Below are 72,089 nucleotides of genomic sequence, written 5' to 3'. Positions count from 1 at the left end.
TTGACCTCATCCAAATTGTGTAAGGTCTTCTTAAAAGGCACCTTCCTACTAAGACCTCCGGTGAAGGATGTGATTACCCCTTGGGACTTATCGCTGGTACTCCAGGCCTTAACAGCATCTCCCTTTGAGCCTGCTGCTTCGGTAGATCTCAAATTCTTATCCTGGAAAACGGCTTTTCTAGTTGCTATTACTTCGGCGAAAAGGGTTTCGGAGCTTCAAGCCCTTTGTGCCAAGCCTCCGTACTTGACTTTCCACAAGGATAGGGTATTCCTCAGGACCAGTCCCTACTTTCTTCCCAAAATTGCTTCCGAATCTAACATAAACCAGTCTATTAATTTGCCAGTCTTCTTTTCCAATTACCAAAATAAAGGCGAATACAAGTTACACTCTTTGGATGTACACAGACAGTTAAGATTTTATTTGCACAGGACAGCCAGTTATAGACGATCAGACCAGCTGTTTGTGTCCTTTGCTAAATCCAGTTTGGGGAAAGCTGTTTCTAAAGTCACACTGTACAGGTGGATTTCCCAGTGCATTCTCTTGGCTTATGAGAGTTCTGGCAGGCCTGCTCCTCATGGAGTCCATGCCCATTCTACTCGGTCTGTTTCTACCTCTGCTGCCTTTCGAGCTAGAGTTTTGTTGGATGACATTTGCTCGCCTGCCACATGGGCTACTTCTCACACATTTATAAACCACTATAAGTTAGATCTGGTTTCCAGAGGGAGAGCATCCTTTGGCTCTGCAGTGCTCCGGAACATCCTTCCTTAAGGGCCTCCCAAGATTCAGGTATCTGGGGACTCTGTCCCATAGGTTGATGCACAAATGAAGTTAACTACTTCAGATTAAGAAGTTATGTACTCACCATAATGTTCCATCTGAGTAGGTAAACTTCATTTGTCAGCAACCGTCCCTACCTCTGTCCCCCTGTCCTCTTCGGATGTTCTTAGATATTCCTGCTTCACCGTGGATTGCACCCATTTTACCCTAGACAGGTGGTGATTGCAAGCTTTGATTTTAGGCAAACTCGATCTGAGGTCAGGAAGGGATGGCAGGGAGTTATGGGTAAGGGGGAGGAGCTTGGAGCTCGGATCTTAGCTGTTGGAAACTGCCTGGTCAGATCCGATGTGGATCCGATAACCCATAGGTTGCTGACAAATGAAGTTTACCTACTCAGATGGAATGTTATGGTGAGTACATAACTTCTTATTGCAGACCCTGTACTGGAACCCAGGACTATCTATACTGTAGTCCAACACATACATGTGCTGCCACAGGAATAGTTACATGACAAGTGCAATAAAAGCTGCCATTCATTCCTCCATTTCCCAATAGTGCACTAAGTGCACCATCATGCAAACAAAGAATAAATAAAATTAAAAAAAAAATTCAGATAAATAGCCACAAACAAGCAAAAAATGAATTAAAGGATGGTATAGCAGGGAATTCCACCATACATCATACCAAAAATAATTTATTGTAAGTGCTTTCGTTCACTCTACATCAATGAACTTCATTAGAAAAAAAATTACTTAAAGCGGACAGAAAAGACATATTTTAAAACAAAATTCTGAGGATGACATATGACTTGTGAATTGTGCACAGCTTACATGCACTTTCACCTTCCAGAGACATACATGTACACCTCTGAATATGTAACCTGACACCCCCCCCCCAATGTCGCACTCACTGTTGACATCCATTGAAAACAAAAAAAAACTGTAGACATTCCTACACAAATTGAACATCCCTACATGGTTACTCTTTTTTGGGGGGGATTCAGCAATAATCAGTTTTAACCTCATTTGCATCTTCACCATGCTGACAGCCCTGAATTTACATGGTTAGTAACTGTGCAGGCAGGGAAACTGCAGGGGATTCCAGTGTTGTAATCACAAGGGAGGGTATTACTTTGCCTATATATCTGCACTAAGGAATACAGGTTTTAAAAATGGGACTGTAATCCATCAGCTACATACTGCATATGCTTACATTACAATATAATACTCTGTTTCATGGAGGTTTAAACATTTTAGTAGCCTATATTACTTACAAGTATATTCTTCATTTGGAGGTGGAGGAGCAAAGCTACATTTATGTCTCGTCACTTAAAAGGAAAGTAGTATTATTGTTGCACAGATTTCCTAGCATCCACCCTGTGTATTTAGCTCATAATATGTGTGGTGTTACATGTTAAGGTCAGTTCTGTACAAATGCAAGAGTTTTTACTTACTCTTGTTTCTGTGTAGATCCATTTCTGTGGCTGTATTCAGAAAGTTTCGAATACAGTGCCAACACAAACACAGAGTCTGCACAGTTTCTTTACAGGGCGTTGAATTGCTCCACTGTGTTGGTTTGCTTCATTAGCATAAAATGCAGCTACTTACTCATTTACATGTCATGAAAGTTTCCCTATTTGCACATGAATGAACACTGCTACATGGAGTTTACTGAATCTAAAACTTTTAGCGGCATTGTATACATCGCTTCATGACCTGCACACTGTAAAAAATATCATGGAGGCTTTATTGAATCCCTTCAAAGTTTTACTACAAAAACACAGAGCAATAAGTGAAAGGAAGAGAAGAAATAAATTGCTATCATTGAAGTACCAAAAAAATGAAAACTATAAAGCAATTAAGGCAAGAAGTGTCACTGTTAGAATAGTATAGAAGAGGGAAAAAGAATAGATCAACAAAAATACTTAAAAAGATAGACATGATAAAATCAATGTGTAGTATCAGAATAGACCAGGATCTATCATACAGTATTGCAAATACTAAACTAAGGATATCAGCAGAGGCAGAAACAATTAGAAGATATGTAGATAAATATAAAGGGAAAGTGCATAATACGTGATTCATTGATGACCCAAAAATGTTATGGAGAACTGGGAAACAAAGGAAAAGGAATAGAAATCCCACCAAAAAAAGAAGTAATAAACACATTTTAGAGAAATATTTATGAAGACCATGTGGAACATGATAAAGGTGCTGAAAGGATAGAAGAAGTAAAAGAAACAGTAAGAAGTCCAAGTGTACAGGATATGACAAGGGATGAAGTAACAGCAAGAGAAGTTGAAAAAATGTAAGAAAAGCTTCTAATTGGACAACCCCAGACCCAGACACAGTACCTAACTTCTAGATAAAAGTATTAGTATTTTTACATGAAGATTTAGACTTGAGCAAGAGCTACCTATAGGTTCATCCTGAACAGACACCAACCTAGTTATCAACAGGAAAAATGATACTCCTCCTTAAGAGTGAACCTGTATGTCATCCTAAAGACTACAGACCAATACTTGCCTTCCGATATATAAATTCTATAATAAAAATTATGATGACAAAGTTTATAATCATTCAGAAAAAAATTCAATTATAGCCATAGAACAAAAGCATAACAAAAGAAAGCCATGTGGAACAAAGGATCATTTGTTGTTAAATGGAGAATTGTAAAAAGGGGAATAATTTAAGTATGGCATGGATCGATCACAAAAAGCATTTGACAGTGTCCCACATTCATGGATAAAGGAGTGTTTACAGATATATAAGATACATCCTACATTGATCAATTACATTACAGTGACTATAAAAAACAGTTGCCAACCTCTTTGCAATTAAATCATGACAAAGGCCAAAATATCATACCAGGGACAAATTTTAAAGGGGGATATTTCAAGGTGATTCATTGTCACCACTGTTGTTTTGACTTGCCCTTAACCCATTAAGCTGTCTACTTAACAGGTTGTCATGATTACAACTTTGCTTCCAGAAAACAACTAAGCGTAAAAACCTCTCATCTTTTTGTGAGTGGCTTAAAATTGTATACTTCATCAGATGAGGAGCTGAAATCACAACTACAATTGATTAAAACTTTCTCAGATGATACAAAAATGTCATTTGGTCTTAAAATGTGCAAAAGCACAATTTAAAGCAGGAAAACTGCAGTACCAAGAAAGTATTAGTCAGGGACAGCAATGTGATATAAAGGAGCTTGAGCATGAGGAAGTGTATATATATTTGGGAATTGATGAAGGATTGACAATAAGACATGAACACATGCAAATAAAACCCAGTAAGGAATATTTTAGAAGACTAACACTAATATTGAAAACAGCTTTGACTTCTAAGAATAAAATCCAAGCTATAAACCAATTTGCTCTTCCTGTTCTAACTTACAGTTTTGGGTAATTGACTGGCCCTAAAAGGTCTAGGATCAGTTGAACAGAAAAACAAGAAAAATGTTTTACACATATCAAATGCTTTATAAAAATATGTGTGTACCAAGATGATATATTCCTTGCTCTGAAGGAGTTATGTTCCTCCTTGAAATCGATTACATGTACAGATCTGTGATTGTGGGACTGCATACATATCTACTGACCTCATCAGATCCAGATACAGTGAAAGTTTGACAGCATGAGGAGAAGAACTCTAAGATGACTTATATGACTGCCTTAGAAGAAGCATATCAGTACCAAGTGCGAATGGAAAACCAGAACTAGACAAACATCATGTAGCGACTGAATGTGCTCACCAAAAAAAATAATATTAGGAGAAGGATCATATGAGAAGGCAAGAAATGTGGAAAAGCAATAAATATAGCAGCCAAGTATAGAAAACTCTTGGAAGTTCCACAAGTCAATCAAGATTTGACACAGGAATGGTTAAGGAGAGGTGAATTTAAACCAAAAGCTAAAAGGTTAATAATGGTGGCCCAGGATAGTGGACTATCTACATGCTGGTTTACAAAGTCCATTGAACATGTGGAAGAAACAGACAAATGCAGGTTCTGTAAAGCAGGAACTTGAAACAATTGCAGATGGCAGAGGGCCTGAATACTGAAAGGCATAATAATGTGGCAGGTCTGTTGCATTGGGGATTCTGCAACATTACAATATTGAAGTAGCTGAGAAGTATTGGAAACATGAGTCACAAAACATTATAAAGAATGATGATGTTTATTACATGTGATCACCCATTACCAACAGTTCAAAAAATAGATGCAAGAAAACAAGATATAGTAGTCCATGAAAAAAAGACAAAAGTAGCATTGATTATGGAAATTGCTACAACCACTGGTGTCTTGAGTACGGAGTGATACAAAGTTATAAAATACCAGGATTTTCAGGAAGAATCATGAGCAATGTGAAAGGATACCCAGACAGTTCTAACAGTAGTAGTAGGAGCAAGGGGGTATCATATTTAGATATGGTACTAATACATGTAACCATATGAACTACAGAAGGAGTTAATCCTGGGGACATTGCAGGTGCTGCAAAGAGCACTTTTGGCTAACATCAAAGATTGAAACAATACTAATTTCATAAACTTTAATCATACTTTGACTTAGGAATGAAGTGTTTTCTTATCATAGTATTAGAAACCCAAAAGACTTGGAGAAATTAAAAAGAGGGGTACCATACACTCAGCAGTAGTCCAGTATAACAAGTCACAGCTTATAATATGTCCAGTACCATGCACTCAGTACCGGTTCCCCAGATAAGTGGTTATATCAGGTAATATGTGCAGTACCAGAAATGCAGCACTGGCTACCCAGTATTAATGTTCACAACTGCTGTCATGTACAGCACTACACAATCAATACTGGGTCTGCAGTATAAATGGCTACAGCTAGCAATATGTGTAGTACCACACAGCCAGCACTGGTTCCCCATTTTAAATGGTTACTATAAATAAAAGGTGCCGTACCATACACACAGCACTGGGTACCTTGTGTAAATGGTTACAGTTGGTAATTTGTACAGATCTGTAGTAACAAACATTCAGTACTGGTTTCTCAGTGTAAATTGTTACAGCTGGCAATATGTACACATCTGTAATAACAAACACTCAGTAACGGTTACCCATTGTAAATGGCTACAGCTATGAATATGTACAGATATGCAGTAACAAGCACTCAGTACTGTTTTTTCCAGTATAAATGGTTGTATGTATAAATCTGTAGTACCAAATGCACAGTAGTGTTTCCCAGTGTTCATAGCTACAGCTGATGAGATGTACAGATCTGTAGTGACAAATATCCGGTACTGGCTCCCAGTGTAAATGGTTACAGTTGATAATCTGTTTGGATCTGTAGTAACATATTGATTTCCACTGTAAATGGTTACAACTTGTAATATGTACAGACCTGTAGTAACAAACACTCAGTTAGTTTCCCAGTGTAAACAGTTAAGTGGGTTATATGTACAGATCTGTGTTAACAACCACTCAGTACTAGTTTCTCTAGTGTAAATTGTTAGATCTGTTAATATGTATAGTTCCGTAGTAACAAACACTCCATTTTGGTTGCCAAGTGTCAGTGTTTACAGCTAGTAATACGTACAGACCTGTAGTAACAAACACCCAATATTGGTCCCCACTATAAATGGTTATAGTTGGTAATATGTGCAGATCTGCAGTAAGAAAAGCTCAGTGCTGGTTCCCAGTGTTAGTGGTTACTCCTGTTAATATGCACAGATCTGTAGTAACAAACACTCAGCACTGGTTCCCACTGTAAATGATCACAGCTTGGAATTTGTACAGACCTGTAGTAACAAACATTCAGCACTGGTTTCCCAGTGTAAATGGTCACAGCTGGTATTATGCACAGATCTGTAGTAACAAAGACTCAGTACCTTTCCCACTACAAATGGGTACATTTGGTAATATGTACAGACATGCAGTAACAAACACTCCGCATTGATTTCCCAGTGTAAATGGTTACAGCTGATAACATGTACAGATCTGTAGTAACAAGCATTCAGCACTGGTTCCTAGTGTAAATATTACAGCTGGTAATATATATGCATCTGTAGTAAAACCATTCAGCACTGGTTCCTACTGTAAATGGTCACAGCTGGTAATATCTATAGATCTGTAGTAACAGCCACTTACTACTAGTTCTCAGTGTAAATTCTTTCACATGGTAATATGTAAAAATGTATATTAACAAACACGCAGTATGGGTTTCCCAGTGCAAATAGTTTCAACAGATAACATGTAAAGATCAAAAGTGGTAAACATACAACACTGGTTTCCCAGGGTAAATGGTTATTGTAGGTAAATACATATATGTAGTAACAAACAAACAGAAATGTTTTTCAGTGTAAATGGCTACAGCTAGTAATTTTTACAAATCTGTAGTACCACACCCTCAATACTAGTTTTCATTATAATTAGTTGCATCTGGTAGTATGTACAGATATGCAGTAACAAACACTCAGTTCTGGTTACCATATGTAAGTGGTTACAGCTGGTAATTCCTACAGACCTGCAGTAAATAACATTCAATACTGGTTTCCCAGTGTAAGTTGATACTGCTGGTAATATGCATAGATCTGTAAAAACAAACACTTACTACTGGTTCTCAGTGTAAATGGTTAAATCTGGTAATATGTATAGGTCTTTAGTAACAAACACAACAATGTAGAGGTTCCTAGTACAAATGGTTACAGCTGGCAAACAGATCTGTAGTGACAAACACTTAATACTGGTTCCCAGTAGAAATGATAACAACTTTTTATATGTAAACATGTATTTTAATAAACACTCAGTGATGGTTTCACATATAGATGCTTATAGATGATAATATATATAAATCTAAAGTAATAAATACTCAGTGCTTGTTTCACAGTGCAATTAGTTACAGCTATCAATATGTTCACATGTTTAGTAACAAACACAATGTACTGGTTTCCAGGTATAAATGGTTACAGCTAGTAATATGTACAGATCTGTAGTAACAAATACCCAATATTGGTCCCCACTATAAATGGTTACAGTTGGTAATAAGTACATATCTGCAGTAAGAAAAATTCAGCACTGGTTCCCAGTGTTAATGGTTACTCCTGTTAATAAGTACATATCTCTAGTAACGAACACTCCGTGCTGGTTCCCACTGTACATGATCACAGCTTGGAATTTTTACAGACCTGTAGTAACAAGCATTCAGCACTGGTTCCCAGTGCACATGATTACAGCTGGTAATATGTAGAGATCTGTAATAACAAGCACTCAGTAATGGTTAACCAGTGTTAATGGTTAAAACTGGTAATATGTACAGACATGCAGTAACAAACACTCAGTACTGTTTTTCCAGTGTAAATGTTACAGCTGGTAATATTTGCAGATCTATAGTAAAACCATTCAGCACGGGTTCACAGTGTAAATAATTACAGCTGGTAATATGTACAAATCTGCAGTAAAAAACATTCAGCATTGGTCCCCAGTGTAAATGGTCACAGGTGGTAATATCTACAGATATATAGTAAAAGCATTCAGCACTGATTCCTAGTGTAAATGGTTATAGCTGGTAATATCTACAGATCTATAGTAACTATCGCTTACTACTGGTTCCTAGTGTAAAGTCTTGCAGATGGGAATATGTACAGATCTGTATTACCAAGTACACAGTACCAGTTTCCCAGTGCAAATGGTTACTGCTGGTAACATCTAGAGATCAACAATGGTAAACACATAGTACTGGTTTCCCAGGGTAAATGATTGATTATTGTAGGTAATATGTACAGATATACAGTAATAAACACTCAGCACTGTTTTTCAGTGTAAATGGTTACAGCTAGTAATGTTTACAGATCTGTAGTACCACACACTGAGTACTGTTCCCAGTGTAACTGGTTGCATCTGGTAGTATGTAGAGATAAGCAGTAACAAACACTCAGTTCTTGTTATCATATGTAAATGGTTACAGCTCCAAAAATCAAGAGAGGAATATACTGTAAATCTTTTAATAAAACAGTTAAACACAACGCAAAGCTTTCGAGCTAGGCTCTTTCTCAATGCATACTAAAAAGACATGTAAATGGTCATATTTATACAACTAGTTGGCCAATAGAATCCAAGCCAATAATGTGATTTTATTGGCTTGAATTCTGTTGGCCATCTAGTTGTATAAATGTGAAAATTTACATGTCTTTTTAGTATGCATTGAAAAAGAGCCTAGCTCGAAAGCTTTGCGTTGTGTTTAACTGTTTTATTAAAAGATTTACGGTGTATTCCTCATTTGATTTTTGGAGTTTTACTGCTGTTAGCCATGGAACACTTCAGTTCCTGAATGTGATTTTGTCTGTAAATGGTTACAGCTGGTAATTTGTATAGATCTGTAGTAGCAAACACTCATTACTGGTTTGCCTAGTGTAAATGCTTATAGTTAGTAATACATACAGATCTGTAGTAACAACTGCTTACTACTGGTTCCCAGTGTAAAGTCTTAAAGATGGTAATATATACAGGAGCATGCAGTATTGGTTTCTCAGTGTAAACTTGATACAGCTGGTAACATTTAGAGAGCAATAGTGGCAAACACATTGTACTGGTTTTCTACTGTAAATGCATACAGCTGGTAATATGTATAGATCTATAGTGCCAAGCCATCACTATTGCTGTCCCAGTGTAAATGGTCACAGCTTGTAATAAGTATAGATCTGTAGTAACAAACTATTAAACCAGAAAAGCTCACATAGTGTAAAGCCTCTGGTGACTTTCCACAACTTCATAGAAAATGTTACTAAAACACCACAAACAAGTGCAGATCACTATACTGTGGTTTAATATAAATCATGAACAAAGTGATAGATAGGGTCAAGTGTTTTCATCCTATCAAAATTCTAGAACTTCATCAGAATCCCAAAATAAGCTAAAGTCATGACTTTTATACAAAATTAAAACCAATCATATGTTCCATTCCCTCCAGTCACAAACTTTTTAAATAAAACCTCTTAATTAGTCAATAATAAAAAATATTAAACATCTGTTAATCACATTTTTTACATGTATGCACGTAAGTGTATTTTATTAAAAAGTAACATATAATATTTTCTAAACCTTTAAAAACATTTAGTACTGGCTTCCCTGTGGAAGTGGTTACTGCTGGTAAAATCTACAGATCTCTAGTAGCAATTATTCAGTACTGCTTCCCAATCTAAATGGTTACAACTGATAATATTTACAGAACTATAGTTAGAAAGACTTTTGTAGGATTCAATAATCTCTGTGTAGGCTCCGTGTAGAGCCCACATGGACTGTATTCTTGTACATGGCCATAATGTGCTGTTGACAATACACAATGTATATTAATGATGTACGGTGCACCTAAGTGAGGTCTTGTGGCATGTTCCAGTAGTGTTCACCACAAAACCTCATAGAACAACATGGATATTGAATCCTTGTACAGGGGAGCATCTGTGGTCCACCTCCATACCTCTCAACCTCACTTACAAAGCCAATAGTACAAAGCCAGTAAATGAAGTGGGGCAAGGGCTGTAAAACAGGAACATAGGGACATAATCCTCTTCTAAACTTAGAAAGTTGACAGAATAAAAGGTTATGCGTTAGCATGCATGTTCTGAAGATATGAAGCCTGAAATGAAAACAGTCTGTAATTATGTAGTGACTTCCCTCATAAATGATTTTAAAAAATGTCTTGAGGAACACAGCAAAAATATCAGCCAAAACTCTAGATATCCTGCGGAAATCTATACAGTTGAGAGGGATGTCTGCCCTGCAATGAAATGAACAGTAATTACTGTTAGACAAATGTGTTAGTGCAAGCCACGTGTGCAAAGCCATGAGTACTGTAGTGGAAAAATACCAGAAGTAGTTATATTTCTATACTTTGGCTTTACTCTTTTATTTTTTTTTCTTTATGCCATGTTTGCACAATGTGCCACTTAGCACAAATAGTGTAAGCAATGAGCAATTGGACCACCCTTGTAACAGACATGAGCCAGACATCCAAAAATAGAAATGGGATGCTTTCAATTGATATTGCTAAGCAACTCTAGGGATTGCACAAACCTGTAATTGGGGCTGTGCTAAGCTTATACCATCAACTTAATGATAAATACAAAAATAAATGACTTCATGGAACTAATCCTGTGGTGACATGTGCTGAGTGTTGGACTAGAGTCCAGATGGTCATGGCTTCTAGTCTAGGGTATACGAACGCTATTTATATAGTTGTGACATTGTATCTTATTGAAATAAAATGGCACTAATGAAATTACCATAGAATTGCATTGGTAGAAATTTTTTCTGATACATTTGAAAAAGGTGTGCACTGCTTAGGATCATGCAGACCAATGCATTTGGTTTACCATGTTTGTGTGATGGTAAGCAGCATGTAGCTTTTTTAAATGTATCAAAATGCTGACAGTGTGCACTCTCAGTAAATGCAGTTGCTGGGGAAACATGATATTTAAAGGTGAATCGTCGAGAATTGCACTTTTTCTAGACATTTGAGCTTGAACTTGTGCAGCTATGGCAGGTGTTGGAGATGCAGTGCATTTTGAGCACACAGCTGTGGCTTCCAGGAGTTCAGGGTTTTTACTGGGCTCCTGGTCAAGGATTATGGACTTTGCCTGAAGCAGGAAAACTATACCGGCTCACAATATAAATCAGAAGCCTAGTCTAGTCTGGCAAGGGCTCTGTCCAATGCGACTGGTACACCATGCAATGGGAAACATTGTTGGAAGCATTTTGATGACCTCCATCAGAGGAAATGGGATACCCTTGATTGTTGGATCAGGGAGTGTCAGGCAGGGACCACCCCAGAGATGTGTAAGTATGAATTTCATTTAGTACTCGTAAATATTTAAGCTGTATATGGTAAAAACTGGTTTTCATTATGTTTTCTTTTTTTTTCCTGTTTCCACAGCTGCAGAAGAGGGGGCCTCAAATATAAGATCCCATACCCAGAGTTTGGACAGGATGCAACAAACACGTGGTATGTGAGCATAATTATATAAAGTACTGCTATTTCAGCCTTAACAGTTAAAGACAGATTAGTTGTTATATACACAGTTTTATGAAGCTGTAAATGCATATCTGAACTGTAAAAGCAAGAATGTATACATTACTCCATAGCTTTCAACTGTACTTATTTTTGTTGAATATCAGATATATGAATCACTGTTTTGGTCTGTTCATTGTAAGATTTTCTGGCAATTAATTGATATTGAAGTCAATAAATAATAGTGTAAAAATGTATGGTAACACATTATTTTATGATCTGTCAAGATATCCTGCTCTAAAAGGTTGAGATGTATGGTCTGTAACAGAAAGCAACAGTTGCACATTCTCAGATAACAGTGAACCTGAATCTACAAGGTGCAGTAAGAAAGAGTGTTTGCATTATGTTTTATCTTAAAGGAAAAGCACAGTATTACAGTAGTCACTGCTTGTTGGTTCAAGCACCACACTCCCCAAATATAAAACTCAGCTGTTTACAATATTATATTAGCTTGTCATCAATAAAAATTACAGTACTGTTATATAATCATTATTATAGCATTTGAAGTGCAGACCTCTGCATCTGTGGCTTTAATGGCCTGCTGTGAAGTGTAATCATTTCACAAACTTTTTAGCAGTTGGTCTGTTAAAAGTAAAATGTAACAGAATCGAATAAATCACTTGTAGAAAGCTTTGAATATTATCTGTGAAGCTACTAATGTTCTCCTTTTGTTTTCTCTCACCCCACTCCTTCTCTTTTTTTATACATTTCTTTTTTTTTTATTTGTATTGTTAGTATTATTATATTATTTACATAATCATATTTTTATTATTATGTTATGTTATTAATTATTATGTTTTGTTCATTATGTATAATTTTTTATTGCTTTGGTTAAATCTTTTTCACTTTTTATTATTTCTCATTGTGTTTGTAATTTTTATTACTTAAATTTGTATAATTTTTATTTTATTATTTTCATTTACTTGGTTTAATGTTGTATTTCATTATTGTTTTTAATTGTATTGCTATTACTACAGCACAGCAGGGTAGGCTGGTTCCTCATTATCTGTTTGCACTTGCTCCACTGACTGATGCACTAAGGCCCAGCATGTCTGGGCTACAGCCTGACGGCACTCCCCTGCTACCCCTGCCTACCTGGACCCTCAGGTAGTTCTACCCCAGTAGACAGGGCTGTGGTCCCCTCTGGGCGCAGTAGAAGAGATGGTGTATATGTCACCAATGCAGAGTTGACAGCTGTGATGCATAGATTGTGGACCAGAATGTGGCACACGCCTACACCAGATGGTATCACAAGGGTCTATATTATATGTTCAAAGTTTTAAAACTTCGAATGTCATATAACTGAACTTATATGACTGAAGTTTTAAAACTTCGAACATATTAAAAGAAAAAAAAAAGAAAGAAAAGAAACTTACCTGAATGCTGAAAGCAGGGGGGCAAGCCCCCCTGCACCCCCCACCCCCTGCTACTTATATATACCAACTCCGAGACTGCACTACAGTGAAGCATGGGGAAATGTTCCCTCCAGCGACCTCACTTCACTGTTGAAGAAATGGATAATTATGGTTCTTATCTATACCCTTCCTGCTCATCCCTGCCTTACTTTCACTTTGTGTTTTCCCCCTGCTTGCTCCCCATTTCACCACTTTCCTATCTCCCCCATTTCTTTTCTTTAAGCAGTGGTAAGTGACAGTAGTATCACTGGATGTCTGTAAAAGTATAGTATACACTTGTAAACTTTATAGTGACAGCCCATTTCAAACTCAGTACCATCTGCTTTCATGACCAGTGCATTAACCCATCCAGCCACAGAATCAGTTATTTTGCAAATGTATTGTATACAGTCATTACTAATTATCACACAGGCACAATAAAGCATATTTACATGGTGCTGCGCATCACGCAGTATCACTTAGCAAGGCTGATACAAAATGAATTCAGTAATAGGAACATACCTGTGAACTTGTTAGGGCAATACATATGGACAACGCCATACACAATGGGACAAAGGGCCATCAATAGAGGTACAGGTTGTTAGTATTTATCTTACAAACTTAATAAACATGATACAGTAACCATACCAAAAAAGTTGCATGTGGCCAAAAAACCTAAGTAAAAGTACTTGAAGTCAATTATTACATGCAGCCAAATATTTACTTAAGTAGCAGGTGTATGCAACAGCAGTTTAGTGTGCAATTATCTATACAATGTGCAAAATACACGTGCTTTTCAACTGACTGTAGCACTATCTGTTAAGTGCATTGATGGTATTCATTTTGTTTCAGATGGCACTGGGTTCAAATACAGGTGTATCTATCATTTCAAATACTTTTATGTGTGCATCAAGAGTATAATTTATGATATGTATGAACCTGTGTCAGCTGCTGTTTATGCATCCAATGCAGTAATAATGAAATGTGGGGTGCTACATTACTGGTATGCAATAAAAGTGTATATAACCATTATTACTTGATTTTACCATTGCTGCACAATGCTGCACATAGCGCACCATCACACAAAGAGTCTGTAAAGAAAAGAAATGAAGGAGATAGGAACGTTGTGAAATGGGGAGCAAGCAGGGGGAAAACAGGGATGTGCAGGAAGGGTGTAGGTAAGAACCATAGCTATCCATTCTTCAACATCAGCAAATGAGAACATGCACATATTCTTAGCTCAATTTGGACTGTCACCTCCAGAGAGGGGGTGACAACAACATAATTGCATTGTGATGCCAAATGGATCAAATTAGCAAAAAAAAAAAAAAAATGAATAGATATTCCCTTTTGCTGCGGTGAACTGTCCAATAAATAATCAACAACCAAAAGACAGCTGGTTCACTCAGGCTAACACTGTGCTGAAAAGCAAATAAACTGTCTGTGCAATCCAGTAATAAAAGTTCTGTTAAAATCCAGAATTTAATGAAAGGAATGAAATAAAACAAAATAAAAACCAAAATAATAAACATTAAGTCCCTTGTCCAACGATAAGTGCTTTCAAATAGTTCTTCTTCAGATCGTATAATCAAATGGGACATTCATCTGTATATATTTGGTAATTGGATCAAATTAGGTGTGTCAAGTGGACACGTGCAAAATGGAGAGTTCCCATGTTTTTTTAAGTAGAGAGTGGAATGCTGGGGAAGGAACATGGGCATGCCTGAGGCAGGCAAGTTGGGAAGATGAGGAAGCATTTGCTGACAGACAACATACAAGACAAGAAACAGGGTTGGTGAAGGACACAAGGGGGGGTGAACACCATGGTTGGGGTGAGGGTGGGGAGATCACAAACTTATGGGTGTCAAGTTTGGTGACAATGAGAATCAAGTCCTCACCCACTGGACTGTCATCACTGTCACATCACTGCACTGATGGCTGCAGTGTCTGATGACTGTGTGTCCTTGTGTTATTCAGGATAACTATTATGAGCAGTGTCTCCACTCGGTGTAGACGTGCACCACTTGTGTGGCACACAATCCTACAAACCAGACCTGGCAGTTCAGCTCAGGTGACCAAATCATGCCCTCTGCCTCTGCTCTCAGAGGGAACCACAGGCCTATCCTCTGGGACAGAACTACCTGAGGGTTCAGGTAGGCAGGGGCAGAGGGGGGGGGGTGCTGCCAAGCTGCAGCCCAGACGTGCTGGGCCTTGGTGCTGTAGCCAGTGAGTGAATGCAGGCAGATCATGGGAATCAGCCTACCCTGTCTTGCTGAAGTAATAACACAAATAAAATTAAAATTCAATAATGAAAAAAACATGACACAAAAACATTGAAATAATAAAATAAAAAAAATTAAACATATAATAAATTATTATAAAATAAAAAATATAATTATAAAAACAATGATAAATACATGAAAATGTATTTAACAACAAAAAAATTAACATTGCACATAATAAAACATAAGAACTAATCATCATAATCATGATAATAAAAATCCGATCATATAAATAATATAATAATAATAGCACAAATAATAATAAAAAATAAAAAAAGAAGAGAAGGGGGTGCAGTGAGAGAAAAATAATACAACATTAGTAACTTCACAGATATTATACAAAGCTTTCTAAAAATAATGTAAGATATGCTGTTATATTATACTTTTAACAATACTAAATGCTAAGGCATTTCTTTATTATTTTGAATAATACCCTGTTGCTAACACATACACACTATAGTACAGCTCATATTGCATCCAGCAATCATTCATGGTTCCATATATTGCACATATACATGCTCCATGTACACCAATTACACTTGAGAGCAGGCCATCCAAGCCATGTGTATGTAGAGTTCTGAACTTAAAATGCTATCATAATAAATACGTAACTGTAATGTGTTTTTAATGATGAATAACTAAAATAGTATTGCAAACAGTTGAGTTCTACTTTTGGGGAGTGTGGAATTTAAACACACAAACAGTGACTACTGTGATACTGTACTTTTCCTTTTAAAATTGAAATAAAACACTCTGCTTTTACATTTTATAGATTCATATAGGTATAACATTGCATCTCAATGTTGTTGTGTCTTTCATCTTATCCCGGTCAGGGGTCGCCACAGCAGGACTCCGGTCCGCTAATGTTTGGTAGTGGATTTTTATGTGCCGAGTTACCAGCCCTGATGCACAACCTTCCATGAAGACACGCCCATTCACGCATGCCTCCACACAGAAGACACTCTAGCTGAGAATCGAACGTAACAACGTCTTGCTGTGAGGCGACAACGCTACCGCAGCACCACTACCAATATAACATTGCATCTCAATATTGATGTCAAATTAAATGGTATTTTATATTTGGGAGGTGTGGTTTCTGACAAAACAACCCCCTGTCTACTATGTAATAGTGGATTGTTGTTTAATCTTACATACTGATGTATGCATAATTTTCTTTTAAAATAGACAAAGGCATACTCAAAGTGATACAAATGTTAACACACTAAGCTGTATTTACTATTAATGCAAAAATAACAGTACTGTTTGGATGCATGCATGGCCACTTGCAGCTCACAACTTTTCCAAGCATTCTTCATAAGTTCACCAATTAAGTACTCTATCAGCATTAGCTGTGAAAAAAAGCAGAAAAATGAATACAATAAAGATTACCAATCCTGAAACAATGCAGGTGCTAAGTATTACAGTCAGTGCCTGTAAGTGATACTTACACATCTGTGAATTGCCGCCAATATGATGTTCCTTGATCCAACAGTCAACGGTATCTCTCTTCCTCCTCCTGAGGTTACAGTAGTGATTCCTACACTGTTCTCCAGTGTGGAGGATACTGGTAGTACTGGACAAATCCCAGGTCAAATTATTCCATGTATCTGATTTGTAATCAAATCCATGATAATGCTCCTGAAACAACTTGGGACCATAATCATTCACTAGGTTTGCAACAAACAATTTGGACTCCTGCACACTCCACCTTTCAGATTGAAATCTCAAAACCTCTCCACGAACACTAGCCATGTCTAATGCTGATAAATACTTATCTATAATTATGTTTCTTCCCAATTTCAATTATGATAGATACTGAGAGCATGCATGTTTTGATGTTGCAACATTTGAAAATGGTGTGTGTTGCTTAGCATCGCCCAAACACAAGCAAAGTGTTTGCATGATGGCAACCATTAATTTGATGTTAACCAATACAGATATCAATACATAAGTACATAACTGACAATATTATTGTGTTATCCATCAGCTAAATATTTATGAAATGAGAAATACTAGAGCAACTGCTATAATTGAGTGGGACACTGTTGAAAAAATAAAGATGTCTGCTTTATTAGAACCCTGGACCTTATCCATGGTAGTCCTACACTCACACCTGTTGCCAGTAAAAGGATGAAAAAATAAATGTATATTTTTAATTTCATTACTATGTAATGCAAGGTCACATTATTAAAATTTAAGTTACAATAGTTGTATTCGAATGCAGGACTATGGAAACTTCAGGCCAACACTTAAGTTCTGCAGCTACAGAAGTTGCTAAAAAACCTAATACATTAATTTTTATACTGAGCGTCTCACTGTTGCACTAAGCACAATGGCTCTTAGCCAGTTTGTGCTATGTAGATTGACATTGAGAAAATGCATTCCAGGTCTACTTTTTCATGTCTGGGTCCTGTCTGCTACCTGGGTGGTCCAAGTCTGCAGTTTACGCACTGACACTGTGCGTACAAATCAGCTGCACATAGCTGAAGCAGTTTGTGCAAACAGTGGATCCAAATATTGACATAAAACAAGTGGTAATAGGAAGAAACTGAAATCATAACTCTCAACCTCTTTGAGAAAGAAATATGGACAAAGCCATAAATAAAAGTGGGGACAAAGGCCAAAAATAGGGACAATTTTAAAATATTGCTCTTACAAACTTAGAAAGTTGATAGAATAACAGGATTTGAAGTAGTTTACTTCATTTGGTCTTCAACCTGTGGGTACTGGATCCATATCAGATCTGAGCTGGCAAATTCACTAGCATCTTCTCTGAGCTTCAAGCTCCTCCCCTTACCCATAACACACCTCCACTACCTTCCAACTCCCAGATCTTGTTTGCCACGGCTTGCCTGAAGCATCGTGATCTCCTGAGCTCTGAGTTAACGAGTAGGGTTTTGCTTTTTAACCAGCTTTTTTTCTAAAAATTTTCAGTGTAGGTGTTTAGTATAGGTTCCCTCTCCTCCTCCCCCCGCTGGTGCATCGTGTATTAGAAACTTTCCTGTAGTTTTAGTGTTAGTTTGTTAGTCTGTATTGCTTCCCCTCCCCACTCTGTGTTCTGTGTGACTTGAGTGTGTGGCGAGGAGTTTGTGAGTGGGAAATAGGTAATTTTTTCTTCTCCTTTTCCTTCTCTAGTGTGTTTTTTTCTTGTAGAGACATGGCTGACCCCAAGCCTGTCTTTAAAATGTGTACCAAGTGTGGCCATAAATTGTCTCCTGCAGATGATCACACTCTTTGTGTGATGTGCTTGGACAATGCCCGCTTGAGTACAGATTGTACTATCTGGGCAGGTTTTAACCTGCGCGCTATAATGGACGGGAAGGCTAAGTTGGCCCTAAAAGGCCTTCTACCCACTTCTGAGGCAGCTGCCTCATCCACTGCTTCAGTCACAGCAGCTGCTGTGGCTGCCTCTCCTTCCTCGCTTGCCCTTGCTTCTCCTCCTTCCCAGGCTGGGACTCAACCTCCCATTTCGAAGCCTGTGGAAGTGCAGCAGAAAAGGGGCAGAGAGAAGGAGAGAGAGAGCACAAAGACAAGCACTCTTCCAAATCAGAGAAATGCAAGAGGTCTCCAGACCTTCCTTCTACTCCCGCCAAAAGTCAGGCTAGGATCTGTGATTCCCCTCGGCTCTGATCTCTGAGATTTCCCCTGGAGTTGGAGGAGACACATCCTCCATCTAGGGCATCAATGTCAGTGGCCTCATCAAGATCCATGCATAGCTTATCGGAAGTTGACATGGATAAAATGATGAGGAGGTTCATTCGTACTCAGATCCAGATGGGGGTCTTGCTAGCCCCATCTCCCTCTGGAGGGGGGAGCTTGCTTCCTTTTTTCACACCAACTTCTCCTTCTCCAATCTGTCCACCAGTTTTGGAGTATGTGAATCCAAGGATGGCCTTAGTCAGGGGGTTGGCGCCAGCGGTACCTGTCTCCTCATTGATGACAGCTGCCTGGAGCATCAGATCTGACCAGTTCGGATCCGAGTGGCTCTCGGAGCCAGAGCTTGGGTGTCGGATCCGAGGGAGTGTAACTTTTTCCATCGGCTCCAGCATTGTTGAGCCAAGTTCCCTCCCTCGGAGCTCTGTCCACTTCAGGCCTGGCTCCAATTCACACAACAGATCTGGGGAAAGTGGCTTCCTTATTGGTACCCCAGGAGGCTCGTTCTCCCTTGGTGTTTGACATGGTAGAAAGAGTTCTCTCCAATGGATTGAGACCCTTTACTGTTTCCTCGGATTCTGCCCTGATCTCCTCGGCTGTGTCTACACATCCCATCATTTTACCAGAGGGACAGCCCATGCTCGAGGAGCCCCAGGCAGTTCCCCCTGAGGAACAAGTGGCTTGCGAGTTCCCCACAGAGAGCCCCACCGGAGATGTGCCTCGCAAGCATACATTTAAGAGAAGGCACTTGGACTCCTCAGAGTCACTCACCAAAGACATGGATTTGGATGATGGGGAAGGTTCCCCCAGGTCACTTCCTGAGGATGTCTCCTTTGGAGACATCATGGAAATCCTACGCCAGTGGGGAGGTTGGTCTGCACCCAAACCTTATTCTGATTAATCCGTGTTCCTGGAGGCTTTTGGAATGGGCCTATCTACTTCCTGAGTGTCCCCTCCCACAGATCCCCTGGTGGACCTGGTCATCTTGCAGGCCTGGAAGGAGCCAGACACTGTGGAACCAATCCCTAAACATCCATATAAGATCTTAAGTCCACCATCAGATAGACTGGTGTGGAACAAGGGCTTCCCCGTAGATGCTATGGTGGTAGCAGCAGCCACAAAAAAGGAACTATCCTAAGAGAGTTCCTCGGTTCATCCTCCTGACTGAAAGTCACAAATGATGGACCACTTAGGGAAGCAGGTTTATGCGTCAGCAACCTTTTCCATCAGGGCACAGAACTACCTGGCCCATGTCACGAGACTCCATCGTGACCTGGTCAAGGAACTGGCTGAGTCTCCCCCTAAGTCCATGTAGCAGGAGGACAAGGACACATTCTCCGCAAAGATGGCCACTTTAAAAGCAATCTCCTACATGTCCATGTGACTCCTCTCACATGCTACTGAAGGAGCGGCTAAGGCTGCTGGGTCCGGCATGTCCATGAGGCACAACACCTGGCTCAGACTATGTCAGTTTTCAGAACCTTTCAAGGTGTCTTTTGCCAAAGCCCCTTATGACGGCTCTACTCTTTTGGGTAAGACTATCAAAGAGACCTTAGTCCAGAGTGAAAAGGATGGGAAGACACTGTCTGCTGTCAGAATCCGCTCCTTGAACCCTCAAAGATGCTTTTCCCAGAATCAGAGAGGGCAAAAGAAGATGTGGTTCTGGAAGTCACAGTATTCCTGGGACACTCAGGGCTCTTCTTCCCCCAGAGACAGAGGGGGACAGGATAGATGCTGGTCCAGAGGCAGAGGGTGTCCAAGGAATTTTGGGTCTCAAGAACCTTTCTCGGACAGGCCCGGACAGCAACCCTGAGGGATTGCCTGACTGCTCTACTCTGGAGATAGTCGGGGGATGATTGTCATTGCACCTGGCGGCATGGGTGTCCGTAACATCAGACCACTGGATGCTTCAGATCATATCCAGCGGATACTCTATCTCCTTTTTGGTTCCTACCAAACCTCCCAAACACCTCCTGGAAATATCACCCATGCAAAGGGAGGCAGCAACATGGAAAATATCCAAGCTGCTAGAAAAATGAGCCATCGAACCTGTCCCCCCAGATCAGTCCGGATCGGGCATCTACTCCAGGTTCTTTTTGGTGCCAAAGAAAACAGGGGACTTATCTACCCTGAACCTGTCAGTTGCCAAAGAAAAATTCTGGATGGTCACACTACAGTCCATCATGTCGTACCTGCAAGAGAATGACTGGATGTGCTCGTTAGACCTCCAGAGTGCATACTATAACATAAAAATGCACAAAAGCTCCAGTAGGTTCCTCCACTTCTGGCTAGGAGCCAGTCATTACCAATTTTGAGCCATACCTGTTGGTCTCACCACAACCCCCAGGGGGTTCACCAAAGTGATGATGGTAGTAGCGGCTCACTGGAGGATTCAGGGAATTCAGGTCTATCCGTATCTAGACGATTGGCTCTTCATGCTCCCACCAGGCATCTACTTTCTCAAACCAGGGATTATTTCTTAAAGCTTGTTCTACAATTGGGGATTACAATCAATGCATCCAAATCACTTCTGGGGGCAAGGATAGACACACTACAGAGCAAAATCTTCCTGATCACAGAGAGAGTACAAAACCTGAGGATGCATGTCTCCCGACCATAATGCTTTTTCCGTGCGCCGGTTACATATGCAAGTACTGCAGTGGACACTAGCAGTACAATGGTCCCTGTTGGAACTTCCATTATCGTATCCAATACACCTCAGTCAAGTCTGCTGGTCATCCCTTCTGTGGTGGATGTGCTCTCCGGAAATCGTGGAGGGACGACCTTTTGTTCCAGCCTCTGTCCAATCCAAAGTGACCACAGATGCCTCCCAACTTGGGTGGGGGGATTGTTTGGGCAGGACAGTTCAAGGCTTGTGGTCCTCTGTTGAGACCAGTTTGCACATAAATGTTCTAGAGATGAGGGTGGTCCTTTTGGCATTGCAGGCCCTTCACGCCTTTCTTCTTCTGGGAACCATTGCAATACAGTCAGACAACGTGTCAGTGGTCTAGTATGTCAACAAACAGGGAGGGACCAGATCTTACCCCGTTTGTTGCGAGGCCATGAGAGTGTGGGGATGGGCAATCTCCACCGGTTGCTTTCTCATAGCAACACACATTTCGGGATGGTCCAACATTCTAGTGGACAGGTTAAGTCATATTATTCTGATGCCTTATGAGTGGTCTCTGAATCATTCATTAATGGAGCAGATCTTTCTGGAGTGGGGTCAGCCTTGCTGCAATCTCTCTGCATCTCCTTCCAATGCAAAGTGCCATGTGTTTTTTGCTTTTGCTCTGAACCCCCTGCCAGGGGAGTCCCACAGAGATGCTCTAGTCCATGCTTGGCATCCTGGTCTTCTGTATGCTTACCCCCCCAGTACCTCTTATTCCGAGGTTTCTACAGAAAGCTCTTTGACTGGGGAGCAAAGTGATCCTCATTGCCCCATTTTGGCCTCACCAGGTATGGTTTCCCTTCCTTTGGTCTCATCTTCTGTCTCTGCTTTGGGTCTTGGATCCCATTTAGGATCTGATTTCACACCTATCAAGGATTCCTCATCCAAGCCTGGATAGTTTGAAGCTCACGGCTTGGCTGCTTCAGTTCCCATGATCGCTAGGACTCCTAGATAATCCTATTCAGTTAGGGCTATTCTAGTGGCAGCTCATAAGTCTTCAACCAGGAAGATTTACCACAGCAAATGGAAATGTTTTTCCTTTTGAGCTACTCAAAGGCATTTATATCCTTTCACGGCTCCTATTTCTGCCATGCTTTATTTCCTAGCCAGTATGTTTCAACAAGGAGCAAGCTCATCTACTATCAAAGTTCAATTAGCTGCCATCTCTCATTTTCACATGGGTGAGAATTCTGTCTCCCTGGCCTCTTCCAGACTGTGTAAAGTTTTTATCAAAGGTACTTTCCTGTTACACCCCCCAGTCAAGGATCCTGTTCATCCATGGGACCTTACTTTGGTTCTTCAAGCTTTGGTCGCTCTGCCTTTTGAACCTGCTGCAACCACAGATCTTAAGTTCTTATCTTGTAAAACAGCATTCCTGGTAGCTATCACCTCTGCTAAAAGGGTTTCAGAACTGCAAGCTTTGTCCATCAAAGTTCCATATATGATTTTCCATAAAGATAGGGTTTCCATTTGGACCAATTTACCTGTTTTCTTCCTAAACGTTGCTAACAAAATGGAATACAAACTCCCCTTGTTGGATGTTCATAGACAGTTACGATTTTATTTACAGGACCAAAAACTTCTGTAAACCAGATAAAGTGTTTGTGTCCTTCTTTAAACCCCTTTTGGGTAAATCTAGCTCCAAAGTCACTTTTGCTAGGTGGATTTTCTTGTGCATCCTTCAGGTCTATAAGGATAAAGGTGTGTCTCCTCCGGGTCAGGTGAAAGCTCATTCCACTAGGTCCATGGCTACTTCTGCGGACTTTTGGTCTAGAGTCTCATTGGATGATATTTGTTCTGCATCTACTTGGTCCTCATCTCATACCTCCTTTACTTCTCATTACAAATTGGATTTGACATCTAGAAGGAGAGCATCCTTTAGTTCCACGGTGCTCCAGAATATCCTTCCATGAGTGCCACCCAGGATTTTAGTAGCTGGGGACTCTGTCTCACAGGTTGAAGACCAAATGAAGTAAACTACTTCAGATAAAGAAGTTATGTACTCACCATAATGTTCCATCTGAGTAGTTCTACTTCATTTGTCTTCAACCATCCCTCCCTCCTTCCCCCTGACCTTATCATCTGAACAGCCTGTTGGCTGCAGTTGTAGGTCATAAAGTATTCTTATTTTATTATTTATTTTTATTTTTATTTTACATTTATTGACTGAGAAAGTCTGAATGGATATATGTCCATTTTCAGCAGAGGTCCGGGGAGAAAAGCTCCAAGACATAAAAAACGAGAAACAAGAAACAGAGTGATCACATCAAAGCTGTTTGTACTTTTCTTGTTCCGCTGAGGAAAGCCATGTTAGGCTGAAACCGGTCTGGATTATTGAATTGTTCGATATGTATTAAAACACTTAAGTTTTACCTTAGTGTTGCTGTAGTTTTGTTGCTGATATATACTGAGTTTTGTGCTGGCATTTTTTCAATCACAGCAAAGCTCCAAGACATCAAAATGAAAAAAGTACATAGTGATCATATAATAACAATATAAATATAATTGCTAGTCATTTATAGTTAAAAACATTTTGTAAAATAGATACAATACAAGAAACAAAGATTTTTTTTTTTTTTTTATTGGTTCCTTAGGAAGTGTGTTTCTTCAGTAGGTTAGTAGAGAGAGAAAACAAAGCAGTGGGGAGGTATTCCAGCTGGGGTAGGTAGTCAGGCAAGATGAGCAAACTCAGGAACCCCACATGGCCTTCCTGAAAACACTGGAGGGGATAAATGTATCTCCGAACACCATCATACTAGGTGACTTCAACTACCCTAATATAAACTGGGAACACTACTCAAGCCCAAACACTCTAGCCCAAAAGTTCCTGGAATTCATAAACTCAAATGCCATGGAACAACTAGTCACCCCCACAAGAGGAGAAAACATACTTGATCTCATCATCACGAACATGGGAGCACAATGTTCAACACCGGAAGTATACCCCTCACTGGTGAGATCAGATCACAAACTAATCTCGCTGGAGGTCCTCATCCCGCCCCCACCCGAAATGAAAAAGACCATAGTAAAGAACTTCTCGAAAGCCGACTTCACACTTCTAAAGACTAGTGTGGTCTCCTTTAAGGCCCCCGAGCCGGCGGTAAACATTACTCAAACCGCTGAATCACTTACAAATGCCTTCTACCAGCACCTACAGGGCTGCATGGATCAGGCAATCCCAAGCAAAACAAAGACTCTTTGTACCAAAGGCAAGCGTCCAGTCTGGTGGACCCCAGCCATAAACAAACTCTACAACAAAAGGAGAAAGCTACTACAAGATAGAGCAAAATCCTTAAAAGGTAAGACACCGCTGATCACTATAAGTAAAAAGCTAAGAGCTCTCATAAAATCATCCAAAGCTAATTTTGAGAAAAAAATAGCTAAGGACTCTAAAGACAACCATAAGGCGTTCTTTAGCTATGTCAGAAACCTAGGAGGAAACTCCCAGATATGCTCAGAATTAGTTCAAAATGATGTGAAGATTACTGATCCTACAGACATTGCCAACATACTGGCTGACAGGTTCAGTGCAACCCCCCCCCCCCCTAAAGGAGAGATATCTATACCAAATGATTGTAGCCCCCCAAACATCTCTAACGCCCAGGTGAGAACTGCTCTCTCCAAGGCAAAGAACACAGCATCCATGGGACCTGATGGTGTCCCCGGCTGTGTGCTCCACGAACTCAACGAGGAATTAAACCCACAGTTAGGACAGCTGTTTAATCTTAGTCTCACCTCCGGATACGTACCAGGAGTGGCGCAGCGACTGTGGTCCCACTCCACAAAGGCGGTGCCTCCACCGACCCTGGAAATTACCATCCCATTAGCTTGACAAGCCTTATCTGTAAAGCCATGGAGAGGATCATAATGGATCTCATAAATAAAGACATAGGGAATTTGCAGACTTTGGATCCAACCCAGTTTGGCTTTGTCAAAGGCAGATCATGCCTTTTAAACTTGGTTGACTTCTTTGAAACAGTCACCAAGGCCATTGACGAGGGAAAGGCAGTCCATACAGCCTACCTAGACCTGGCGAAGGCTTTCGTTACAATACCCCACTCGGGTATCATTGAAAAACTCATCAACTTAAATGTAAACCCATACATTACAAGATGGGTTGCAAACTGGCTGAGTGACAGAACCCACAGGGTCAGAGTTGCTGGCGCCACGTCAGACTCAAAGCCTGTCACAAGTGGTGTCCCACAGGGCTCAGTCCTGGGCCCACTCTTGTTTGGCATCTACTTTTCTGAAGTACAAGCAAACACAGGAGGGTTATGGCTGACAAAGTTTGCAGATGACTGCAAACTGGGCGCCGTAGTCGAAAACACATCTGACACAGACATCCTTTAGAAGGGTCTCACAGAAACGGATAACTGGTGCCAGAGCCATGGCTTAAAGTTAAATGCCAAGAAATGCATAGTCATACCCTTCGGGAAAAACAGGGTTACCCCTAGCTACCATATAGGTGGCAATCCCCTAATCACAGAAGAAGTTATCAGGGACCTGGGAACCCAGGTTGACAGTAGCCTTTCATTCGACACTCATATTGCTAAAGTAGTTAGGAAGACCTTCTACATTGCCCACCTTATCATGAATGAATTCACATCTAGATCAAGGGAGGTCATAGTCTCCCTATACTCATCACTCATCAGACCAATGGTTGAGTACAATGCCCCATTCGGAATGTATCTGACCCGACACTTGCAGCAGCTGGAGAGGTCACAAAAGTTCCTCACCAAAAGGATAAAGGGTCTCAAAAATCTGTCTTATGCTGCCCGACTAAAAAAACTCCAGTTATATTCAGTTGCTTACCGCTTGCTCAGAGGTGACCTGTGCCTGACATACAAGGCCATGTCAAACCCAGATTTGATGAACATGCTTCATCTCAAAAAATCTAGGTCCCTGAGAGCCACAAGGGCGGGAGACTTAAACCTCGACACGGTTATTAATAGGACGTGCTGGAGGGATAGATTCATCACCCAAAGACTCCCTATGCTGTGGAACAAAATCCCGGTTTATGTGAGGCAGAGCACCTCTCTGGCCTTGTTCAAGAGGAATCTTGACCAATGGATGGGAGATCGCAGATACACCCCAGGGGTTACCTCAGTGTCACTGCTCGACAGAGGCACAGCAAAATAATGGGCATAGTTTCTCCAAACTAAAGGGGTGGCGTAAGCCACAAAACTATGGGCTAGGCTTGTAAATGCCCTCGGGCAGATAGCCTAGTATGAACCTATGAACCTATTAATAGTGTCAGTCTGGGTTGGTGCAAGGGCATAACCATTGTGATTCTAGCAAGAGTTTTAGTTGCTTCTTAAACAGTGGGGTGGATGAGAGGGATGTTAGTTTACATGGAAGCTTGTTCCAAGTGTTACCAACAGAGTTAGTGAACAGGCAATCCCCAGATTTGTTGTTGGACTTTAAGGTAGATACTAGTACCCTATTTGCAGATCTTAGGGTAGTTAGGTTTTTGTATTGGCTAATAAGGTTGCAGAGAATGGGTGTATTTGTGGGATGATGCAGAATCTTATGAATGATTGTAAGCTGCTGTATAAGAAGCTGACTCTGTCGTTCCAGCCATCCTAATAGTTTGAGATTCTGGCAGTGATGGGTTCTAAATGGGGATCCAGTGGCAAATCTGGCTATGTTATTATAAGATGTTGCCAGTTTGCTGATATTGCTTTTGGAGAGGTTTGTATAGATTGGGGACGCATAGAGAAGGGTGGATATTAGGTGTGTTTGGGTGATAGTAGACCTAGTTGAAGCTGTGAGAAACGGTTTGAGTCTATAAAGGAAACCAAGTTTTCTATTAACTGATCTAATAGTTAGGTTAATTCATTTGTCAAAGTTCAGATTATTATCAATAGTCACACCTAGCATTTTGGTGGTAAAGTCGGGAGCTAATTTAGTCCCATTGTTGGATGTGACTGTAAAGTTAATAGCAGGGGACTTTGATGTGGGAGAGAACAATAATAATTTGTTTTTTGGGGTTAAGGAGGAGACAGCGTTGATGGAACCAGTTTTCAACTAAGTTAAATACAGTTTGGGTCTTGGTTTGAAGCTCTGCAGGTGATGAGGTGCTACATATTAATGTGGAGTCGTCAGTGTATTGTATACAGGTGGCCTGTGGGATGGATGTTTTCCGATCATTAATGAAAATAGTAAAGAGGAGAGTTCCCAGAATGGAGCCTTGGGGGACACCAAGGGAGATAGGGAGTTGAGTGGATAGCGTTTTGTCCCAAAGTACTGCTTGGTGTCTATTTTCTAAGTAGGATTTAAACCACTGGACTGTTTGGGTGTCAAATGAGAAAGACTTTAGGATATCTTACAATAGTTGATGAGTCACCATGTCAAATGCTTTGGAAATGTTAAGGAAGAGGGCTGAGGACAGTAAGTTGTTACAATTTTTATTAATGCAGTCTGAGAAGGATAGGAGTGCTATTGTAGTACTATGGAATGGCCTAAAGCCATGCTGGCAGTCCACTAGTAGGTGGTTTTGGAGGAGATGATCAAGTAATTGATGATGAATACATCTCTCCATAATTTTTGCTAATGGGGAAAGTAGGGCTATGGGGCAGAAGTTAGAGAGTTCATTTGAGTTACCTCCCTTATGGAGTGGAATAATGTGTGAGACTTTCCATAGATAGTGGATAGAGCATTCTGTTATGGTTTTGTTAATTAATATGGAAATTGGGTAGGCAAGTACTCCAGCTGCCATTTTCTGGCATTCAGCTGGCAGGAGGTCAGCTGATGGTGTGCAGGATTTAAGTTTGAACAGTAGGTTGTGTATAAGGGATGTTGGGACAGGTTGGAGGTGTAATGTGTGGGGTAAGTTGGTTGGCAGGGGTGAGTCAGCAGTGGTAACAGGTGGTATGGGCAGTAGGGTATTGGTTAATGATTGGACTGTTTCAGAGAAATATTTGTTAAAAGTAACCGCAATTTGGCTGGGAGAGTTCTGATTTAAATTAGTGGGGGTAGGTATTTTGGAGTGTCCAGGGTGGAGCAATTTGTTTATTCCTGACCTGAATTTTTGTGGCTTTTGATGTTGGGTGTGTTGGAATGTGAGGTAATAGTTTTTTGTCAAGGAATATTAATTTTTTTGTGACATTTCTAAGCTGCGTAACATTTAGATGATCAGTAGAGTTTTTAGTATGTCTCCATTTGGTCCAGGCTTTATTTCTCAGTCTCATTTTTTGTCTTGTTTCATTTGTGAGCCAAGGAGCAGGTTTGTTCCTAATTCTAACAGTGTGAGAGGGAGCATGGTGTTCCAGAATTTGTAAGAATTTATTGTTAAAGTATGAGACTGCTTCATCAAGAGGTAGGGATTTTAGGGGTGACCAGTTTCAAGCTTTAAGCTCAGCTTGAAAGTTAACTGGACTTAGATTTTTCTTGTTACGTGTAATTCTACAGTTAATTTGGTAGGGGATTGAGGTCTTTTGTCTGGATATGAAGGTCAGAGAGTGGTCACTAATATCAACAGGGAGTAAACCTGTTTTGTATACTTGGGGATTACTGTTCACTAGTATCCAATCTAAGGTGGTTTGTTTGTTGTTAGGTTTATGGGTTCTGGTAGGGGAGGTGATGGTTTGATGAAATCCATAAAGATTGATGTGAGTAGTTGGATTTCCAGAAGTACAACTTTTCCAGTCAATATTAAATCCCCAAGGAGTATGGTTTCTTGTTGGAAGGAGGTGGAGAGCCAGCCAAGGGTGTTTTCAAGAGTATTTATGCTATTACCTGGGGGGATGTATGAGCAAATAATGTATATGGATTTATTAGTATTCACTTGGAGCTTGGATATTAAGATCTCGGCATTATTAGGTGAGGGTGGTTGAGTATCTAGTGAGGTGACCTGAAATCCAGATTTGAACAATATTGCTACCCCACCACCCTTTTTGTTTAGACGGTCTAGTCTCAGGATGTTGTAGCCAGGTGGGATTATATCATTATCTTTAGTAGCTGGTTTGAGCTAGGTTTCTGATAGACATAGGATGTCAAAGGAATGTAAATCTAGTAGGGAGTGCAGCTGGGTGAGTTTATTGTTAATGCTACGTATATTCAGCTGAGCTATGAAAAGTGTATTTGGGGTTTAGTGGGGATAAGTGAGATGGAGGGATGGGTAGATTGGGAATTACATGTGGATATGCTAGGGCCTGGGTTTGGATGAATGTCACCATGTTGTAGTAGGTGCTGTTGGGGATTTTCTGAGAGTTTCCCAAGTTTACATAAGATGGGGTCAATTTTTCTGGTTTGGAAGTATTTAATATGGGTTAGTCTATGGAAAAGTGGTAGAAGGTAGGATGAAGAGGATGTTATATTACTATGGGTTTGAGAGGCTGGAAAAGAGAAAGGGGTGTTTGTTTTAAGGGGCTGTTAAGTATGGTAAGGCTTATGTGTTCATAGCAGGAGAGGTAGAGGGATAGTGGGAGTGTCGTTAGAACTGAAGACAGGAAGAGTATATTAAGATGTGTTTGTAAGCTAGAGATAGCCATAGTGGGATGGGATAGGATAAGATAGCTTGGAGGTGTAGGAAAAGTAAAATAAAGTGATTAGTGATTCTAGAAGGAGAAGCTTAGGGTGTGTCTATCGTCTTCAGGTTGGGTTATCAGTATAAGGGTCAGCAAACTCGATCTGGGGATTGGAAGGTAGTGGAAGTGTATTATGGGTAAGGGGAGGAGCTTGGAGCTCGGAGCAGATGCTAGTGAATTTGTCGGCTTGGATCCGATATGGATCCGGTACCCACAGGTTGAAGGCAAATGAAGTAGAACTACTCAGATGGAACGTTATGGTGAGCACATAACTTCTTTTTTTGCATTAACATGAATTGTTTAAAGGGTGTGAAGTATGAAACTGAAATGTTTGGCATCATTCTCTAACTTCATTCAGTAACGATTTGCCACTAATTTGCAGGAAAAGCACAATTTTATGAAAAATGGGCTAAAAATATGAAGCAAAAATGTTGAGATTCTGGAAAAATCTGTACAGTTGAGCTGTATGAATCAATGTATTACATACACATTTGACCATGTTACTACAAAGGAAATATGCCTACATAGATCTACAATCCAATTCACTCTACCATGCACATGCAGAACAAAGGATGGGTGCCTTAATCCACTGTGTTTCACACATACACCTTTGTAGCAAGCTTCACCAAGCATCCATCACACAATCAAATTGAAAATAATGTACAGTTGTACTAAAATATTACATTACCTGTACATGTAGTGAAAAGTTTCACTTTTAAACTACTGAAGTTAGTGATAACACACAGTTTTATGGATTTAGTGTGCAAATACACAGCACTATTTTACATGTCTGTTTTCCTTGGTCATTCATCAATTATCTGACCAGGACTCTGGGAAATAGAGTGTGTACACCATTCTATATCATTGCATTTAGAATGTCAAAGGATATTAACATGGAATAATATGATATGCAGCTACCAATTAAGGAATGACAGGTTGGATGCCAGAAACAAGCATTGACTGTTCTTTTTGGGGTGGGAAGCAGAGCTGTGTGTCTGCTATGGCACTAACCAGACTGTGTTGGTCTGGTTACTCTGTATGTCTGGAATCCTGTCTGTTGTGTGATTTAGTTATGGTTGATAACTGTTATCTGTAATGCTTCCCTAGTGCAAATGTATAATGATGTTGGATGATGGTTTTACAGTCCTAGGTGGTGAGTCAATTTGCTATGGCTTGTCTCATAGCCAATGCAAGGACATACTGAGCATGCCTGTGTCTGCATACAACCACACCTGTTGCTGTTTCCTCCCCTGAGTCATCATTGCCCTGTAGCTGGGGTGATGTTGTCATTGTTGGTAGGATGTGTTCACAATCCCCTTGATGATCCTACTGCAGCTGTTTCCACTATATTAACTTGGGCAGCATAGCACATACTATGAGCATTAATGGACATGTCAGCTGATTGTAATGGTGGCCTTGGCACTGGCACCTGTGAGAGCAGTAGCTGAAAAACATGCTATATGGTATTACAGATCGGACTGTGTGTCTCATTAAGGTGTTCCTGTGTGTGTGTGTGTGTGCGTGTGTGTGTGTGTGTGTGTGTGTGTGTGTGTGTGTGTGTGTGTGTGTGTGTGTGTGTGCGCGCGCGTGCGCGCGCACATCTCAGGTGGGTTTTATTAGCCATGAATCCAGTGCATAGCATGCATCTACCCCTAAGTGAGCCTTTGAGATATCTCCCATATCACACATCTGGTGCAGTTGGGAGAATTGGCACATGGAAGTTGTGTTGACTGCAAGGCATGTCAGCATACATGTTCCAGATGATTCCCATCTCATTACACATGATTTGGCAGTTGTTTGAGTGGTACACCCTATGGCTGTTGTACACCCTACCCTGTTTCCCAAGTGTTGTTCTCATGTGTACATGACTGTGATATATGGCACACATTACTTCAGGATAGTGTGATATATGTTATAGTTGTAGCATTTTGTGACCCTCTCCTTAGAACGTCTGTTAAAATATTTGTGCTCACTGCCTTGTTGTACCTTAGCATGCAGGAATGCTTGGAAGATCCTGGATGATGATCCCTATAACACAACAAGCATGTCTCCTAGTAGTCTGTTAACGATACCTGTGGCTAAGATAATAAGTTCAACACAATTCAACACAAACCTTAATTCTCACTGGTATGTTTTCCCTGAGTTTGGCTCTGTATCTGACTCAAGGCTGACAGAGGTCCCACAGTTCCTCTACAGTGTTGTTGGCCTTCAAAGTCCTCACCATCTGTGTCTATGGCTATTGGTAGAAGCAGCAGCATCATTGGCTGCAGCCTGTAGCACAGTCAGATGTAATTCAAAAGTATCTGCTACTAACAATTTGTATGTACTTACGTTGTTTCTGTATACCAGTATTTCCTCAATCCACATACAATAAAGGACATGGAGTCTACATTGATGCCTTATATCTTCTTGATTAGCTCCGCAGGATTAGTTGATTAGCATGCAGTTCAGCTGTGTATGCTGCAGTTAGCAGACTAGGTCAGATGCAATCAATTACTGATGTACACCATTATAAAAAGGACAATGTGTAGTTGGGCAAACCAGTGTGGATGAGAGTTACTTCATAAGTCAAAGTCAGTTATACATTTATTTTGGACCAATCTATTTTGACAGAAGAGTATTGTACTCCATCAGGTATGTATCCATTTTGTTACCTTAAACATGCATATACTGGAAAGTGCTTAGGAATGATGTGAAGTAAATCTGTATGCATTTGTTAGAATTGTACTCATGGCACGGCCTTGTTTTCCAGCCATTTGAGAAGTACAGAGGGTGTAGAACAGGCCAGAAGTATAATACTGTGTAATAACTATTTGCACGTGTTTCATTGAAAGGTCCACTGATAGCACTTCTGACACTTCACAGTTGTTTGGTTAGCAGAATTGTTCCTTAGCCTGTTATTTTGTTTTTTGGGGGAGTGGGGGAGATGAGTTCCTGCTATGGCACAAACAAGGATATGTTCATCTTGCTACTTTCCTTGTTTTGTACTACCCCTTGTTATTTTTTGAGCACTGTTGAATCTTTAAATTGTAATCAAGTGTGGAATACTGAGAGCCTTCCTTTACTACTTTATCTGTACACAGTTTATTTGTACTTATGTGATCCTTATATATGTTATCATTATTTTATCTTTCAGGAAACAATATGCCCACTCACCATAGGCCCCTGTGTTTTGAGGCAGAGAATGACCTCATAACTGAGGCATTATGCCATGATGCAGTCTTGATGTCCAGAGCTGCATTCATTCTATAATATTGTATATAATTTATATGTGTGTCATGTTGTTTTTCTGGTTGGGGTATTTAAGATAGCTGCAGTTATAAGCTTATTTGAGGTTGTCAGGCACATTCTTATTAACATTACAGTTACTGTACATATAGATGATTTAAAAGTATTAACTCCTTCTGTACTATTAATTGGGATGCTGTATCCATTACCTCTTTATTTAATTTTTTAATGGCTGTCAGGAATGCCCGGATATAGAGCTTCTGCAGTTGTCAGTACTGTGCATATATTGCAAAAGATCTGCTAAATTGTCCTCTCATGCCTGCTGTATGTATTGCTGTACTGTTAGCATACTTGTCAACTGTACAGATTGTTTATGACTGTCTAGATGTTTGACTCATACTTCTGGCACGTATTTAAGATCAGAATGATTGGCTGTCCAATTACTAGCAAGTCATTAATGACTGGAGACTTAAAATAATGACCAAAGATATCCCATTCAGAATGCATACCCTTCAGAAATGTCATGGTGAAGCAATGCCTGTTATTCTATCAACTTTCTAGGTTTTTACTGACAATATGTCACAATGTTCCCTATTCCTGTTCCTTTGCACACCCATTATTCATGGCTTTATCCACATTTCTTGCTCTAAGAGTTTGGGAGGTATACATGTCTGTAATAGTGACAACATTGTAACTCATTCCACTCAACTGTACAGATGTTCGCAGCATGTCCAGATTTTTGTCTCATATTTTTGGTGGGTTTTTCATTAAATTGTGGTTTCTGGCAAATTAGTGGAAAGTCATTAAAGACTGAAGTTAGAAAATAATAACAGACATTTGAGTTTTGGACGTGATACTCTTCATAAATTTCAGTTTTCAGTGCAGTTGTCTCTTCATGTGTCACCCTATCCATCTTTAGTGATGTCATGGAGGCACAGACACATTCAGAAAGGAACTACAGAAAAATGCTCAGGGTTATAGATGCAGCAGTGAGACATTAGTGACTGTCTCCACTGTGTTCTTGACTCCCTGGATCATTTGAATGACACATTGGAACAGGATGTGTCTGTGAGGGAGCGCAGAGTATCTGTCATGGAAGACACATTATCTGTGATGGAACATCTGCTGGGAGGGGGGATGTTAGCCTTGTGAGTGTAAGTCAACAATTATATCTGCCGAGAGCCAATGTGGCCATGCCTGATTATGCTCTCATAGTGGCAGTAAATCTACTGCTCCAGCAGGGAGTGTGCTGCCACTCTCAGACATAGCAGGCGATGGGGTCATGGCCCTGACCATTCCTATGAGGGATGAACATCCAGCAGCCATCGGTCACCTTCAGCTAGTAGTACAGCATCTGACCTTGGATGTGGAGGTGCCAGTGCAACTCCTGGCAGAGCCATTTCTCCTGTTCGGGGGGGGTGGAGACAATGAACTGTCAACTCTACCATGCATGGCTTACAGCTGTCTCACACAGAGACATGTAGGACTAGCAGACAGCTTGGCTGTGGTCAAGCAGACACTGACACAGTAACACATTGAGGCAGTGTTGTAGCTAGAGTTTGTGCCACCCGGGACTGTCTTTGAGTTTGCCATCCCTCCCACCCTCACAACATCATGGTCATATGGGGCCCACCATACACAGCCCTTCCCCCAAAACCATTTCAGTGTCCCATTACTTGGCTATTTCTCCCCATTTACCATAGACACTGTAATGTGCATAGTGTTTTATGCTTTTCTTCAACAATGATTATTTGGATTTAAATTAAAACTTTTATTTTAAAATTTATAGCACAAACAATGACAGACATCTGCTAATCAAAGCAATACAGGCTCACAATGAAAACAGACAGCATTAAAACTTATCTGCCCTTGAAACTCACATTTATTGAAACAGCATTGAAACCCACATTCAAAGAAAATAAATCTGGTCAGTGGTGGAAAAAGCTTAACTTTGGGCTATTTTCAAATCATAGCCACCTTGCACACATTTAGGACCATGCAAACATGCATGTGTTCTTTGATTCACCTTCCCAGTTGTATTATATTCCTTGTATAATACAGCACACTTGTTAGAGCGTGTTGTAAATTTATTGTTTTCAACATTTTTCCAGTAAGCAATGAAACAAGACATATGAACCAATAATGACAAAACTCCCCAATTCAGAACCTCTCCATCATAAAAGTCTACTCAAACTTTTGTCATTACAATCCACCAATATCAGTAAATATGCACAATCTCTGCAGACGTAAAGGTCATGTAAATAATTCCACATTAAAGACCTCTGTAACTAACGAAGGGGTTGCTGCTAGCAAACAACTTTATATTTCATTGTTTCATCTACAAATAAAGTGCTTGTTGCCATTAAAGAATAAATTACCTATTTTAAATTAAAAAATGATAAGCTGGTAATATGGCAATAGGGAATGGATGGCAAACATAACAGGTTCATAGTTACTAGGTATTTCCTCCAAAGGAGGACATACTCAGGACTGCAGCATCCACCCGCTTTAAAGTATAACACAGTACAGTATCAGCAATCCATCTACATACTGGGGGAGTAGAACCCACAGCCTTCTGCATCAAAAGTAAGTATACTATCTGTTGTGCTACTAGCAGCAGTGATCCCATTTGCTAAATAACAGTTGCATGTTGCAAATAGACTTGACATAAGCAGCTCTAAACTTCTCTTCCCCTGAAGCTCTCAGTTCCTTGTAAAATGCACCTGACACTCAACTATGTATCTCAACTTTGCAGCACAAGAAATCTGGAAAACGCCAGCATTTATGGGGGAGGGGGGGCGGCAAAGGCCCCAAACCAAGGATACATTTGTATAATCTGGAAAGTTGCTAGAATAAGAAGTTTTGTGTTACCATGCATTTCCTGAAAGATAGGAAGATTGAAACTTAAATGGCTGTCATTATTTAGTGACTTCAGCTCTCACTGATTTGCCACAAAACCACAAATTTTAAGAGGTGCATACCAAAAGTATGAGCTAAACATTCCAGACTTTCTGTGAAAGTCTGGAGAGTTGAGAGCTATGGACTCAACTCCTTGAATTATAAGTGGTGGTATGGATAGAGAATTCAGGCTGCTGTACCTTGTATCTAAGATACAGGGTTTGAGCCTGAGTAACACTAATCATCAGGTATCCCTAACTGGGGCATTTCACACACACACTGCAATGAGCCTGTAAAACAGCAACTGCTTTGGAACTTGAACAAACAGGAACACTTACTTGGTATTAATAGGCAGACCGCCCCTCTATCCCCCCAGCTACGCCATTGCATTAAGGGCACTCACAGACGCACACACACAATATTCACGTGGTCCATCTTGCATACTTCTATTGCTTACACACACACACACACACACACACACACACACACACACACACACACACACACACACACACACACACACACACACACACATATGCACACTCACCAACATTTTGTGTCAGCCTAAGCCTCCTGCAGTCCCACACACAACACCCTGTGCAAGAGATGATAACTGTGCCACATCACTGTTGTCTGTCTTTTGGATTCAGGGATACTAAAGATACGTGTCTGATGCACAGGGTGACTATCTATATTAATATAGATAATATATATAGTATATAATATAGATTACTAAAAATAATAAAAAAACAAGTAACCCGAAGCTAATAAGCAAAGATTCACTTGTGAAGATTCTGATGAAGTCCTGCTTTTAAGGATGAAAGCACTTAATCCATATTTGTTTTATATAATAAACATTTTTTTTTTTATTTCACAAGTGAATCTTTGGTTATTAGCTTTGGGTTACTTGTTTTTCATTATTTTTGGTAGTTGTAGTGAAGTAACCATTCTTAATTTTGATATAATATAGATTAGTATCGAAACCTCCACACTTGCTCCCTCACAAAAAACCTCAACTGAAACTAAATGGTGACATTCACCAAAACCCAGGCCCTGATCCAACACACCAAACATCACAAATTCCAAATACCACCCACCTCTACCATATCACTACCCTAAGACCTAAACACCCACAATATTATTATCATCAATATGAATGTAAGAAGGCTAGTAAGTAAAGTTCACAAACTCCATGCATCCATCTCCTATACTCTCCTGACATAGCAATCTTAACTGAAACCTGGTTAAGGCCCCACATTAAAGACAACAAAATCCTTCCTCCTGACTACAATATCCACAGACTAGAAAGAATAAAGAAATGTGGTGGAGGGGTAACAAGTCTATATAAAGACACACTAAAACTCCAAAGAATCCAATCTACCCTTCCAGCCCTAAACAACAGTGAAATACTCACCTGTCAACAGGAAATCAACCCAAACAAACATATAACCATTATTTCAGTTTACTTCCCTCCCAGTAACAAATTTCCAAAATTGAAGATCTACTCTCCTGGTCATCCTGTTTATTTCAACAGGAGATCATATTTATGGGGGATTTCAATACAGATCGGTATACGTGCTCCACTGACAGTCTGTCTAATCTCATAAATCTCTCTAGATACACTCAAATTATAAACTCACCTACCAGGATAAATAAGCACAAGTGCAGACTGGACCTTAACAAATAATCCTTCACTAGTCTATCACTCAGGTTGTCTCCCAGACAGCCTAAGTGACCATTTACCCACTTTTCTAATCAGACACAGAACCAACTACACAAAATCCACAGTATATAGACAGACTAATCAAGCTAAAAAACTTCTCAAATGCTGACTACAACATCCTAATGGAGGATATCAGTAGCTTCATACCACTGCCCCAGTCAGAGGATGCAGACATCTATGCTGAACAGTATGCCATTGCAGTATACAAGAACCGGTACAACTGCATGGACTCAGCCATATCTAACAGAACTAAAACCTGTTCCTCAAGGAAACACAAACCAGTCTGGTGGACATCCTCTATAAGCAGGCTTTACAACAAAAGGAAGAAACTGTAAAGGGTAAAAAGGAACAAAGTCCAAATTGGAAAAACTCCCTCCTTAGCCTCAACAAGCAAATTAGATCACTAGTGAAAACATCCAAAGCCAATTATGAATTGAAACTAGCCTCTGAAACAAAGGGAAACCACAAAGCCTTCTTCAGTTATGTCAGAAACCTCCATGGCAAAGCCCAGGTTTGCTCTGAATTCGTACTTAACAGTATCACTACTAGACATGCTCCATACCTGTAAGTCTAACTCCTCATGCATTACCAGCTCAAAAGGCCTGAATCTAATATGCAACATCAACAAAGCCTGCTGGAGAGACAGGTTTGTATCCCATATGCTGCCCCTTCTCTGGAATAGACTTCCCATATACATCAAAAGAGTACCTCACTGACCCTCTTCAAGCACAACCTTGATGAGTGGATGGGAAACCACAAATTTGTCCCAGGGGTTCCATCTGTGTCCCTCAATGACAGAGGTGACAGGTGCTGACTGAGGTTTCTTTCTGGGGACAAATTCTTGGCTAGCTTGTAAGGGCCCCAGGGTCATTAGCCTAGTAATCTTCTATGATCATATTAGAAGCAATAAACACTTTTCAGCAACTACCTTTAAGTCTCTACTGCAGCACTGTGACTGGTCTCCATTATCACTCCTCCACCTAGACTCTGCTGTGGAGTACTTTAATACTAAATTCCTTGAGTTTCTAAACACTTTACCTCCTGTTAGAAAGGTTTGTGTAAAATCTAACTATACTCCATAGCTGTCTAAAGAAACAAAACAATTACTCAAACAGAGACAAAGCATAATTCTACTACCACAGTAACAAAAAACAGAGCTGTTTCGCAACTTAACATCATCTAATAAACAAAGCCAAATCCTAGATCAGAAATAATAAAAGAAATTCTATACTCAAAAACAACAATAACATCACAATAATCCCCCATAATTTTGGGGTAGTATTAAAAGCTTGGTCAATCTTTAATCCATCCCCTTCCACTTCCAACACCAAAGATAATTTAGCCACACATTTCAACTCTTTCTTTACCAGCTCCATCCTTTCTCTGTTAAATAATAAAAACAATGCCCCTCAATCTATACCACCATGACCTCATCTACTGCTAGTACCTTCTCTCTTAAGCCCATCCAAACTTCTACCAGAAGAAAATTACTAAATAAACTAAAACCCACAACCCTTGTAATTGATCAATTACTGAACACATATCTCAAGATTGCAGCTGACATCATCACCTACCCTATGCCTCTATTGATCAACAGATCAAGTCAGAGAATAGTATGTCTCTAAACCCTGGAAAACATCCTATATCATTCCTCTACTCAAAGGAGGCATCTCAATGGAATTTTCCAACTACAGACCAATAGCCATTCTCTCTCCATTGTCAGAAATCCTCGAAAAATGTATCCACTCCCAGCTTATGGACCACTTTACCTGTAATAATCTGCTAAATCCCAGCCTGGTTTAAGGCCTAAGCATAGCATTACAACTACCCTATTAAGCTTCACTAACACTATTAACCATCTAAAAAATGATGAGCAACAAGTTGCCTCTGTCTTCTTAGATATGTCCATGGCATTTGACACAGTCACATCAAAAGCTCCTCAGTGAGCTAGCAGCATTAAATCTATCTCACTCAACTCTTTCTTGGTTTTACAGTTATCTCACAAACCGACAACAAGCTGTGAAATGGCAAAATTACCTATCCTCGCATTTACCCATTTTAGTTGGTCTTTCTCAAGGATTAGTCTTAGGTCCACTCCTTTGTATAATCTTCACCAATAAACTACATGCAGCCACCAATCAGGCAACCACAATCCAATATGTAGATGATGCCACCTTAATTTGCACTGCTGCCTCCTGCCACAACTTCAAGAAATAACCCAAACATCATTCTCTGACATAGAAACTTATCTGTTCAAACAGTAATTAATCCTAAACCCCAATAAAACTAAATTAATTCTCATCTCCAACAAAAAGCGCATCAACCAAACAACACCCTTTATAATCTAATCAGCCAATAACACTAATATAGAACCTGTGCCTCAAACCAAATTACTAGAGGTTACCATTGAAAGTAACCTAAGATTTGACAAGCATGTTGCACTAGTCATCAAAAAGACCCATATCAGACTTGGCTCACTATATAGGGCCAAGCGGTTCCTAACTTTACCAGGCAAGCCATTACTAGAACCCATCTTCTTTCCATCTTGCTATACACCTCTCCAATCTTCACTAACCTCAGAAAAATAGACCTAGACACTGGGTGCATGCTATAACATAATTGCCAGATTTGCTACAAACTCAACTTGGACCCCACCACTGCACAGCACGTCATTAACTAAACTGGCTATAACTACCCAACCTCCTCTCCTTCTACCAGATTACCACTGCACATGCACATGCCATCATTACCAAACCTGAAAACTGCCCAGCACTCCACAATCTTATCACGTCATTAACTAAACTGGCTATAACTACCCAACCTCCTCTCCTTCTACCAAATTACCACTGCACATGCACATGCCATCATTAACAAACCTGAAAACTGCCCAGCACTCTACAATCTCTTCCAACCTTACTCAAACCACAGAAACCTAAGATCCCCTGAAAAATCCCTACTAAAAGTCTCTAAATCTAATAATAGTTATGGTGACTCCCTATATTCCAACCAAATCTCCAAAGCCTGGAACTCCATCCCCCAGAATATCCTTAACACCACCAACTCAGCCAAGTTCAAACAACTTCTCACGACCCACCTAACCAACAAATGGCATTGCTTGTGTACTTCCCCTTGCTAAATTCAAGCAAGTACTTCCACCACCCACCTCTTTTCACAACCACCTTTTATCCCACACATCCTGCTTTTACCCATTTTCTACTGATCTCCCTCTAAAATACCCACCCCACATAGGTTTCCTTGTTCTGCCTTCTCCACAACCTCTCCCTCCCCTCCCTGTACTTGAGATCTCCATCAACTTTTCTCTCTGCTCTCAGCTAACATCTCATCCCCTCCATCAACTATTTTTCTCTGATTTTAGCTAACACAGCTCAGATGGCTTAGTGGTTAAGTGACTGTAGTGTACAGGGTCCTGCGTTCAAGACCTCCATGGGCTATTTATTTTGGGCGAGGCTTGTAAAGGCTCCATGGCCATTAGCCTAGTATACACCTATGAACCTATGAATAAATACCTCATACCCTGTAAGTTATACCTGCAAACCTCTTAAATATTGTATTAAAAGTGACAGCAATTGTTACTAAATATCTTTTTTATGTATATATATATTGAACTTGAAGTTTTCTATTTATGTTTGTTTTTGTTTGTTTGTTTGTTTTTCTTTGTATTGTAAACTACTGCTTTAAGTATTTGATATTATTATTTTGTCTTGTATTGCACTGTACTGTTTTTTGTTTCCTGTGGAGCTTTTCTCTCTTGGCCTCTGCTGAAAATTGGCAATCAGCCCAGTTGGACTATTCCGGTAAACAAATGTTAACTAACTAAATGAATAAACAAATAAATATGAAATTAATATCTCAGTTTCTACTGTTGAAATGAACATTGTACATGTCAGTTAGATTGTACTTAGTAGCATAATAATTGCTCTACTTTATAGTGTATGCATTTGTAAGGGTTGTGTAGTCAGACAATGAAATGTGTCTCATTAGTATATCTGACTTTCTATTTAAGGATTGTTTAAGTCAAACATATGGGTGCACATCCAAAGTCAACCCATCAGATTAAGAGTTCAGGTTTGTATGTTAGCACTGCAGATGACTCTCATCTGAACAGTAACACAGTATAATGTTGCTTTTTGCACGTACATCACCATAGTTTCTGAGGTTCTTGGGATGTGAGTAGGGTATTGACCTGATGGTGTTTATGAGCATAGCCATTACATTACAATATGATATTCAGTGACAGATATGATGCATAGCCAATTATTGTTTAGCAAGGACCAGCCGTGTCCAGGAGAGAAGCAGCAGTGATTCATCTCAGGTAATGTTTTCATATCAAGCCATTCGGCTTGTGCTTAAACAGGATAATGGAGGTGCTCTGCTTGACATGGATTTGAGGCCTACTGAAGACGAGTGACAGCCTTTGACAGATGCATCTGTCTCTCCAGCATGTCCTATATATGTCATACTGTAGTTGACATCCCTGGAACAGGTAAGCTACATGACTTACAGATGTGTAGCATTTTTATACCATTTTGGCTGCAGATAGCCCTGAAAAGCATATATAATCTGTATCAAAGCTATCTATATGGTACTGCATACAGTGACAGCTACTTCAGTCTGCCACAGAAGACACATTTTGGACTCCCTGTGATGTTTTATTAGTCAGAAATGTCTGGGGTCTGTCAAGTTGCTGCAGGTGTCTGGAACAATAGATATCTAAGGGAGGATTATATTCAATAATATGGCTGATGAGGGATGAGTATAGAGGATTGAAACTGGGGCTTGGACGTATATTATACCATCCCTTAGGAGGATGGGGTTCCTATTATGAAAGATAATGTAATTGAATGCTCAGAACTTCGAAACGGCCACATTTCGAAGATCGCATTGTGGGATCGCAGTACAGTGAAGATTGGGATCTTTGCCCTTTCCTCACTGTAGTGCAATGTCGGAGTTAGAATATATATTTAGCGGGGGGGCACAGCCCCCCACAATGAAAGTTTTGATATGTGGCCGTTTCAACGTTTTGAGCGTTCGATTACATTATCTTTTCTAAATTGTAATATGAACTCAGAGGATGTAGTTACCTTGGATGATGTTTATGAACCTGCTCTTCCTTCAGGGAGTTCAGTAGCTATATCTACTTCAAAATATACTGCTTTATGGTTGGATTAACAGTGCAGGTACTACACATTTATGTGTCATTACATTGTTCATTCATATTGTTTAGGAACAGGTCCGGAATATGAGATAACTTTGTGGAGTGGTGCACAATTTCTTCCATGGCATTTCAGTTGCAAACTCCAAGTAATATTGTGCATATGAGTTTGTTGTCCTATAATTAGCCCATTCAATGGATGAATCATTTCAATCACCCCTGACAACATTGTTTTAGTCTACTTTAATTGTTCAAAATACGTATAAATATGCTGTGCGGCCATTCATGTTTATGGATGGTGACCTATTAATGGCAAAAACATGAAGGGGTTTCATATCCACAGTACACTGGACGTAGATAACTCCATATAGTTATCTTCTCCAACCAGTCTTGAGGCGTACTTATCTTTAAAGTAAAAGGATGCACCTCCTGTGGTTCGCACAACTTCCATTTGCTATCTGAATGTTTGGAAGGCCTTGTAACCTTGCAAGGCGAGAGTACTTACTGTAGCCTTGAACCAGGTTTCTGTGACTGCACAGACATCAACATCTTCACTGTGAAGAGTGCTTACAGAGAGTGCAGTTTAAGATGTGAACTCCTAGTGTTTAGCAGCACAAACCTTACATCTAATGTTGTTAATCTTCATCCCATTCATCACTGATGGGTTCGGTTCTGAGCCCTCGGAACTGAGTTAGCCTTATACCAAAGCTCGCGCCAGCCAAAAACTCTCAAGCTAAGATTTTACCCACAACCCCCTTCTTCCTGTTACCTCAGATCTCATTTGCCACATCGCCATAAAGCCATGTTCAAGCCAGCTCTCAGCTAAGTCTTTGATATTGTTGGAATATTCTGTTATTTTTATATTTCTGATAACAAAAATAGTTTAGTGTGTTCTTAGCTAGTGTGTTTTCTCCTGTAGCTGTGTTTTGTGAAGTCCTTTTCCAACTTTCCTGTTATTACCTGTTGATAATCTTTGTACCATCACTGGTACACTCCCTTCTGTCTACCTGCTATGGTAATTCTTTCTATACCATCCTTGGAATCTTGTCTTTGCCTTCCAGTTAACTATTGTTGTCTGCTTAGTTGTGGTAATCAATTGTTTTTTTCATTCCTTCATGATGACTGTGTTTACTGTTTGGGAGTGCCTCATCTCTCGGTACAACCTCCTTGCTTTTTCTGTCTGGGGTTTAGCTCTCGTACCCTGAAGGAGTGCAAAAATAAATTGATTTTGAAAGGCCAACTCAAATCGCCTTTCTTAGAGGCTCTGCCCAGGGCTCACCCTCTCCGAGAAAAGACAAAAAGAGATCACACTCCATTCCCTCCTCACCCTCTGGTGAGAAGGAAGGACTGCCTAAACCAAAAGTTCCAAAGCTTTCTGCACCGGAACAAAAGCCTTCGCCTATGGCACCATCCTCAGTACCATCTGTGTCTATATTATCGACTCCGACTACTTCGGCACTGACAACGTCTATGGCACAAGATGTGACTGATCCAAAAACTTTGATTTCGACTCTGATTATGACTCCAAGCCCTTTCTCAGCTCTGATAACTCAGATAGACCCTGCTGTTCCTATCGTCTCAAAAATGGAGACTGTGGTGCCGCTAGATGTACAAGCACAGGCCCAATATTCCCCGTCTGTGGACCCTTTCTTGGGACAGGCTTATAGTCCCTTCATAGATCGCCCAGAGTACCCTTCAGGGATATCTATCCTCTAGATCCACCAGGAGCCTGTCTGAACTAGATGTGTTGCACCTTGTGAATCAGCTGCTGACAACCAGGGGGATTCCTTCTGACTCAAAATCCCAAATCCCTTATAGGACTTGGGTTTTCTGCTTCACGGACTCCATCTTATTCTCCTTCTTTGTTCTCATTGCAGGTTCTGAAGTCCTCTGCACCGACACCTCTCTCAGCACCCTCAGCTTCGGCGCCAATAGTGAACCTCACTTCAGCCCCAGAGTCAACTCTTTGGCCTTTGGTTCCATTGGAACTGGGTCTTCCTCAGGCTGGAGTGTGGATTCCTCGGTTCTGAGTTCGGTGCCGGCCTTTTCTACTGTGCCATCCACGGTTCCAGGAGCCCTGTCAGAACCTATCCAGCTTGAGGCTCTGCACCTGAAAGCAGACTCAATGGAGCATGGTGTGACCCCGGTTCTGAGGTTGTCCTTCTTGGTTCCTGGCTTCCATTCCTCTTTGGGCAGCCCTGCTTTCCAGGCAATGGAGAGGGCTCTTGCCTCCATGAGCAAGCCTTCGGCATTGGAACCCCCATGTCCTCCCCACTGTGCTGCAGCTGCCACAGGCCACTGTCCCAGACTGAGCATGGGAGCCGCAGGAGACCCTACTGCAGAGTGCCCTTTCTTCCAGGTCCTCCTCAGAAGCTCCCACTGAGAAAGTTCCTAGGAAGAAATGGTGCAAGAGGAAGCATGTGAACTCCCCTGAGGAGTCCCTCACTGAGGATATGGATTATGATGAAGGGGAAGGGTCCCCTCAATCACCTCCCTGAAGATGTCTCCTTTGGAGACATCCTGGAGATCCTGAAACAGAGGTGTGATTGGAAGCACAAAAACTCTTCCTCGGAGGAATCCGTTTTTCTGCAGGCTTTTCATGCTCGACCATCTACCTCCTGGGTGACCCAGCCTGCAGATGAGCTGGTTCAGCTTGTGGTGCAGCACATCTGGAAGAACCCTAATGTGATTGAAGCAATCCCCAAGAGATCAGATAAGTTCCTCTCTCTCCCTGAAGAACATCCTCATTGGTCAAGAGGTCCACCAGTAGATGCTATGGTGGTGACAGCAGGCACCAAGAGAGAGCTCACTGAGGAGATCCAAACTGTTCACCCACCTCACATGGAGTACCAAGCAGTGGACAGACTGGGGAAGTGAGTGTTTGCTTTATTGACCTTTACTATTAGGTCTTTGAACTACCTGGCTCATTTCACCAGATTCCAGAGAGACCTCATCTCCGAACTCTCGGTACTCTGTCAGGAAAGGTGTCTGACGAGGTAAATGACAAGGTAGCCTCACAGCTAGTGACTCTGAAATGGATTTATAATTCATCCATGAGGTTGATTTTACATGCAACCAAAGGGGCAGCCAGAGCTGCAGGTTCAGGCATAGTTATGAGACATCACGCCTGTATGCTCCTATATGACTTTGCGGATGCCTTCAAGTCTTCTTTCCTTAACGCTCCAGTGGAAGCGTCCTCCCTGTTTGGCCCCAAAGTGAAGGACACATTAGCCAGGTGTGAGCAGGATGGTAAAACCCTGTATGTGGTTGGTTTATGTTTCTCCACTCCTCAGCATCCTTTTTCCAGGAACCATAAAAGTGGGAAATTGTGACACAAAAAAATCTCAGGGTTCTTTTCTTGACACATGTGGTGAGTTTACCCCCAGAGGCAGAGGGGGTTACTCTTCCAGAAGGCACTCCTACAGGGGCAGAGGGGTCCGGGTAATCAGGGCTCCATAGATTCCTTTTCTGGACAGCCCTATCAGCGCTCCTGAAGAGCAGCCCGATTGCTTTCCTCTGGAAGCAGGGGACGTCTTTCTGTGCACCCCAATGCCTGGAAATCTATTACCACCGACTCTTGGGTGCAGAAGATAATATCCAGAGGTTACAAAATCCCTTTCAACTGCTACCCAAAACCTCCAAAGTAAAACCAAGATGTTCCACCCGGTCTGAGGGATGAAGCAGCTCTACAAATAGAACAGCTGTGCTTAAAAATAGTCATCCAAAAAGTCATGCCAGACCAGATAGGATCCGGATTTTATTCAAGCTTCTTTTGGGTGTCAAAAAAGACAGGGGACTGGAGACCAGTTTTGGACCACAGCTGTTTAAACAAGTTCATCAGCCAGATAAAATTCCAGATGGTCATGGTTCAATCAATTCTCCCCTCTCTGCAGGAAGGCAATTGGATATGTTCGATAGATCTTCGGGATGCGTATTACAACATCAAGATGGACAAATGCTCCAGAAGGTTTCTTCACTTCTGGCTGGGAACCGATCACTACCAATTCCATGCCCTGCCCTTCGGACTCTGTACAGCTCCCAGAGTGTTCACCAAATGCATGGCAGCAGTGACAGCTCACTTGAGACTGCAAGGATTCCAGGTGTTTCCATATTTGGACCATTGGCTCCTCACTGCTCCCACCAAGCATCTACTGGTAACAGCCTTGCATTACACCCTCGCTCTGGCGCATCACCTGGGGATATCCATAAACTGGGAAAGGTCCAATCTGACTCCCACCTAGACCCTAGAGTTTATAGGGGTAATGTTCAACACCCATTTTTGTTTGATCCTTCTCCCGGTTTACAGGCTTCAAAGAATAAGGATACAGCTCCGGGTGATACTCTGTCACGACTTGGTCCCGGCCCGACAGGTCCTGCAGTTGTTAGGATCAATGGCAGCATCTATAGCTGTAGTATCCCTAGCAAGATTTCACATGAGACTCTTACAGTGGCTACTGTTAACCCAATGGCATCCAAATCATCAACTGTTGTCTTCCAAGATCCATATTACGAATTGGTGTAAACTGGCTCTTTCTTGGTGGATGAAGCCAGACTCAAAACTTTGGAGCCAACCTTTCCATTCCCCTTGGCCCAATGCTATTGTGACCATGGATGCTTCTCCGATAGGGTGGGGGGGCATTATCAGGGAATGACTGTCCAAGGTACATAGTCCAATGTGGAGGCCAGTCTGCATATAAATTTTCTAGAACTGAGGGCAGTGCTTTTAGCATTGCAGGAATTTCAGACGGCCCTTCCTTCCAAAACAGTTGCTATCCAATTGGACAACATGTCAGTAGTTTGGTACATCAACAAACAAGGAGGAACTGAGTTCTATCCCCTATGTTGAGAGGCCATGAAAGTTGACAATGGGTGATAGCTTTCAACCACTTTCTGATAGCAATGCATATCTTGGAGATTTCCAACATGATCGCAGACAAACTGTGCAGGTGCATTCTCCTACCTCATGAGTGGTCCCTCGACCCCAAGTTAGCGCAAAGATTTTCAGCTGTTTGGGCCAGCCTTGCTGTGACCTATTCAACTCCCCATCCAACCACAAATGCAGCAACTATTTTGTCCTTATTCCCCCACAGAGGGAGTCCCTGCAAGATGCTCTTACTCACAATTGGCCCATGGGATGTCTTTATGCCTATCCTCCCATTCCTCTGATTCCTCTAGTTCTAAAGAAAGCCCTTTGGTTGAAAAACAAGATGATCCTCATAGACCCCTTTTGGCCTCGACAGGTATTGTTCCCCTTTCTCTGGTATCATCTTCTTTGCAGATGCAGACCATAGATCCTGTATCCAACTCCAGATCTGATATCTAACCCTCAGGGGCTGAGCCACCTGAACTTTTTCAGCCTCAAGCTCACAGCTTGGCTTCTCCACTTCCGATGATTGCCAGGCATTGTAATCTTTCCTTTCCAGTATGTGACATTATTCTAGCTTCTCATAAACCATCCACCAGAAAACTTTATACTAACAAATGGAAAAGATTTTTGATTTGGTTTAGACAGAGAGATTTAGACCCTTTTTCTGCACCCATCTCTGCTGTACTCCAGTCCCTATCAAATTTTTTTGAGGAGAGCATCGCAGCCTCAACCAGTCATGTCCATTTAGCTGCCATTTTAAATTTTTATAATGGTTTTGGTGACACCTCCTTAATCTCTCATTGCCTGAGCAACACCTTTTTCAAAGGAATCTATCAGTCAAATTATCCAATTAAGCAGCCCACAGAACCCTGGAGTCTCACTCTTGTCTTACAATCTTTGACATTGGTCCCCCCTCGAGCCAGCAGCCACATGTGACATCAAGTTTCTATCCTGGAAATCCCTTTTTCTGGTGGGTATTACTTCAGCCAAATGCATTTCTGAGCTCTAAGCTCTTTGTAACAAGTGTCCTTATTTGATTTTTCATAAGGACAGAGTATCACTATGGACCAATCCTTCCTTCTTACCTAAAGTAATTTCCGAGCTTTCCATTAATCAGGCAATTGATCTGCCTGTATTTTTTCCTAATTTTTCCAACTAGGGAGAGTATTGCTTACATTTACTGGATGTTCACAGAAAATTGATGTTTTACCTAGACAGAACAAAAACTATCAGGAAATCAGAGCAATTGTTTATTTCCTTTTCTGGCCCAAAAATGTGAAAGTCAGTCTCTAAAGTGACTCTATCCAAATGGCACAGAGACTGTATAACTTTCATCTATAACCTAGAAATGAAATCTGTCCTGCTAAACATCAGGGCTCACTCCACTAGATCTATGGCAACTTCTGTGGCTTTTCATTCCAGAGCTTCAATGGACGACATCTGTGCAGTAGCTGCATGGGCTCCCCCCCCATACCTTTATCACTCATTACAAGCAGGATCTGATCTGTACTTCTGTGGTGGTGCAGTGGTAGCGTTGTTGCCTCACAGCAAGGGGTTCTCCCATTCGATTCTCAGCTTGGGTTGGGAGTGCCTTCTGTGTGGAGTCTGCATGTCCTCCCCGCGGTTGAGTGGGCATTCGAAAGACATGCGTTGAATGGGTATGCCTTCGTTGAAGGTTGGGCATCGGGCTGGCAACTTGACACCATAAAAACCAACTGCCAATCATTAGCGGACCGGAGTTCCGCTGTGACGACCCCTAACTGGGAAAAGCCGAAAGACAAACAACAACAATAACAACAACAAGATGGATCTGATCTCAAGGTGAAGAGCATCTTTTGGTTCAATGGTGCTTAGGAATGTTCTTCCTTAGGGCCACCCATGGATATAAAGTAGCTGTGGACTGTTGTCTCATCAGTGATGAATGGGATGAAGATTAACAACATCAGATAAAGAAGTTGTCTTACCATAACATTCTATCTGTTTTGTTGATCTTCATCCATTCATCATGCCCCACCCTCCTTCCCCCTCCTAAAGGCTCCTGTGGGATCTTTGGATCCATTTCCTGGACTACGTTTTTTTCTTTGGAGACAACCTCTGCTTTACTGGCTAGGGCAAACTCGATCTGAGGTAACAGGGAGAAAGTGATTGTGGGTAAAATCTTAGCTCAAGAGTTTTTGGCTGGTGTGAGCTTTGGTATAAGGCTGACTCAGTTCCGAGGGCTTGGAACTGAACACATCAGTTATAAATGGATGAAGATCAGCAACACAGATAGAACGTTATGGTAAGACATAACTTCTTTTTTGTTGGAGTTGTGTAATTCTCACAATGGTAATTCTGCATCTGATATTGTTAATCCTTGTTCATTCCTTGCGCATGGGTATCAGTTCCGACGTTGGAACTGAGCCAGCCATTTTCCTAGCTCACATCAGCTACAAACTCTCGAGCTAAACTCTTACCCATAATCCCCCTCTCCCTGTTACCTCAGATTTCATTTGCCACGTTGCTATTCGGTCGTGTCAAGCTGCTTCTCTTGAGCTAAGTATAGTTATTTGTTGTCAGAATAGTCATTTATATAACCTTTTCTGTCAGAAAAGTTTCGATTTCATTGTCTCTTACCCTATCACATCTAGCAACCATAATTTCTTGAGTTTTTCTTCTCTTCTCTCTACACTTTTTACCGCAAGGTATTTCTCCCCTTACCTTCATTGGTAATCTTGCCTTTTTTTCATACCTTCGGGTATTCTTTTGTACCATTGCTGGCACCCTTTCTACTATCTCTTTTTTCTATCATGGCAGATGAGAAAGGAAGTCCGGGTTTTAAAAGATGTTCTGACTGTGGAAAGAAATTACCTACATCTGATGCACACTCTTTGTGCATTTATTGTTTAGGGATGTCCCATTTATCTGTTGACCCACCCTGTACTATCTGTGAAAAATTTTCTAACAGAACCTTGTTAGAAAGGAAAAGCAAGTTGTTGCTGAAGGGACTTCTTAAATTTCCCTTTTCAGAGGCTATTTCTGGGTCGGAGGCCTCAACCCCTCCTAGAACCCATAAGAAAAATTTGGATGTTCCTGCTAAGGTAAAGTCTTTGCCTTTGTCCCCGGCTGGGGACTCCCACCAACCAAAACCTAAAAAGGCTAAAGTTTCTACTCCGGAGCTCACTCAGTCAGCCCCAGAGCTTTCGGTGTCTAGACTTTCGGCACCGAGGCCTTCGGCTCCATTAGCGATCTTGGCTCTCTCTTTTCCTGCAGCCTTCACTATATCAGCACTGAGGGGCTCCTCGGTTCAAACTATTACTACTACTGTATCAGCACCGACCACTCAGTTGGCACAGATCTTGACCACATCGGCTCCGACATCTTACTCGGAACCGACGCCTCTATTGTTGGCTCCAATTTTGTCGGTTCCAGCTTCGGTACCAGCAACCACTTCGGCACCGATTCTTGTGTTGGTGCAGACTGTGACCTCGGCACCGATGACTTCTTCAGTGTAGACACCCATAGTCCAGTCTCTCTTGGCAACGTTGTTCTCGGTGCAGACTGGTGAGGTGGGCACCGAGTTTGCCTCTTCTGTGGACAGGCCTGTTTCTCCCAAAGTCTCCATGAGGTCCACTAGATGCCTTTCTGAACACTATCTATTGTGTCTTGTGGATCAAGTGCTCTTGGCCAGAGGTATCCCACCCCCAGGACCTATCCTTCCTTGGGAGCTGATCACCCATCTCCAAAGATGCCTTCTTATTCTCCTCCTGCATTGCCTTTGAAGTCCATGCATGTAGCACAGTCTTCTCCCTCTGCGTTTCCCTTTATGAATCTCACTAAGGAACCACAGTTGCCTTTGTGGCAGGAAAGTTTTGCTATGACCCAGGATGACAGCTGTGACACGCATAATTTGCTGCTCCACAGCCATCTGGGGACTCCGAATCAGCAGGTTGAGCCACTTAGGGGAGGGGTAACTCCTGTCCTGGACATTCACTCATCTTCAGGTGGACCAGTCTTCCAACTGAAGGAGAAGGCTTTCGCTGCTGCTGGCAATACTGGACTGTCTATCCCCCCGCCCTCCTCTGGTACACTGGTTTCACAAGTTGCACCTAGCGGACACCGGGTGCAAGGGCCTCAGGACATATTCCCACAGGAAACCCATTTTCCACTGTCTTCATCAGCTTCTCCCACTGAGGAAGTCCACTGGAAAAGTTTGTGTAGGAGGAAGCACATGGACTCCACAGAGGAGTCCCTCATTGAAGACACAGACTTTGATGAGGGGGAAGGATCCCCTCGGTCACCCTCTGAGGTATCCTTCGGTGATATCCTCAAAATCCTTAAACAGAGAGGTGACTGGTAGTCCTCTAATCCAACCTCTGTGGAGTCTGTGTTCCTGCAGGCTTTTCGTGTCTGGCCCCTTACCTCTTGGGTTACACCACCTGCCGATGAACTTGTCTGGCTCATCGTACAGTATGCGTGGAAAGCTCCTGACACCATTGAAGCTATTCCCCAGAGGCCAGATAAGATTTTGCCCCCTCCTGCTATGGATCCCCATTGGTCAAAAGGTCTTTCTGTGGATGCTTGGTGGTGGCGGCCACAGCAAAAAAGGATCTGGCAGAAGAAGAAAGCCAGACTGTCCATCTACCTAACAAAGAGTCCTGGGCCCTGGACAAGATAGGGAAGTGCACCTTTGCATCAGCAACCTTTATTATCAGGTCCCTGAATTATATGGCACACTTTACCAGGCTTCAAAGGGATCTGATTTCTGAGCTCTCTGAAACCTTGGCTGGTGCCTTGTCTGATGAGGTCCGTGACAAAGTGGCCTCTCAGCTGGCCACCATTAAGTCAATATCTAAGTCCTCTATGTGACTGATATCTCACACATCAGAAGGAGCAGCTAGAGTGGTGGGTTCAGCTGTGGTCTTGAGATGACACGCCTGGATGCGCTTGTGGAATTTCGCGAAACCCTTTAAGGCTTCCTTTCTTAATGCTCCCATTGAGGCGACTTCGTTGTTTGGACCCAAAGTTAAAAGCACACTGGCCAGATGTGAACAGGATGGTAAGACCCTTTCTGCCATAGGTGTCTGTTATTCTTCCCCTCAACGTGCTTTCGCCCGAAACCAAAAGAGTGGGAATATATGGTTCTAGAAACCTCAGGGTCCTTTCCGTGACACACAGGCCAAGTTCTCCCCTAGAGGCAGAGGGGGAAACTCACAGGGAAGATGCCCCTTTCGGGGCAGAGGGGGTCCGCGTAACCAGGGTTCCAGGGACTCTTTCCCTGGCCAATCCTACCAGCACTCCTGAAGAGCGGTCCAACTCCTATCCTCTGGAGGTGGTTGGGGGTCGTTTCTCCTTGTACCCTTCTACCTGGCTGACCATCACCACTGATTCTTGGGTACAAAGGATTATAACCAGAGGTTATCATATCCCCTTCAATATTTGCCCTGTCCCTTCAAAAAAACTTCCCGACGTTCCACCCACTCAAAGGGAAGAAGCAGCACTAGAGATAGAAAAGCTGCTAAGAAAGAGAGTCATCCAAATAGTCCCTCCAGACCAGATAGGATCCGGATTCTACTCAAGACTATTTTTGGTGCCAAAGAACACCGGGGACTGGAGACCAATTTTGGATCTCAGTGTACTGAACAGGTTTATGAGAGCACAAAAATTCTGGATGGTCACAATACAGTCTATCCTCCCGCTTTTGGAAAAAGATGATTGTATGTGCTCGATAGATCTTGAAGATGCGTACTACCACATAAAAGTGGACAGGCCATCAAGAAGATTTCTGCACTTCCGTGTGGGAGCCAGTCACTACCAGTTCAGAGTACTGCCCTTCAGACTCTCTACAGCCCCCAGAGTGTTCACAAAGTGCATGGCAGTCATCACAGCTCACTTGCGACTTCAAGGATTCCAGGTGTTTCCATACCTAGACGACTGGCTCATTTCTGCCCCCACCAGACATCTACTGGAAGAAGCCCTGGCATACACTCTCCTCGCTGCACAAAGGCTAGGCATAATCATAAACTGGCAAAAATCCAATCTCACCCCATCTCAGTCGACAGAATTCATAGGGGTAATCTTGGACCCAAAGAACTGCAGAGCTGCCATTCCAGAGCACAGAATTTTAAGGATAAAGCAACAACTGATTCCAATCCTTTCAAGGGAGAAATCCACAGCTCACTGTGTCCTACAGCTGTTGGGTTTTATGGCAGCCTCCATCACCATTGTCCCCCCTGGCCAGGTTTCATATGAGGCTTCTACAATGGCTACTGCTCACCCAATGGTATCCTTTTCAGCATCCTCTTTCAGCCAAGATTCGAGTAACCCACAGGTGCAAACAGGATTTAAATTGGTGGATGTCACACAATCTGTCACAATGGTTTCATCCCTTCTCCCCCCAGCAACCCAAGGCCACAGTGACCACGGACGCCTTCCTGATGGGGTGGGGGGGGCAATGTCATGGACAGACAGTCCAAGGCACTTGGTCTAAACTGGAGGCTCGTCTGCATATAAATGTTCTAGAGCTGAGGACGGTGCTCCTGGCATTGCAAGCATTCCATCCCCTGCTGCCATCTGGGATGATTGCGATTCAATCAACAACATGGTGGTGGTCTGGTACATCAACAAGCAAGATGGAACCAAATATTACCCCCTTTGTTGAGAGGCCATGAGGATATGGCAATGGGCGATGGCTGCCAACCATTTTCTTCTAGCAACGCACATTCCTGGGAGTTCCAATGTGATAGCAGACAAGACTCAGCAAGTGCATTCTACAACCTCATGAGTGGTCCATGAATCCCTTGATAGCGGCAGAGATCTTCCACCACTAGGGCCGTCCTTGCTGCGACCTCTTTGCATCCCCGACCAACTACAACTGCAGCAACTACTTTGTCCTGATTCCCCCTCTGGGACAGTCACCCAGGGACACTCTAGTCCACGATTGGCCCTCGGGTCTTCTTTATGCATTTCCACCTTTTCCCCTCATTCCCCAGTTTCTGAAGAAAGCCCGGTTGAAGAGCAAGGTGATTCTCATAGCACCATATTGGCCTCGTCAGATTTGGTTCCCCTTCCTTTGGCCTCACCTACTAGATCGACCATGGATTCTCCATCCAACCCCGGAGTTGATCTCACATCCACAGAACCTGATTCATCCCAACATGAAAAGCCTGACGCTCACAGCTTGGCTACTCCAATTCCCTTGATTGCCAGGCAGAATGATCTTTCTTTACCAGTACGTGACATCCTCATTGCATCTCATAAGTGTTCCACTAGAATTACTTATCTAAGCAAGTGGAAAAGATTTACATGTTGGCTGAAAGATAAACAAGTAGATCCCTTCTCAGCATCAGTGTCGATAATACTAGACTATCTGGCTGACCTTTTCCAATCGGGTCTATCCGCCTCTACCATTAGAGTTCATTTGGCTGCAATTTCTAATTTCCATGAGGGTGTCCAAAATTCCTCTCTTATGTCTCACAAATTGTGCAAGACCTTCATAAAAGGTGTGAATCATCTGAAGCCACCTTTTAGAAAACCTATTCAACCATGGGATCTATCATTAGTTCTACAAGCTCTGACAATGCCACCCTTCGAACCAGCTTCTTCTTGCAACCTCAAGAATTTGTCATGGAAAACCTTGTTTTTGGTCACCATTACTTCTGCCAGACATATCTCTGAGATTCAAGCTTTATGTATCAAGAGTCCATACTTGATTTTTCATAGAGATAGAGTGTCTTTGAGAACTAATCCTTCATTTCTGCCAAAAGTGATATCTGAAATGTCTGTTAATCAAACCATTGAATTGCCACTTTTCTTTCCCAATCATTCAAACAGAGGAGAGTATTGCCTACATACCCTAGATACCCACAGGCAAATCCATTTTTACTTAAACAGGACTAGGTCCTTTCATAAATCTGACCAGTTATTTTTGGCCTTTTCTGGACCCAGATTAGGATTTGCTGTTGCTAAGGTCACATTAGCTAGATGGTTGAAGGACTGTGTGACCTTCATTTATACACAACGTAATATCTCGTTGCCTACTACCATGAAAGCTCATTCAACAAGGTCAATGGCAACTTCTGCTGCCTTCTATGCCAGAGCTTCTTTACATGACATCTGTGCAGCTGCAACTTGGGCTACACCTCATACCTTCATCAATCATTAAATATTGGATTTGGCCTCCAGGGGAAGAGCATCTTTTGGTTCTATGGTGCTCAGGAATGTCCTTCCATGAGAGCCTCCCAGGAATAGAGGTAGCCGGGGACGCTGTCCCATGCATAAGGAATGAATAAGGATTAACAACATCAGATAAAGAAGTTATGTCTCACCATAACGTTCCATCTGTATTGTTGATCCTTGTTCAGTCATTATGACCCTCCCTCCTTCTCCCTCCTGTGGCTTCTAGTGGATCTCACCATCCGGTTCACTTAGGTCTTTTGACCAGAGGTAGCCTCTACCTTCTTTTGACTTGCAAACTCAATCTGAGATAACAGGGAGAGGGGGATTATGGGTAAGAGTTTAGCTTGAGACTTTGTAGCTGACGCGAGCTTGGAAAATGGCCGGCTCGGTTCCAAGGTCGGAACCGATACCCATGCGTAATGACTGAACGAGGATCAATAATACAGATGTAACGTTATGGTAAGACATAACTTCTTTTTTTGTGACCTTGGCTAATAAAGGGATAATGGTGCAGTCAACTGCTGTATGTGTGGAAAATCAGCATTCTGTATCCACCATGTCATCCCACTCTGACAGGTACTGTATCACCTTAGCATGACACCAAAAACTTAATCAATTTCAGAAAATTTGTTGCACTTTATATAGTAGTATCATCTTGAGTGAGGGTAGAATGCTGCTCAAACATAGGGACATACCTGGCTGGACACATGTTTAGATAGCTCAATCATTACTGTGTTCATATATTTCATATAGTTATGTCTCAAGCTGTGTATACCAACATGATGGATTAATAGTGTCACTTCTGGTTGAGAGACTTGATTGTATGTGTTCGTTCTAGGCTTATAAATGCCCTTGGGCAGATAGCCTAGTATGAACCTATGAACCTATGATGACTACCTTTGCCAGACAGCTGACACTAAATTTATCCTTTTTTAAGCTTGTGAGTGGGCCATCTGTATGTTTCACTATACAGTCAATTATACTGAAAAACTTTGGAATATATGCACATTGGCTTAAGCACTTCTATGGCGAGACACTGGTGATAATATTTTGTATCTTCATTGTCTGTTTTAGGTGTAGCGTTAGATGTAGCATGATTGTGTTTTGGATATGTCTGCTGTTTAGGTTCATTTCTGTAGAGTAAGTCTGCTCATGATGGTTTGTGTTGGGTGCATATTATGAGTAGGAGTCAAGGTGTGTGAGCGGACAACCTGTTTATTGTTGCTCTTAAGAAAGCAGTAGAGCACTGATTCCAGATTCCTAATATAGGTGGCTATCTTGAAAATTGTATTTCAGTGGGCTGTTCAGTGCATGAGGCATTGTCTACTCTAATTCAAGAAATGCATGTAAAATAGGTTAACAGGGGAAACAAAGGGAAAATGATGGGTGATAATGGGATATTTGAACTTGGTATCTGCATAGAGAATACAAAAAGAAGGGTGATATGTGATCTGACTGCTGTTTTCAGGGGACTATTTTAGGGTGTGTACATTAGGAGGTCCTTCATAAGGCAGATCTATATTTCTGTTATTGATAGGTAAATGGTTAAATTGATGCTTTTGTAACAGAATTTATGACAGCTAGATCTGCTCTGCTACATAGTTGCAAAAGATTGTAGTTGAAATAAATGTACTGATATTTCTGCATTTATAAGGACAAGGTGTTACAGCCTCTACACACAATCCAGAGCATATCAGGTAAAACAAAAAAACGCTGTTAAAGTTCATACTGAGTCCAGAAACAATAACCTTCAAATAGATACTCCTATTGTACACTCCTGCTACAAGTGTACAGATGGTGTTTCTCAAAACACAGGTATCATCTTCTTCTTTTGACTACTACCATTAGGAGTCACCACAGAAGATCATCTGCTCCCATTTACAACTGTCCTCTGCATCTTTCTCTGTCACACCAACCACCTGCATGTCTTCTGTCACTACATCCATAAACCATTTCTTAGGTCTTCCGCGTTTCCTCTTGCATCCTTCACCCAATATATGTAGCATAACTCCACAGCACATATCCAAATAAATGTAATCTCACAACTCTGGCTTTGTCTCCAAACCATACAACCTGAGCTGACACTCTAATACACAGATTAATAGTCCTGTCCATCCTCAGCACACTCGATGCAAATCTTAACATCTGGAACTCTGCCAACACCTATTATGACTCCAGTCTTTTTGTCAGTGCCACCGTCTGCAACATATATAACATAGCTGGTCTCGTTACCATCTTCTAGAAATTCACTTTCACAAATCAGTCCTGACACTCTTCTATACACACTCCACCCTGCATGTACTCTCTTCACCTATCTTTCACACTCACCATTAGTCTGAACTGTTGATCCCAAGTATTTAAAATCAGACACCTTCGCCAGCTCTACTCCCTGTAAACTCACTATTCTTCTATCTTCCCTGTCATTCACATGCATATATTCTTATTCCTGCTGACCTTCATTTATACCCTCTGTAGAGCATATCTCCACCTCTGCAGTGTCTCCTAAACCTGTCTCTTACTCTCAGTACATATCATAATATCATCGACAAGCATCAGTGTCCACAGGGAATCCTGTGTGATCTCATATGACAACTTGTCCATCACCATTACAAATAGATATCATGATGTTTGTACATACAATAAAAGGAATGTCACTATTGTCTGTCTTATATAGGATGAGGTGAAATCTACCTGTCTGCCAGGCCAGTGTGTGACCATGGCCTGTTATGATGAATGCATATCCAATAATCTAATTTTGCAGTTGACATCAGCAGTGCCTGCTGAAGACAAGAGGACAGTATCCCATACACTGCTGTAAAATGCTCTGTTTAATATCCACCAACCACTCACACATATACACACCCAGTTGACTGCAGTGAGAATAGACCCCCTATCTATCTAAGCACAGCAACTACACAACACAGTACTTAACCCATATGCCATGGCACAAGTCTGACTTTTATCAGGACTGCAAGTGTTCTTATAGTAGATGACATCAGCAGTCCCTGTGGGGGACACAAGGTTGGAGGCCTGCTAGAAATAGATGTTTGTGCAAGCAGAAAAACACTTCAAAACCATGCCATAAGAGATTACAGGTTGGCATACACACTTTCACTCTCTTTTATGGAAACACACACACACACACACACACACACACACACACACACACACACACACACACACACACACTCAGCTGACTGCAGTGAAAATAGAACCCCTACCTATCTAACTACAGAGACTACAGAACACAGTAGTTAATGCAAGTGGCACAGCACAAGTCTGATTTAAAGTGGACTAAAGGTGTTCTTATAGTAGATGACATCAGCAGGCCTTGTGTGGACAAGAGGTTGGAGGCCTGCTAGAAATGGATGCTTGTGCAAGTGCAAAAACACTGTAAAATCATGCCATTGCAGATTTCAATTTGACATACACACTTCCACTCTTCTTTATGGAGATATGCATACACTCTCTACTGCAATGAGAACCAAACTCCTACCTATCTAAGTGCACAGACTACAGAACACAGTATTTAAAACAAGTACCATGGCACAAGTCTTATTTTAACAACACTGCAAGTTAACTTATAGTAGATGACATCATCAAGCCATGCCCATGAGGGAGCACATAACATTATATATTACACCTTTGTTTTGTGTTAGATGTATCTGTTGTAAAATAAGGAGATCCCATGGTTGTACTGATTGTTGTTGAGGTTGGTGGTGGTGAAACAAATAGATAGTTATTAAATTTATGTACATATATTTATATTGTGCCCTCAGTTTGCAATGTTTACACATGTAGTCTTACGTCAGACAAAGCATATGGAAAATACAATAAAAACACAGGTCTATGTACATAATACATGATGAGGTTTTACAAATCATTAAGAAACAAAAGATTAAACATAAGTAGAGAAACATTACATCATTATACATTTCTGTGGAAATAAATAGAGAGACCAATAGAAATGTCAAGTCAAGATTTCCTTAGCTGTCTTGTGTAATGTTAGTGTGTAATGAGGCATAGGTAACAGAATGGACAGAAGGAAATGGTTTAATCAGTATGTGATGCAAAGGTAATAGCATTGTCAAAGAGAAAGATTAGTCAGGAGCAGAGAAAGGACACAGACATTTATTTAATAAGTGTTTTTTAGGGTTGTTTTAAACTGGGCTAGTGATGTAGTAGTTGCAATGTTTTCCAGTAGTACATTCCAGAATTTTCCAATATAATTTGAGAAGAGGGAATTTCCTGCTTGGTTTTTGGTTAGGCTGATTTTTATGTGGTGTTTGTTAGTGAAGCGTAGGGTTCTGTTAGTGGCATAATGTTGCAGTAAAATTTGTAAAGCAGGTATTTTCTCAGGTTCATAGAGTACTTTATGGGCCATGGTTAACTGGTTATATTGAAGGAGCCGGGGGAGTGCTAGCCAGTTGAGTTGCTTGAGTGCTATACAAAGGTGGGCTCTAGCTGGTGAGTTTGTAGCAAATCTGGCAATTTTGTTATAACAGGATTCAAGTTTTGCCAGTTTTGATTATTTTTTTTTAGATTTGTGAGTATGGGAGCTGTGTACAGCAGTATAGAGATTAAGTGGGATTGGGCAATGGCTTTAGTATTTTTAGTGAAGTAGTGTTTGTTCTTATACAACCTTCCTAGCTTTTTGTGTACGTTTTTACTGTTTGTGAAATGTGAATGTCAAACTTTACATTTCACAAACTTAGAATGTTGGTAGAATAACAGGTTTTGCAGTAGCATGAATTTTCTGAAAGGTATGAAATCTGCAAATCAAATGTTTGTTATTATTTTCTGACTAAATTCTGCAGGATTTACTAATAATTTCTAGAAACCAACATTTTATGAGGAACAGACTAAAAATATGATGCAAAAATGTGGACATTTTTCAAAAATCTGTACAGTTGAGAACTATGATAGGCATAGCACACATGCAAAGATTTTTGTGCTAAGTGTACACGCATGCGCATTTTCCTCTTTTCCCTGTTAGCATGTAGGTAACCAGTACGCAAACACGAGGCACATTGCTAACATCCAAGCCTTCCTATTATATAATATATATGTCCTAATGTAGTCCACTCCTATCACTACTCCAGGCCAGGATTCCCCAGTTACTAAGGGCAATAATTGAATGTATCTAGTTTTTGTTGTTGGCAGTCTGACTTAAATCTTATCTGCTTATTCCCTGTTTTTGCAGGGCTGCGCTTCTCACAAACTAGCTAAGACTTTGTTTTCAACATGCAGAGCACCACACAAATATGTAATTAAGAAAATACAAAGATGAAAACAGTATGGGACACAGAGTCACGATCTGTAAAAAAAATCTACATATTGCTAATACACCTGCAAAACTTGATAAGGATTAGAACCCTCAACAGCAATACAGCTTCATCAAATAGGAGGACTGCCTTCATCCTTTTAGCCACAGAAGCAGCTTTCCAGAACTGTGGTCATTCATCACACAACCACATGCATAAAAATGTACACTGCTATCAAACCATGCACTGTATATTGTACAAGTACTTCTCTGAATTATATTTGGACATATGTCAGTTAGTAGACACATATTCTCTTATAATTATGGTTACATATAAACATCTCTCTGTCTTACATGTGTATTTGTTGTTAATTCATCAGTTACCTAAGACTTTATAATTAATTCTATATAATTGTCCTGAAAATATGAGGGGATAATAACTGCGGCACACACATGCATATAGTGTGGGCTTGTGTGTAGCATAGAAGTTACTGTTATAGCAATTACAAGGGGACAATCCTGTTTTGGGGGGGGTGGATGAACAAACCACATTTGCTATTAGGATACAAACAAGTCTGAAGTCAGAAACTGCGATGGTCTAACTCACTTTCTAACTTCTGTCTTGACTAATGTACCAGTATTCTGCTGTGGTAGGACTTCGTGATTTTTTCTTGCCTGATGCATGCTAACTACATATGGATATATATTAGTAATATACATTTCTGTAGTCATATGTTAATTTAAGTTCTCTACAAAAACACCACTATATATTTGCATACCATAACAAGGTAATAGATACAAGGATCTCTCATAATACTTTTCAAGAATACAGTCTAGGTTCAGGCCTCACCTTGCAAATGCGGTGGTTGATGCAACTTTAGCTCAGGGCTGACTTTGTCTGATGCAAGCAGTACACAGCCAATACATGTATAGATAAATGTGTGAGTTGCCTGGCATCAATTTTAATATATGTATGTGAGGAGGAGAAAGCTGTTAGTCCCTAGGTCCCTAAGTCATCAATGAATGTGTTATGCATTGTCTCTTAGCCAAATCAAGGGCATATGAGCACGCCTACATCTGTCTACAGGGACATCAGCTGAGGGTTCCTCCATCAAGTCCTCCTCTGACTGTGGCTGTGGTGACCTAGGCATTGGTGAGGGGATGTGTGTCACTCCCCCTTGCTGATCCTGCTGCAGCTGTTTCCACAGGATCAGGATGTGGAGCATAGCACATACTGTGAACATTTGTGTACATGTGCATGGAGTATACAGCAAGGTTCCACTGGATATATCTAGGCACCAGAACTGTGACTTCAGAAGCCCAAACACACACTCTGTGATGTTTCTAGTTTGTGCATGTGCCTCATTATGGCATTCTTGTATGGGTGTGTGTGCATGTTTGATGGAAATCATCATCCACGGTTCCATGGCATAGCCAGCATCCACCAGTAAATGGCCCTGTGGAATGCCCTGTTAGCAAACATCTGATACAGCTGTGATGTGTGTCAGATATGGGAGTCATAATAACTGCCAGGGTTGCTAGCCACACATTCAAGATAATTCTCTAGGCATTGCACGTGACTTGACAGTTGATGGAGTGGTATCCCTTGTGGTTAATGTAGATTCTACCCTGCTCACCAAGTTGTGGCTTGATGTGTACATGAGTGCAATCTATGGCACCCAGTACTTCAGAGTAGTGCGCTACATGATACAACTGTTGCATATTGCTGGTCCTGTCCTCAACAGTAAGGGGATAATATATGTGTTTATTGGTATTTATAAATATAGCATATCCTGGATATTGATGCCTGTGACACACCCATTATGTCCCTAGTTGATCTTTGAAAAGGACCTGTAGATAATTTTCTGAGGGCTCCACATACTTTACTTTTTACTGGGATGGGTTCCCCTCTGTTAGCTCTGATGTGAGTTGAGGCTGGCAGAGCTCACAGAGATTTTGTAGTGTGTCTCTGTCCACCCTGTAGTGCTGTACAATCTCCAGCTCATGTATCATCTGGAAGGTTACCCTGGGCCTGAACACTCCTCTCCTTCTCAGCCTAGGCCTATTATCAGTAGCACCAACAGCACTGACTTCAGCTTCTAGCACATACAGATGTAGAATAGTTGCAGCAACCCCTAGCATTATCTCAGTTAAAATTTCCAAGTCTACACTCCAGTGTTGTTGAAGTATCGAGGGAAAAGTCAGAATGTAGGCTGTATCCATACTTTATACATATCTTGAGTAGGTCTACCATGTGGGATTGGCTAATTAATATGTAAGTCACCTGCTTAGGCTGTAATTAGGATTTGAAACTCTTGCTTTAGTGTGCATTAGTGCGCTATTCACACCAATGTGCAGCAGAGCTCAACCAGGCATAACCTAAGGTAAGCCATGTCAAAATTTTAAATTTCTATCTCTGTTGTCGTGTAACGGAGGTGCAGAAAATGCTACTCACTGCAAATTACACTTTATTTGTATAAGCTGCAATGTCAAAACAATATAAGAAAAGTTTGCATACCCTGTCCATCTGCACTCCAGTCCAATATTTAACAACTGTCACCACAGGCTTAATTACAGAAAGTCCAGAATCTAAAGTGTATGAGTATAGCGCAGCTCTGCATACTGGGTTTGCGCAATGTCGAGTAATGCTCAGCAATATAAACTGAATGCATCCATTTTCTATTTTTGGATGCATACTCATGTCTGATGCTTGAGTGACCTAGTCATACAAACAAGCTATGCATTGCCAAAACCATTTGAGGCAAGTGGCGTACTGGGCAAACATGTGCAATACAAAAATTAAAAAAAAAAAAAAAAAGTTGACCTGACACACCCCCTGATGTCATCGTCATCCACTGTAAACATAAACACCATGTAGGAGTCAACACAGAGTGAACATCCCTACACAGTTCCTGAGTTTTGTGATTCAACAAATCCACTGATTTCTGACCTCATTTGCATAATAACCATGCTGACAGCCTGGATTCTACACAGGTACTATCCATGTAAGCAGGGCAACTGCATGAGAGCACAACGTAAATACAAGGCAGGGTATTACTTTGCCTATATATGTCAGTACATGATTACAGTACATTATAATACAATATTTCATCAAATTTAAATATTTTACAGGGCTGCATTATGTACATAGTTATGGTTCATTTGGATGTGGGGGGCCAAAGGTACATTTATGTCAGGTCAGTTAAACTCTCACTATCTGATGTTGTCAATCTTCATTTATCCTTGATGTATGAGATGCGGTTCTGACTCTCCGAACCAGCTTGGCTGTTATAACATCTCATGAGAACCAAAAACTCTTGAGCTAAACCCCTACCCAGAATGCCCCTCTCTAGATTACCTCAGATCTCGTTTGCCACTCTTCTGAATAAAATGCCTCAGCCAATCTCACTCTTGAGCTAAGTGTATTTTTCTTATTTTGCTTAGTAACTTAGTTAAATCTTTTCTACCTACCCAGTTAACTTTTCACCATCTGTTGACTTCTATTATCCATCTCTTTTATACTTCAGTTTTCTTCCCCTACCATTGTTGGTAGTTTTTCTCCTGGATATTTCTATTTCCTTTTCTATTTTGTAAATTAATAGTTTTTATGTTATAGTTGTAGTCACATACTTTTATTTTGTGACTGAGTATGTTATCTACCTTTTTACCTTGTGGTATCTGTTCTACCATTGTTGGTAACTCTATCTCTTTCTCCCTATCTCTTGGTAGTTCTGGCCTACCATTGTTGGTATCTTTTCCTTCTCTCCTTATTTCTTTCCTTTGTGTGTGTGTAGCTGTGAGATTGTTTTTTATTTTTTTATTTTTATTTTTTGCCAGTTGATATTTGTTTTCCTTTTCTGGTCAAAATGGCAGATAAAAGCAAAGGGATGACTGAGTTTAAACAGTGCCATGATTGTGGAAGAAAAATGCCTAATTCTGATGGGCATTCATCTTGTGTCTACTGCTTGGGCCCAGTGCATTTACAAGAGGATTGCACTATTTGTCAAGTCTTTAGTCATCAGGCCCTCATAGAAAGGAAAAATAAACTGATTTTAAAGGTTCGGATTAAGACTTCTTTTGATAAGGTTTTGTCCAGTCAGCCTAGGACATCTAAATCTGATGTGTCTTCATCTTTGTCTTCCTCTAAAGTTGAACATGGTAAGAAGAGGAGTCTGTCAGTGCTTGTGTCCCCTTCGATTCCAGCACACAAGAAATCTAAATCTTCAGTTCCCACGCACTCTGTGGAACCGAAGTTAAGTGCAAGGCAACTTATGCTACCGACTTTGTCAGCACCGACTGTGGTGACTAGTTTAGTTTTGGCACCGCAGGTTTCCATGATGACCACCATGGCACCGATTGCCCAGGTTACCTCATCCCCATCAGTGCTGGTCTTTTCTATGGTGCTGTCTGTAATTTTGGAACTGGTTCCTTCCATGGTGCCCTCAGCAACTTCGGAACCAGGATTTATTTCACTTCCCAGGACTAGGTATTATCCCTCTATAGATCCCTTCATGGGACACCATTCAAGCCCCTTTTTAGAGAGACTGGAATCCCCCAGAGCATTCTCTGTCCATTCCTCTAGGAGTCTGATAGAAATTAACAGTGGTGGATCAGCTCCTCATGGCTAGGGGTCTTTCGGTCTCTTCCCAGGTTTCACTCCCTTTTGGAGATGGAACTTTCTCTCCACCGGACATTCCTCCTTTAACCTCCACTGAAGTCTTAGAGACCATGACTCCAATTTCCCAAGTTCTAGCTGTTCTGGTGCTGACAGCTTTTATGTCTTCAGCTCCAGTGTCTGACCTGAGTTCCTTAGTTCCTTCAGAACCAACAGACTCCCAGGGTCACAGCTGCACTGCCTCATGCATGGGCTCTTCCTCAGCTTCACCCTCGGTAGTGGTCACTTCATACCGAGGTGGGACCATGGTTCTGATGTTGTCTTTCTCGGTTCTGGACTCCCATCCCTCTTTAGGGGGCCTGCCTTCTAGGTCATGGAGAGGGTCTTGGCCTCAGCAGGTTCTTAGCCAGCCTCTTCCCAATCCCGGGACTTCCTATTGTGCAGAGTTTCCATCAACCTTCATGCCCAGACAGTGAGCATTGAAGTTGCAGGACACCCCTGCACAGGGCCTTACCTCTTCTGAGTCTTCCACAGAATTTCTCACTGAGGAAGTGCACCAGAAGTGGATATGTAAGAGAAAACACCTAGATTCCCCAGAGGAATCTGTCACCGAGGACATGGATTTCAATGACAGGGAGGGTTCCCCCCAGTCATCCCCAGAAAACATCTCCTTTGGAGTAATTCTTGAAATATTAAAGCAGAGGGGTGGCTGGAAGCCCAAAGACCCTTCCTCAGAGGAGGCGGTATACCTGCAAGCCTTCAATGCTTGCCCATCTACCTCTTAGGTGGCCAACAAAACCCTTTCAGTACCAGAGGACTATCAGTATTGGGCCAAGGGTTTAGCAGTAGATGCCATGGTGTTTGCGGCAGCCATGAAGAAGGAACTTGCAGAGGAGACTTCTACTGTTCATCCTCCTAACCAAGAGTCCAGGGTAATAGACAGATTTGAGAAGTGGGTGTATCCCTCTTTGACCTTTGCGTTATGGTCATTGAACTTCATGGCACACTTTACCACACTCCAGAGGGATCTGATCAAGGAGCTCTCAGATACCCTTGTAAGAGCTGAGTCTGAGGAGGTACAGGATAAAGTAGCCTTCCAGCTTGCTATCCTTGAATCTATTTCAAACTTGTCCATGAGGCTCATTCAGCATGCAGCCAAAGGGACGACTAGGGCAGCGCGTTCTGTCGTAGCCATAAGAAGGCATGCCTGGATGCACTTGTGTGAATTCATGTCTTCATTCCTCAATGCTCTATTTGACAGATCATCCCTGTTTGGCCCCAAAGTCTAAGATACCTTGGCCAGGTGTGAAAAGGATAGAAAGTCACTTTCTGCAGTGGGGGTACATGTCTCTGCTACCAAATGTTCCTACTGCAGGAACCAGTGAAGCAGAAAAATGTGGTTCAAGAAACTCAAGGGCCTTTCTATGACATGTGTGTCAGTTACGTCCCTTGGGGCAGGGGGGGGGGGACTCTAATGGAAGATGCCGACCTTGTGGCAGAAATGACCCACAAAATTAGGGTTCCAGAGATTCCTTCTCAGGGAAACCCTACTAGTGCTTCTGAAGGGAGGCCCAATTGCTTGCCTCTAGAGGAAGCTGGGGGAAGACTATCCTTGCACTCACTACCCTGGCGACAAATAACCACAGATACCTGGCTGCTAAGGATCATTGCCAGAGAATACTACATTCCTTTCAAACTCACTCCAAGAACAGGAAGAAGAATCCCCGATGTTCCACCCAGTCAGAGGAATCAGGCAGCACTGGAAATTCAAAGGCTGCTAGAAAAAAGAGCATTCAAGAAATCCCACCAGATGAGATAGGATCCAGATTCTACTCAAGGATCTTTTTGGTGCCAAAAAAGACAGAGGACTGGAGACCAATTTTGGATCTCAGGCTTTTAAACAAGTTTGTTCAACAGACAGAATTCCGAATAGTCATGGTTCAGTCTATTCTCCCCTTCTTAGGAAAAGACAGTTGGATGTGCTCTACTGACCTCCAGAATGCATATTAACCCATAAAAATGTACAAGCACTCCAGAAGTTTCCTCCCCTTCTGGCTGGGATCCAGTCACTAGCAGTTCAGAGCTCTGCCTTTCAGTCTCACCACAGTCCCCCGGGTGTTCACCAAGTGTATGGCAGCAGTAGCAGCTCACTTGAGACTGCACGGACTCCGAGTGTTTTCATATCTAGATAACTGGCTCATCACCAGTCCCACCAGGCATCTACTAGAACAGACAAGAGATTTTATTTTACATACTTGCGATTGTCTAGGTATCACAGTGAATCATACAAAATCCCAAATAAGTCTGACTCAACAATTGAAGTTTATAAGAGCCTGCCTGAATACAACCTCATGTATAGCACCCCTTCCTCCTCACAGATTGCAGAATCTGTGGAAGTTGGGAGTTATTGTGTCCCATAGCAACGTACCTACTCTAATAGTTCTACAAGTCCTAGGATCTATGGCAGCATCTATCACGCTGGTTCCACTATCAAGATATCACATGAGACTTCTGCAGTGGCTACTAGCATCTCAATGGTCCATCCTCACTCATCTCTTAATGCATCTCATCCGTATCACCAACCGCTGCAAGAAGGACTTATCCTGGTGGATGGAATCAGATGAAATTCTTTTAGGATGACCCTTTGTTTCACCTCAACCCAAGGCCATAGTGACCAAAGATACCTCCCAGATGGGGTGGGGGGCATTATCTGAGCAGAACAGTCCAAGACACTTGGTCTCCAATAGAGGCCGATATGCACATCAATGTTCTGGAACTGAGGGCAGTGATCTTAGCATTCCAAGACTTCCAAGCTGGCCTCCTTCTAGGGATGATTGCTATTCATCAGACAACATGTCAGTAGTCCGGTATATCAACAAACAGGGTGGAACCAAATCTTGCCCCCATGTCAAGAAGCTCACAGAGTATGGCAATGGGCAATCTCTTCCAACTGCTTTCTAATAGCAATGCACATCCCCGGGAGCTTGAACATGATAGCAGACAAGCTGAGCAGATGCATCCTCCTGCCTCATGAGTAGTCTTTCAATCCCAGAGTGGAGAAGGAGATTTTCCGTAGCTGGGGCCAGGCTTGCTGTGACCTATTTGCATCACCTCTGAGCAACAAGTGCAGCAGCTACTTTGGCCTTATCCCCCCTTAAGGGGAGTCCCTGAGATATGTTCTCCTTCATGACTGGTCCTCAGGTCTGCTCTACGCCTTTCCTCCAGTTCCACTAATACCTAATTTCTTGAAGAAAGCTATCAGGTTGAAGAGCAAGGTGATTCTCATTGCTCCATTCTGGCCTCAACAAGTTTGTTTCCCCTTTCTCTGGCCTTACCTAATTCACCATCCATGAACTCTGAACCCAGATCCAGACCTCCTGTCCCATCCACAGGGACTAGTTAACCCCAGTCTGAAAAACCTCAAGCTGACAGCTTGGCTCCTCCAATTCTTTTGATCGTCAGGCAAAATAATCTATCCTCTCTGGTTCAAAAAAGTTTTGTTGCCTTCTCATAAGCCTTCCACTAGAAAGATTTACTCAGTAAGTGGAAATAAATTTCTATTTGGGCATGTCATAATAGAATTGATCCCTTTTCAGCTCCAGTTAAAAAGCTTTTAGAATTCTTAGCTGCACTTTTCAAACAGGGAGTTTCTTCTTCTACCATTAAAGTTCAGCCAGAAGCTATTTCCAACTTCCATGATGGCTTTGAAGACCATTTGTTAATTTTACATAGGTTATGTAAAGTTTTTATCAAAGGAACTTTGAGGTTACAACCACCTTATAGGGACCCTCTTGTTCCCTGGGATCTTAATATGGTCCTACAGTCCTTCAAAACCTCCATATTTGATTTTTCATAAGGACAGGGTATTGCTAAGAACCAACCCATCCTTTCTTCCAAAAGTAGTATCAGAAACTACCATTAATCAGGCTATTGTGTCACCAGTCTTCTTCCCTAATTTCTCTAACAAGGCAGAATATTGTTTACACTTACTAGATGTTCACAGACAATTGTGATTTTATCGCAGCAGAACTAAGAAATTTAGAAATTCAGACCGGTTATTTGATTCCTTCTCAGGTCCATCCATTGGTAAACCAGTTTCAAAGGTCACTTTATCTAAGTGGTTAAGGGAATGTATAAGCTTCATCTACAGTAAGAAAAACCTGCAAATACCAGCCCCCACTGAGAGTGCATTCTGCAAGGGCAATAGCCATGTCTGTTGTTTTCCACTCAAAGGCTTCCATGGATGAAACATGTGCAGCAGCAATTTGGGCTACTCCACATATCTTTATCACTCATTACAAACTGGATCTGGTCTCCAGGGGAAGAACATATTTTGGCTTTATGGTACTCAGGAAAATCCTTCCATAAGGCCTCCCAAGATAAAAGGTAGCTGCGACTCTGTCCCATATGTCAAGGATAAATGAAGATTGACAACATCAGATAAAGAAGTTATGTACTTACCATAACATTCCATCTGTGTTGTCGATCTTCATTTATCTTTGACACCCCGCCCTCCTTCCCCCTCCTACAGACTTCCTTGAAGGAATGGACTCCAGTCCTGGTTATCTGTTATTTCATATATGACCTTGGACATAGCCTATTCAGTTGTTATAAGACTATTTTTCCTGTCTTCCTTTATAGCTGAAAACTCAATCTGAGGTAATCTAGAGCGGGGCATTCTGGGGAGGGACTTAGCTCGAGAGGTTTTGGTTCTCATGAGCTGTTATAATGGCTGAGCCAGTTCTGAGAGTCGGAAGCAAATCCCACATGTCAAGGATAAATAAAGATCGACAACACAGATAGAATGTTATGATAAGTACATAATTTCTTTTTTTATTTTCAGAGACTGATTTTATTGCATCCACATGGTGTACCTAAGGCATAATATGTATGGTGTTGTCTGTTAAGGTCACTTTCGTACAAATTCAGATATTTAGCATTGACTACGTTTCTGTGTAGACTCCTATACATGGAAAATCTCCATGTACATTACCAACACATACATGGAGGCTACATGTCTTTATTTCAGGTTGTTGGATCATTCAGTCCTGTTGGCTTGCTTCATTTCTATAAATTTCAGCTACTTATGCTGAAATTTGCATTACTTGAAAGTTTCGGTCTTTACTCATGAGTGCACATAATTGCACGCCACTACACAGAGTTTACTGAATCTAAAACTTGACACATCTGTGTATGCATTGTCCTATGAAGTGCATACAGAAAAAATTATCATGTAGGCATTACTGAATTCCCCCCTTTGTATTGGTTTCCCAGTGTAAATGGTTACAGCTGATAATATGTAGTTATTTAACATTTAACATTTGTTGACCGGGAAAGTCCGACTAGGTTCCACAGATCCTGTTTTCAGCGGAGGCCCGGGGAGAAATGCTCCAGAAGCATGTCTTTAGAATATTGGGAGTTATGTAGCAACAAACATTCAGTACTGGTTTCCCAGTGTAAATATATATTTCTATCTAGTTATACATACATTTGATACACACTGTACATACACACACACACATATATATCTATATCTATATATATATATATATATATATATATATATATATATATATATATATATCTATATATCTATATATATTTATATATATATATATATATATATATATATATATATATATATATATATATATATATATATATATATATATATATATATACATACATATATATGTTTATATTCAGTATGATTGAATCTACTTAATGTTGAAGTGTAAACACTGGCATAAATATGTTTCAACATGCAAAATAATGAGCACAACAAATATCAAACTACAAAATATCAAAAGAGTAAAACTATTTCCTCT

This window comes from Protopterus annectens, chromosome 5.part0 (genome assembly GCF_019279795.1).
Source record: "Protopterus annectens isolate FY-2018-M chromosome 5.part0, PAN1.0, whole genome shotgun sequence".
Lineage (NCBI taxonomy): Eukaryota > Metazoa > Chordata > Ceratodontiformes > Protopteridae > Protopterus > Protopterus annectens.
This window is presented reverse-complemented; position numbering follows the sequence as displayed.